Below are 72,089 nucleotides of genomic sequence, written 5' to 3' on the forward strand. Positions count from 1 at the left end.
TTTATTGATTGATTGATTGATGTGCTGGGAATTGAAGGTAGGGCCTAGCGCATACTAGGCAAGTGTTCTGCCAGTGATTTACATTCCCAGCCCTTTAAAAATGTTTATCATTAGCATGTGTTAGTTATACTTAATAATGAATTTCATTCGTGGCATTTGTATACATGTACGTAATGTATTTCAATCATCCCTCGTTATTTCTTGTCGTCTCCCACTCTCACCGATCACCTTCTTCCCGACTAGCCTTTCTTCTGCTTTCATGTCTTCTTTTTCTGGTGACCCAACAAGTCAGGGAAGGGTGAGACTCCATGAGCCTCTCACGGCTCCAAGACAGTATTGACTAGCCCGATCTTGTACAGATGTTGTGCAGATAGTCACAGCAGCAAAGAATTTAGCGTACAGTGGCAAAGAATTAGCGTGCAGCGGCATGCCGTTCTCATAAGCCAGTGTTCCATGCCGCCCCCTCCTTTCCTCTAATGCTTGCATTCTTTCTGCCCCTTCTTCTCGATGTCCCCTGAGCTGTGGAGGGAACATTACAGATGTTCCAGTCATGACTCAGCATTCAGCTGTCACTTATTCTCATCACGTTGACCAGTAATGAGTCTTGGTTGTTGTCATGGCCACTGCTAAAGGAAGCTTCTCTGACCAGCACTAATTGATATCACAGTCTTTCTTTGATGTCTTTGAGACAGCGCCTTGTTTTGTAGCTAAGACCTGTGTTAAACTAGCTGTGCTGTGTAAGCTGACTTCACAATGTTGGCAATATAGTGCTGTGTCAGCTTCTGGGATACTGGGATTGTAGGTGTGCATCACCACGATCTTCAGGAGCTGTCTTAGGGTTCCTACTACTGCAACAAAACTCAATGACCAAAGGAAGTTGGAGAGGGAAGGGTTTGTTTGGCTTACACTTCCACATTGCTGTTCATCACTGAAGGAAGTCAGAACAGGAACTCAAACAGGGCAGGAACCTGGAGGCAGGAGCTGATACAGATGCCATGGAGGGGTGCTGCTTACTGGCTTGCTCCTCATGGCTTGCTCAGCCTGCTTTATTATAGAACCCAGGATCAACAGCTCAGAGATAGCATGACCCACTGTGGGCTAAGTCATCCTCCATTGATCACTAATTAAAAAAATGCTGTAAGCCAGATCTTATGGAGGTATTTTCTCCATAAGATCTTGTGTATCGAGTTGAGGTAGGACTAGCCAGCACAGGAGCCATGGTTTTAATAAGCTCTGGATGGACTGGATTTGTGATAGTTCAGCACGAATGAACACTTGGCATTTCTTCCAAGAGTTAATGCCCTTTCGAGCCATGTCCATGAAAAAAACTGATGATAAATAAGCCTCTCTACAAAGTAGAAGAGTCTCTCATGAATGAGGAAATGAATTTTTTATATCTCACAGAACTTTATATGCAGCAGTTTTCTGCTGGAGGGAAGTTAAACTGGATGGTATAAGAACAAGTATCATTTTGTTTTGTTCCTACATTTTAAAGACTGTCTATCCAGCTCCTGACTGCTTATAAAGCATCTCGAGACATTTGTGCTGAGGATATTAAACTTGGCATGATCAATGGTCAAAAACTTGAATGTCACTGCTGGCTCCTGGCCAGAAGATGGGAGGTCCCTTCCAGCTACCAGATGGGAGCCCAGGAATCATCAGTGCAGTGGGAAGGCAATGGGAACCTGGGGTAATCAGACATTGGCAAGAACTACCAGGGAGAGAACTCACTCCTGGGGACAAGCTCAAACAAGGACATGGAGTTCTCATCACTACTGCATTGTGTCTAAGGGGAAATATAGTCGTGTTAAGTAGGAAGGACAGACAGGAGACAGCAGGTGTTGATCAAAATGAACTCCCTTTGGGGTAAGGTCAGGCATGAGAGCAGAGAGAAGATGGACAAAAATATTTCCTTAGTGGAAGATTCTAGATGGAATGTACTGGCAACAGAAAGAGCTGAATGGCTAATGGTTGAACTTGTAGGTTTTCAGAGTTGCCTGTGGAGCCATTAGGGGAGAGTCCAGGATGGAGCTTTTGACACCAGGTGGTCAGTGTGAGCAACTTCAACACAGAGGGCAATGCTAGAGCCATAGATGAAGGACTGGGGATCTTATGGGAGCGGGGAAATGTAGGCACAAGTAGACTCGGAGTGCTATCCTTACTTCCAAACTACAGCCAATGTATGTAGATAGTCTACTTCAAGGGGATGTAGCAGAGTTCTCTTCTCCTTTACCTCCTCCTTCTCTTCCTGCTTTTTCTGTCCCCTTCCTTCTGCTCTTCCTTTTCCTCTTTGTTTTCTTTCTTCTTCTTTCTGAGACCATGTCTCATGTAATCCCGGCTGGCCTTGGGTTTGCTATTAACTGAGGTTGGCACTTTCCAAGTGCAGGGATTACAGGTTCATGACAGCATGCCCCAGTACCCCCCACTCCTGTCTCTTTGTCTCTCTTAGGTAGGGGAGGATTGATTTTGGATAATAGCTTTGACATTGCTCTATGACCCAGAGAATATCTATGAGAATTAACGCATTTATGAAGTATACAGCAAGTCAAAGGAAAAGGAAAAACAAGTGTCCAGTAGACACAGAGAAAGTATAACATCATCAAACCGGTTTTTCAAAACATTGAGCACAAATTGACTGGGGAAGCCCTGCTGAGGCAGGCAGCTGGAGTCCCTGATAGAGAGTCGTGGACACAACAGAGAGTTGTTCCCATAAATGAGGCTTCCAAGCACAGGAACACAGAACAACACATACAGACAATGTCATCAAGTTGGGTACCCAGGAAACCCCACAGGAACCAAATTGGAACATGGAGGCAGTCAGCTGGAGTTGTCAGTTGAGAGGGTCTGCTCCACTCTCTCCACGGATGAATACCCTGTGGAAGCATTCCCAGTTCCTCTTTCCTATTGCAGGCATCTTACATTACACGACAAACAGCAGTAATCATAATTAGAAAGACTTTATCTTTTAGCTGATCTCAAGGACACGTCTTTCCTCTTGGATTGTTTTGATGTTCTTTTTCTTCTCTGTCATACAGTTAGTGATCCAGCCCATGTCCAGACTAGGGGCCCCGGGGACACGTTGAGACAAACATACCTGAGTCTGAAATGGTGGTGGTGGTGGTAACAATGCTGTAGAGCCAGCTTCTCAGTAAGATCAAACATCACATGCCAGTTTGCCAGCATGATATATGATATATGTTAGCAGAGGTATGGTGTCATGGCAGCGAAGGCATAGTTGTGATATAAGATAACACACACACATATATATAATATATGTTATAAGATAACATATGTAAGATACATATTTGATAAGTTGTCATGGCATGAGAGGCATATAATATATGTTACCAGAGATATTGTGTCATGGCAGGAAAGACATAGTTGTGGGAGTGACTGGCAGTTGTGGAGGTGGAAGTGTGAGGCTGCTGTTCACAGATGGGTAGACCAGGAAGCCTCCCCACTGTGTGTCTCTGTTTGACAGCTTAGGAAGGGATCGGACAGGAAGAGGGAAAAGCTGAGGAACTTTACTGTGGAGAAGCCTGACGAATACCCTTTAGCCGGGTGGCCAAGATCCACAGCATCTCAGGAGTGCTAAGCCATATCCATATCCTTTATGCTGAGGTAAAATCAGAACATTTCCCCAAACACACAGCCAGAGCCTAATCATGAGAAAAGCAGCAGATAAAGCCCAGTTACGGAACAGTTCACGCATGTCATCTAAAGCAATGGAAGTCGGAGACAGTTATGGCCAAGAGGAACACGATGATGATGATGGTGGTGATGGTGATGATGATGGTGATGACAGAATGTGTAATTTATACAGCCTTCTGGGAGCAACAAAGGGCGTTACGGAAAAACAGGTATTCTGAATCAAGTATGGACTTCAGTTAATAATAATGTGTCAGTATTGGTTAATTAATTAAATAAACAATCCTTTTCATACTATGTAAAATTAAATTAGCAATAGTGTTTATTAGGTGCAGAGTGCATTGAGGCTCTGTGCCGTCTATGTAATTTTTTAGTTATTAAAATCAATTTTGTTAAAAATACATATCCAAATCTCTGAAATGAGGCAGCGGTGTGTTACATCTTAACAGGGCACAGGCATTTACTCGGAAGGCTCACACCTAGGCTGGAGGCTGAGCATAGGAATTTCAAATGAGGAAGGTTGTGAAGCTGTGTTTTCAATTGGTTCAGCACATTAGCTTTCCTGTTCCTTTGTTTATGACGATCCTCGGAAAAGTGTCTCTCATCACTTTATGAGGAGCCCTGGTTGCCTGAGCTGCCTGTGCTGTGGTTTATGGGTACGTTTATTGACTATGTGAATCTAGGAACAGATGGTGTCCATCTCTTTGTCCCACTACCAGACAGAACTGTAATCTTCTCCCATCACTAAGCAGGTCCTTCTCAAACGCATGACACACACTGGTGACAAAGCCCTTCGATGCCATTGTCCTCCCTTCTTCCAGCATCCTCTTGAAATCCACGGAAGCCACATTTCGTGTGTACGTAAACAAAGACCGGGTTACGCTCTACAGCCCAATCTGGCCTCACACTTAAAATCTCTCTGCCTCAGCTTCAGGAGTGCTGGGATTTTAAGAATGTACCACCACACCCAACAAGAAAGAAGATAGTTGGTGGAGTAGAAGACTGAGTTCAAGGCCAGCCTGAGTAAAACAAAACAAAACAAAAAGCCAAAAGGACATTTGATCCCTTTGTCTCAACTGCCAACACTTGGAGGCACTCTCTCCCTGGCAGTCTGCTGGCCAGCCAGCCTGGGAACCAGGTTGGTGATCCTCAGTCTCCTTCCTGAACTCCAGTTCTCATTTCCCACTCTCATCCCCAGCCCTGTAGCAGACAACTTCAGGGGACAGTCGTCCCTCTCAGCCCCCATCCCTTGGGGACTTGCAGATCTTTGTGGCAGACCCAGCTTTCCTTCTGCCCGTGGACCTCCTCCCACCTATAGTTCACCCCCATTCCTTATAAAAAATTTAAAATGTCTTTCTTAATTTCTCTCTTGACTCATTTTTTCATTCAGTAGAGAGTTGTTAAATTTCCGTGAGTCTGTAAGCTTCCTGTCGTGGAGATCCAGCTTTAATCCATTGTGGTCAGAGAGGATGCAGGGTGTTATTTCAGTGTTCCAGTATTTGTTGAGGCTTGCTTTGTGTCCCAGTATGTGGTCAGTTTGGGAGAAAGTCCCGTGAAATGCTCAGGAGAAGGTATATGCTTCTGTGTTTGGGTGAGATGTTCTGTAAATGTCTGTTAGGACTGTTTGGATTATGAGATCATTTAGCTTCAATATTTCTCTGTTTAGTTTTTGTCTGGATGACCATCTATTGTCCACAGTGGGGTACTGAAGTTTCCCACTATCAGGGTGTGAGGGTCAATTTGTGATTTAAGCTGTAGCAGTGTTTCAGTCATGAACTTGGATGCCCTTGTGTTTGGTGAATACATGTTAAGAATTGTAATGTCTCCTTGGTAGATTTTTCCTTTGATGAATATGTAATGTCCTTCCCTATCTCTTCTGGTTGGAAGTCTATTTTTATCAGATATTAAAATGGCTATACCAGCTTGCTTCTTGGGTCCATTTGCTTGGAATATCTCGTTTCTATCTTTTTACCTTAAGGTGAAATCTGTCCTTGATGTTAAGGAGAGTTTCTTGGATGGAGTGGAACGAATCCTGCTTTTGTATCTGTACTGCTAGTCTATGTCTTTTTACTGGAATATTGAGACCATTGGTGTTGAGAGTTATCAATGAGCAGTGTTTGTTGATCACCATTATTTTGTTGATGTGGTGTGTGTTTTATCTGAGATAATTTATTCCTGTGCTTTTTTGTGTGTAATTAATCTCTTCAGGTTGAAGTTTTCCTTCTAGCACCTTCTATGGAGCTGCATTTATATATAGATAGTGCTTAAGTTTGGTTTTATCATGGAATGTCTTTCTTTCTCCGAGTATTGTGATTTCAGGTTTGGCTAGATATAATATTCTAGGCTGGCATTTGTGGTCTTTTAGAATTTGTAGAACATCTGTGTAGACCTTTCTGGCTTTTAGAGTCTCTATTAAAAAGTCATGTGTTATTTTAACTTGGTCTTTTCCCATTGTAGCTTTAATATTCTTTCTTTGTTCTGTACATTTAGTGTTTTGATTATTATGTGTTGTGAGAACTTTCTTCTCTAGTCCAGTCTATTTGATGTGTTCTGTGCTTCTTTGTACCTTCATGGGCATCTCCTTCTTTAGGTTAGGGAAATTTTCTTCTATGATTTTGTGGGAAATATTTTCTGTGCTCTTGATTTCTTCTCCTTCTTTTATTCCTACTATTCATAGATTTGTTTTCTTTTTCATACTATCCCTGATTTCCTGGATGTTTTCTGCCAGGATATATATTATATTAGATATAACATTTTCTTTGACCAAAGTATCTGAGTTATCCATTTCTTCTTTCTTGTTTCCAGTGTCTGAGATTATCTCTTCCATTTCTTGTATTCTGTTGGTGAGGATTGCCTCTGAGGTTCCTGTTCCTGTTCCCAATTTTCCAGTTTTCCCTCAGATTTGGTTTTCTTTAGTGATTCTATTTCCACTTTCATGTTTTAAATTGCTTTCTTCATTTCATCCCACTGTTTATGTTTTCCTAGATTTCATTAATGGATTTTTTTTTATATTCCTTTAAAGAACCTTGAGTGTGTTCATAATAGGCTCTTTTGAAGTCCTTGTCTTGTGCTTTAGCTGTATTGTATTTTTTGGGCCTAGTCTAGCAGAGTTGTTTAGCTTTAGTGGAGACATAGAACCCTCCCTGTTCTTGATTGTATTTTTACACTGGCATCTAGGCATCTGGGATGATTATAATTCTAGGTGCTGATATATGGTTTCGTGTTTGTTGCTCAGCCTTGGCCTTTGTTCCTTGGCCTCTGCTCCATTTCTGGTTCTTAGGAGAGTGTGGTGGATGTGGTAGGGAATGCTTCTGAGATCCTGTAGGTGTTGCCCCTGGGCATCCTGGGTGGAATGCATGTCTAGGTACTGGGAGCTGACACTATGAACTGGGGTTGACTGAGGGGAGTGAAAGGGTCCACAGGAGGGAGGAAAACTGGGTCCTTCACCAGGATCTGTTTAGTCCCCTAGGAATGGGGAAAGAGAGGAAGGAGAGGCCACAGAAGGTGGTCTGCTGCAAAGGTGGTGCTAAGACTGGGGGATTGGAACTGGGGGACACGAGAGAGCGACTGCCTGATTCCCTGGTCAGTGTGGCTGGCAGGTTTCCAGGGAGTGCCTGCAGGCCTTGGCAGCTGACGCAAAGGGATGGGGTGATGGAGGAAGGCTGTAGGAACAGTTCTGCTTGGTCTGGCAATAGGGGCAGCAGGAGAAGCAGGCTACAGCAGGTGGGCCACTGCAGAGCTGGGGTAAGACTGAGGGGTTGGAATTGGAGGGCTGGGGAGAGAGTGAGCATTGTGCACTTGATTCTCTGGCTGGCATGGACAGAGGATTTCCAAGCAGTGTGTGTGTGTGTGTGTGTGTGTGTGTGTGTGTGTGTGTGTGTGCGGTGCGTGCGTGTGTGTGTGTGTGTGTGTGTGTGTGTGTATGTGTGTGTGATATATGTTTGTGGTATGTATGTGTGTGATATGTGTGTGTGATATATGTGTGTGTGTGTGTGTGTGTGATATGTATGTTTGTGGTATGTGTGTGTGGTATGTGTGTGGTGTGTGGTGTGTGTGATGTGGTGTGTGTGTGTGGTATGTGTGTGTGTGGTGTATGTGTATGTGGTGTGTATGGTGTGTGTGTGTGTGTGGTATGTGTGTGTGTGGTGTGTGTGTCTGTGTGTGGTGTGTGGTATGTGTGTGTGATATGTGTGTGTGTATGTGGTGTGTGTGTGTGTGTGTGGTGTGTGTGTGTGTGTTTGTTTGTGTCCACATGTGTAGAGGCTAGAGAATGCCATCGAGTATCTTCCTCTCTTGCTCCCTATGTTGTGTGTATTTGTGTGTTCGTTTATTTGAGATGGTTTCTCACTGAACCTGGAGCTTGCTGTTTTGGTGATATTGGCCGAGTAGCAAGCCCCAGATCTGCCCATTTCCATCTTGTCCCAGCATTGGGATTACAGACAAAATTGGCTTTTTAAAAAAAAACAAATTAAAATATTTTTTGAGATTGTAATTACATTATTTCCCCCTTCCATTTCCTCCCTCCAAACCTTTCCAAGCACAACGCAACTCCTTTTCTTTAAAATTCATGGTCTCTTTTTTCTTCAATTGTTTCTCTCTCTCTCTCTCTCTCTCTCTCTCTCTCTCTCTCTCTCCTCCTATATACAGCGATACAACCTGCTCAGCCTGTGTGATGTTACTTGTATGCTCTATTTTTCAGGGCTGACCATTTGGTGTTGGATCACCAACTGGTTGCTCTTCCCTGGGGAAGACTACTATTTCTCTTACTGTGAGAATTCCTTAGTTGCCTGTAGTTGTTTGTGATGGTGAGCTTTCCCTGTCCATGCTCGAATGCCTATGGGTGTTGTCCTTGCTCAGGTCTTGTTTAAAAGCCCCGTTGGTGAGACTTCACATTCTGCGGATCAGAACTCAGGTCTGTAAGCTTGGGCAGCAGCCTTACCCAGGGTTCCACTACCTCTCTAACAGCACAGTTTTTTTAATGGCTTTCCAACACACTTGGTAGGTAGAATCAAACTATTAATGTTTATTTTTATTTTTTCTTTTATTTTTTTTTTATATTTTATTATTTATGAGGTTGACCAGTTGGACAGTTGTGTAGTGACTGTGATTTTAGTTTTATTTATTAATTTTTTTAAAGATTTATTTATTATGTATGACTGCAGGCCATAAGAGGGTGCCAGATCTCCTTACAGATGGCTGTGAGCCACCATGTGTGCTGGGAATTGAACTCAGGACCTTTGGAAGAACAGTCAGTCTATTAATGCTAAATAACAGATAATAGTGGAAGTATTAAGTTGTTTGGCTTGCATAAGAAAGGGAGATATGATTTAGACAAGAGAACAGAAGTCAGTTTTAAGTGCTCAAGATAGCTCTCAGAACTGGTAGGGCTTGTATGTACTGTACTGATGGATTCAGCATGACTAGGCAGATGGAAGTAAAAGCATGTGGCGTGTGAACCACTGGTAGTAATCTACCTTGTATCGGTATAGAAGCTCAGATACATTTTTATTTTTTAAAACATATTACAGAATTTCATACTTAAGTATTGTGTTTACAATGTTTCCTTTCTCTGCCCTCCAACTTCTCCTGTGTCTGGACTGCCTCTCAACTTCATGACCTCTTTTTTTTTTACTATTGTTAAATATGTAATACATTGTTACCCATATTATCATCATAACACACACACACACACACACACACACACACACACACACACGACCCATTGAGTCCTTGTAGAACCTAAATGCTACAGAAATGGGTATTTGAAGCAGGAATTGATTGGGGTTAAACTAGAGATTGGTAACTAGCACAGACAGGGAGCCTGCTAGTGACAAGATAAACACTGGAGAAGTTCAAGTTTAGGGAGAAGGAAGTCAGCTTTTGTAGACTGACTGGCAGGCCAGAGAAGTTAGACTTGATGGTTTATATGGTGGGAAACCACTGGTTGCTTCCACCCTGCATTTTCTAGTACCTCACACTGCTCACCTCCCAGGCTTGAATTGATGTACACATTATGGCTTTTAACATGGAACCAACCTGTGTATATATATATTTTTTACTTAAAGTTGAATTTTGATTTTTTTCTCATTGTCATGCTGCAAAGGAGGCTAATACAAGTTCACAGCTGCACTGCTGTTGAAAGCTCCTGATGAGTTTTCAGATCTGTGGGATCTACTTGTCCTAGGTTAATTAGAGTTGGCAAGACTTTGTTCAACAATGTATAAAGGCTCTGCCTTGCCTCTAAGGGGCGTTTTGATCTTTTCAAGTCTGTGATGTCATTCCCTATTACCAGCATCTCATCACAACTCCCTGGAGAACACCCCCATTCAATAGTTGTACATACCAATTGTCTCCAGCTCCTCCTAAAGTATTCTAGCATAGGCCAACGTATTCAGATAATTTCCCAGTCCACAGGGCCATCCTTTCCTTCCAGTGGGTTACATTTACCTTATCATTTATTAATTTCTCCAACAGCTGTTCCTTCAGTCAAAAGAAAACAAATGACTTTCGAATACCTTCATCCCTTTCCCCCAAGTCCCGATCTGATTAATAAGCAAACACAAGACGTGGAAGGCCTAGAGTCCGTTTCTGTGCCTTTGCACCGATCATATACATAAATGAGTACTGAGTGGGTGAACAGGATCGGGTTCATTGCAGGTAGTTAATATGCGGTGATTTATGGCTGGGCAGAGGCAGGAAACGAATGAGTCAGCCCCAAGGAGCAGAGGAGAGTGAGACCTGCAACCACCACCACAACATTGCAATCCATGGCACAGATTGGAAAGTCCGATTCCAATACTGATTACATTCTGCAGCAGTGGTGATAACTGCTTTCCCCTCATTAAACAGGCATTTCATCTCCTCTGTTCCCTCCCACTGACGCCTAGATGTCTTACCATCAGCATCACTGATGTGAACAGTTCCTTTTTTTTTCTTTCTTTTTTTCATTATTTTAAACTTTGAGGCTGATATCATTCATGCATTTTTCATTTTTCAGGTCTACTGAGACGTATTAACAAATAGCTGCACATCTGATATGTACATCTTGATCAGTCTTGGCACCTGCATATACCCACCCCTTCACCATAAGGTACTCACTACTGCCCAAGCTTCCCTTGTGTCTCCTTTCCCCCTTCCTCCCTCCCTGCCTCCCTCCCTCCCTCCTCCCTCCCTCCCTCCCTCCCTCCCTCCCTCCCTCCTTCCATTCCTTCCTGGGGATTCAACTTAGGTCATGCATGCATGAAACACTCTCCTACTGTCCTCTAGCCCCATCCCCAAATTTTCTATCTTATTTTTTCTTTACTTGATATGAAAGATCTGTTTAGCCTGGTAAGTAAATATTGCAAAGGGAATAAAAAAAAAGTAATGCAATTTTTTCTCCCTTGTTGGTATTTTAATTAGTTTTCATAGCTTGGGAAAGCACACACAGTAATAGCACAAAGTGCTTCCCTGTGATCTGCGGCCTTGGTGACTAACTCCAGGGCCTTAATGAACCATGTTGAATAACCTCAAGATCAGCTCTTATCCCTCCCACGATGCCCTTGTCTTTCAGTCCTCGTAGCTTTCCAAGTCAAGGTTTGCTTAACAAGCACACTGTGGAACCAGACCATCTTAGGCACAGCCCAACCTCACAGCTTTTCTCCAAATATTAAACCAAGCAAGCTGGAACTCAAGCCTCTGAGTGTCTGAGCAGCTACTTGAGGCTTAAGCTCTTAATTACAAATGTGGTTTCAGGGGCCACCTGCTCACGCTTGGATCTGAGCAGTGGTGAATCCCCGCCTCCCTCCCCCAGTGAATACTTATAGAAGTACAGGACTGCTGGGCTGCTGATCTCTGGTAAATCCACGGAGGGTCATAAAGATGGTGAGCAGCTGAGACTCTGCCTTGTGCTGTACTGCCTCTAAGAGCCAGATCTGTTCCTCTTTACTCTGCTTCTCAATCTGCTTTAAGCAATGGAGTGCCTGGAAGTCTGACTAGAAGCCAGACATACAGAGAGGAAAATGTATAAAAGAATGCCTACATCTGGAGTAGGCATATTTGTCCTGATCTTTAAAAATTTTATGCAAATTTTCTTCTTGGCCTACTCCAGAAGATTTTGTTGATCAAAAAAATCAACTTAATAATACCCCCAAACAACCCAAATCTTAGTAATAGTTGCTTTAGCTAAAAGTATAATCTAGTCACATAGTGAAATATTTTGTGACCATTATTTGAGAGTATTGGCTGAAGTTTGAAAATGTTTTGGTTCAAAAAACTATCATTTCAATTATGTCAACATTATATAGACATAATTGAAATCATGCCATTTGTTTAAGGAAATAGAGGAAGTTATAGAAAAAGACTGTTAGTAACCCTGAACTAGTATGGTGTGGTTGATTATAGGGGGTTCTAACTTTTAAAACACTTATTGGTTTTTTACACAATATATACACATATATTAATAATTATAAGAATAGTGATAAATAGTGGTAAAACATAATTTTTCTTAAAACTTCAGATTTTCTGAAATTCCTTATGTTGAGTGGATATTCTCTCAAAGGGAAACAGAGCTTGTTAGCTACAGACATTGTGCCAGAAGCCCTGGGGATGAGTCTGCAGGGCGGCTCAGCAAGTAGGGGGGACTTGCAGCCCAAGTACCCCGAGTTTCCTCAGAGATCTCACAGATGGCCAGAGAGAGCTAACCCTTGTATGTTGTCCTCTGAACTGCACATTTGTGCAGTAGTTCTCACACATGTGTGTGCAGGTGCACCATGTGGGCATGAGTGCACGTAAGTCAATAAATCAATAGATAAAGTAAAACCCACCCAGAGGCAGCAACAGAATCACCTTTTGAGTTCTCGAAGCCCTGAATGTGTTCCTAAGAATCATTGTCCAATGTTTCATGTGTTGTGATTTCATTACATTTCTAGCTGAAGGGTCTACCTTAATCATCTGAATGTTTTCATGGTTCTGGATCGAAGCATGGCAGACTTGGTATACGTTCAGACCCTGTATCTTGGTCCATAGATGGCATCATCTATGGCTAGATGGTGAAGCCAGACGAGCTTCTGTGAGCCTCTTTCATGATGTCATTAATCCTTGTCCTTATGAGAATGCAGCCATGAAGGCCTCAGCTTCTAACACCATCATATTGTTTGTAGTGAAGATTTCAGTACGCAAACCTTGCAGGAGACACACAAATTCACACTATGGTAGGACTAACTGCTGAGTTTGAGGAGATACTAAAGGGACATTGAGGACACAGAGACCACACTTGCTCACCATCTTCAGTTAAGGTTGCTGGCTGGGCTCATTGAATTTTTGAATACAACAATTTAACTATGTCACCAGGAGCTGCTCTGAGACAGGGGAATATTCTCCAATTCCAACGGCAGAATCTTGTTAGACAGAACTAGTAGCTTCAATTCAGAGCACCTGAGTTCATGGGAAGCCTTCAAGCCTTGTCTGTGCTCAGAACTGGAGACTTGCCTCAGTCTCAGCACTGGTACTCTGTTAGATTTTTCCTTAAACTGTTCAGTATGACTTTCTTTAAAAATAGTCTTTTAAAATTTTTATTTTGATTGTTTTATGTGTATGAGTGTTTTTGCCTGCATGCATGTATGTGCATGAATGGTGTCCACCAATACCAGAAGACTGCATCCAGATACCCTGGAGATACAGACAGTTGTGAGCTGCCATGAGGGTGACAGGACTTGAACCAGGGACCTATACAAGAGCAATAAGAGCTCTTAACCGCTGAGCCAATGCTTCTGCTTTTAAAAATAATCTTAATACTTCTCAGTTTTATTTATTTTATTGCCAACTTCTCCAGATTGGCTATTTGGAAACAGAACTTGTAAAAAATAGATGTAAGTAAGTGCTTATTGCTTTATTTCTTATGAGGAGAATACAATCTTAAAAAATGATTTCAAGGAAGGAAAGATAGCTCAGTGGTTAAGAACTCTGACTGCTCTTTTGGAGGACCCTGTTTGGACCCCCAGCCCCCACATGGCAGCTCATAACCCTGTAACTGTGGTCCCAGGGGACTATGACATCCCAGGGGACTATGATATATAATGACCTCTTCTGGCCTCTGTGGGAACCAGGGACGTATGTGGTGCACAGACGTACACACAGATGAAACACTCATACACATAAAAAATAATTAGCAAAAATGATTCCATAAGTTAAAGCAGGTAAGTAGAAAACACTAAACATCTTTTAGTATTTTTCCAACTTGGCTTTGACTATCCCATTTTTGCATAAAAAAGCAATCAGGACTTTTATTTCTTTTGATTTTTTTTAAGTTCACTGTTGCTTTATGATCTCAGGAAAACATAAATTAGTCTCTCGGTTGCCAAAGTCATTTAAAACATTAGTTTACATTTTTATTGATTGAATCAAAAATATAATGAGAAGGAAGCTCTGCTCATGAGTGTTCAAGGAATTAGACGGGCTGTAAAAAAATAGAGTTTCTTAATGTCAAGCTCCAAGAAGGGGAGGGCTGGAAGGAAAATTTACAGCATCATGCTCTTCATGTTTATATGCAATGCTGCTGTTTGGTTTGTATGGAATCTACTTACAGATGGTTGGGACCTCTCTAAACTATAATCAAAGACGTTTCAATTTAGACATGTAAGTAACAATACACACCATCAGGCAATTCTAGCTTTTGTTTTCTTTTGACAATTATATTTCTATATCACCTACCTCAGTAAAATAAGCACTGGGCACAGGGAGCCAAATAGATGATGGTGAGGAGATATCTAAGTGTGTGCAGTTACCGTAATCAAAGGCCATAAACTGGGTGCTTTATAAACAGCAAACACGTATTCCCCACAGTTCCAGAGGCTGAAAAGCCCAAGATCAAGACGTGGTCAGATGGTGGGAGGGATGATAGCTCTCCCCTCCCCGTTTTATATGGCCACTATTTCCACTCATGCCGTGACTTAATGACCTCTCAAGGCCTATCATCATACTCTGTATCATCACTAAGAAACCTTGGAGTTAGGATTCAACCTGTGAATTTTACAGTGGTTATACAAATATTTAGACCACAACAGAAGGAATGTTGTTGAGTCACTGAGTGTGAACACAGCGTTCTGCCTTTTAGAAATGTCCTTTCAGAGAGAAGTCAGTTGTTTCTAAGGTGTAGTTGATCATAGTGAGTTTTAAGATGAAAGAATTTCCTTGAGACCAGCTGATTCAGCTGTGAAGCAACATTTGAGCTACGACTTGATCCTTCTGGATGAGATCAGAAATGGACTGACCTGCACATAATCAAATCAATCAATACTCCAGCATGGGAAGGGAAGGGGCTTCCCAGACCTCACACCCAGCTGATGACTGTTGGGGACCAGAGAGTGAGTTTTCTTCAGCGATGTGGCCCATGGAAGGCTTTCCATGCTCCAGCTGACAGAGCCACACCACCTGTACATGCAGCATCACTAATTGGACTCAGTTGATTATAAAAAAAAATGACATGAAGTTGGGAGGGGGTGGGTGTGGATTCCAAGAAGTATTGGCGTAGGGAGCAGTGAGTAGGAGTTGGCGTGATTTAAATACATGGATTCAAGTAAGAAATTACCAAAGAAAAGAAAATAAACAATTTTAACCCTCCCCTAAAAAAACTTAAGCAAACGATAAACAGAAGGAAATGGTCTAAATATTTACTCTTCAGTTATTTAAAGCCCAGGGCATCTTAAATTTATATCATACAAATATAGAAACTCTCTTTGTATATTTTAATTGATGAAAAAAATTGTAAGCAAAAATCCTAGTACATGTAGGATTTCAAGTGTGTCTACTTCACAGTGCACTGTGGGTAAATTTGTACATACATGAATGTATTTCTAGTACATTGCTCAACTGGCTATGATGTTCTGTTGATATGTACTCACTCAATCTCCTGCTTTATAGATATTTAAGGTATTCCACATTTTCATTAATATTAACAATATATAAAAACTGTACTCAAGAAGGAGTCATGGAGAGGTGAATATGTACAATATTAATGCTTGAACATTTCTGCAACAGAACCCATTATTTTGAATGCCAAGTCAAAAATTTAAACTCACTAAACCGAACAAATAAAGGTACCTATATTCAAGTGAATCACTGCATGAATATGTAATTGTTTACTTGATGTCACTCTTCCTCAAAGAAGCTCTTTTTGTAGCAAACAGGAGCTATAAAGATCTGCAACTCATCCAAGGAATGCCCAGCCCCTACTGATACTTCTGTAATGCAAACCTGACATAAAGGTCTGGGAGCATCATCATAAAAGAGAGCACAGGGAGATTAAAAGTCAGAGGACCAGGATGCATACTGTGAGGCAGTATTTTCTAGACATGATAGGGAAGCTGTACCCATGAAGTCTCACCAATATGGTTGTCAAACAAAACCTGCATAATGACCACTTCAGTGAACATGCCATTGTGGATGGGGAAAAATCTCACTAGGCACCCTTTAGATGAAGAGCTACAGGCCATTAATGACTGCTGAAGGCAGGAGGATCAGTTTTCTTCAGGGATAGGTGTTATCTAATCTCAAGCAGTCAACCCTAAACCCATCTAGGTACTAGCAATACAAAACAGACTCAGTAGGTTGTACATATGCATGCATGCAACAATAATATGGAAGAGGTCATGAATCCTAGAGAGAGTTGGGGGAAGGGAGGAGCTGGGTGGGGAGAGGAAGGAATGGAAATGATACAAATATAAATTTCATATTCATGTATGATATTCTCAAAAACATTGAGAAAGAAGTAGAAATTTGGGGGAGTATGATTATTAAATTTAGGGTATTGATTTTTTGAAAGGGCTTCTCACACAATTTCCTTTTTACATTCCTTTTATTTTCTGGGTCACCGAGTTCTAATTTCTGTGTCCATTTGTTCCAGTAAAAATTTTTCTTACCAAGAAATATAATGATGGTTTTCTGTCATTACGTTACTTGACCTCCCTGGCATTTGGAACTGATGACTGCCTCTTGAAGTTATTTCTTTTGCCCCATTTCCATGTTTGCTCCCTTCTCTCAGCTCGGTCCTTCTATTGCTTTCCACTGGCCCTATGACACCATCCATCATCCTCAACATCGAGAGCCAGATCCTCATGTTTAGCCTTCTGCACTTTGGACTGTCTTGATTCTGTTACTTGGGTGAACAGGTCAGGATTTATATGGCAGCTCAGCCTTCAAGACTTCTTGCTTGGGAGAAATCCCGGCTTATATAAGTGATGGGGAAATACCGGGATAGAGAGGACAGTCCCTCTGAAGGGGTGATGAGGGGTTGTTACTGAACAAGAATGGTAAATGTAGGATTTGCCGAGGCGTTAACACCACACTTGAAGAAGGGAGAGGGAGGAACAGAACATTCCAGGCAATGAGGATGAGCAGTACAGAACTGAAGGTGGGCTGAGTATATTTGCTCTCCATTGCTATGACAGAATTCCCAAGGCAGGTGTTTATGAAGAAAGAGGTTTATTTAGCTCATTCCTTTCGAGATTCAGAGATATGACTCAAGCATCAGCTCTGATGAGCATCCCATCACGGATGGGAGCGTGTGGGAGAAGAGTCAGATTTGGGAGTGTGTACAGGACTTAGTTTAGGTAGTGCCAGGCAGGAAGCCAGAGGGATACTGAGGGGCCAGCCTCAGCCTCAGTTTTGTTTTTTTTTAAATACTTTGTCCATTGATAAAAATTTTTCCCCTGAAATGACCAGAATTCTCAGTAAACGGCATTTTACCCCAGGCCTAGGATTTTACAACAGTTCATTCTCATGAGTGCAACCAGGGGTCCCTTCTGGTGGCAGTGCCTCTAATGACTCACCGTTACTCAAAGGTCCTTGCCTTTTTACCTGCATACTGAATGCCAAGCCTTCCCAGGATGCCTTGGGGGAAATTAACGGTCTGAACCCCAGAACTTGGCATGCTTGAGGACTAGTCATGGTGTCCCTGTGGCTGGTCAGAGTAAAATGGAGAGGTTAGGTGTGGGCATCAGGAAATTGAGTGAGCAAGGGAACAACTGGAAAGTTCTGAGCAGATGTGACAGGATTAAGTCAGAATTTTTTTTTAAAAAAATGTAATTATTCATTTTATACCCTGACTGCATTTTCCTCCCTATCCTCTCCTCCCATCCCCTCACCCAGCACCTGCCCCTTTCTCAACCCACTCCTCCTCTGTTTCTGTTCAGAAAGGGACAGACCTCCCATGGATATCAACAAAGCATGGCATATCAAGTTGCAGTAAGACTAAGCACCTCCCCTTGCATGAAGGCTGGGCAAGGCAATCCAGTATGAGGAATAGGTTCCCAAGAGCCAACCAGAGCGTTAGGGACTGCACAGCCCCTGCTCCCATTGTTAGGAGTCCCACAAGTAGACCAAGCTACACAACTGTCACATATATGTAGAGGACTAAGGTTGGGCCCATGCAGGCTCTTTGGTTGTTGGTTCAGACTCTGTGAGTTCCAGGTTAGTTGTTTCTGTGGGTTTTCTTGTGATGACCTTGACCCCTCTGGCTCCTATAATCCTTCCTCTCTTCAGTTGATTCCTTGAGTTTGGGCTAATATTTAGCTGTGGGTCTCTGCATCTGTTTCCATCAGTTACTGGATGAAGGCTCTCTGAAGACAATTGGAGTAGTCACCAATATGATCACAGGAGAAAGTTAGTTCAGGCTATATATCCACTATTGTTAGGAATCTTAGCTGGGATCATCCTTGTAGATTCCTGGGAGTTTCCCTTGTATCAGGTTTCTACCAACCCTGAAATGCCCCCCATTTCCAGCCATTCTTTCCCTCCGTCTACTCCCTCACTGGATTCCCTAAATTCCCATCCCTACTCACCCCCAGTTCACCAGATTTCTTCTATTTCCCCTTCCCTGGGAGATCCATATGTCCTCCTTCCAGCCTACTTGTTACCTAGCCTCTCTGGGTCTGTGGATTGTAGCATGGTTATCCTTTGCTTTACAGATATTTACTTATGAATGAGTACATACATGTTTGTCTTTCTGGGCCTGGGTTACCTCATTCAGGATTTTTTTTTTTCTAGTTCTATCCATTTGTTCTCAAGTTTCATGATGTCATTGTTTTTAACAGCTGAGTAATACTCTATTGTATATATGTGCCACATTTTCTTTATCCATTTTTCAGTTGAGGGACATCCAGCTTGTTTCTATGTTCTGGCTACTACAAATAATGCTGCTATGAACATAGTTGAGCATGTGCCTTTGTGGTATAATTGAGCATCCTTTGGGTATATGCCCAAGAGTGTTATAGCTGGGTCTTGAGGTAAATTGATTCCCAGTTTTTTGAGAAACTGCCATGTTGATTTCCAAAGTAGCTGTACAAATTTGCACTCCCACCAGCCGTGGAGGAGAGTTCCTCTTGCTCCACATTCTCTCCAGCATAAGCTGTCATTTATATTTTTGATCTTAGTCATTCTGACAGGTCTAAAATAGAATCTGAGTCACTTTGATTTTCATTTCCCTGATGGCTAAGTGCTGTGGATATCATTCTATATAAATAAAACACTGATGGCCAGTGACCAGGCAGGAAGTATAGGCGGGACAAAGAGAGGAGAATTGGGGAAACAGGAAGAAGGAGGGAAAGACACTGGAGCCAGAGCCAGGAGGAGCAGCATGTAAAGATGCCGGCAAGCCACCAGCCTCGTGGCAAGGTATAGATTTATAAAAATGGGTTAATTTAAGATATAAGAACAGTTAGCAAGTAGCCTGCCACGGCCATACAGTTTGTATGCAATATAAGTCTCTGTGTTTACTTGGTTGGGTCTGAGCAGCTGTGGGACTGGTGGGTGACAAAGATTTGTCCTGACTGTGGGCAAGGCAGGAAAACTCCAGCAACAAATGGTGCCCAACAGCTCGAGTTTCCACCTTAAACCTGAGAATATTTAATAACCAATTCTAAACAGAGCCAAAACCAGGTTCCTGCTTCATGTCTCATATGGGCAGCTAGATGCCGCAAAACGTGGATTTGAACTACTGGCGGGTTCCTGGCGTTTGCGTTTGACCGGCAGTATGGCGGAAATGAGATGTCTGCCAGCAGCACATTATGCTGTGTGGTAGACTTAGTCTTTACTAGTATTTAAAAAAAAAAAAAAAAGGTTTCTGGGCTACAAGCTGCTTTGATAAAAGCTTAGACCCACTATTTCTGAGACTTGATGACTCACAGAACTGGCAAAAAACGGCATGTTGAAAAGCTGAAGGGGGCAGAGCCAGCAGCCACAGCGCCATTTCAGGTTTAAAAGGCTACAGTCAATAAGACTGATTCAGATAAAATAGTTTATAATACATGTAAAAATGTACGTAGGCTTAAAGGACAAAATAAATATATACCATTATATAAACAAATAGTATCTAAAAATAAATTGTTTAAAAAAAAACACTGAGGGCTGGAGAGATGGCTCAGCCGTTAAAGGCTAGGCTCACAACCAAAAAAAAAAAAAAAACACTGAAGGTAATAAGCCACGTAAAGATGGCTATCACACACAAAATCTGGATTATGTTGTCTTTGATATTCGTAACTAAACAAAAACATTTGATTGTAAAAGCTGTTCAGTTATGACAAAATGTAAATTTTAAAGGTATCTTGACTTCAAAATTTGGATATAAGGATATGTTACTTTGGAAAAGAGGTTCTGCTTTTGTTTCCACAGAAAGCCAGAGGCTATGGATTTGTTCCAGATTAAGATACATCAGGTTTGACCAGCCAAGACCCCCTGAAAGATCTCCGATGACACCATGGCCCAGATGATCCAACATCCAAAATGGTTTCAAGGCAACTGGCTCCCACAATACAGCCTCAAGGACTACCCCATAGGCCTAAAATTTTCTTTGCATCCCCATAAGATACAGCGCCCCCTCCAGCAGGAAGTAGCAAGAGATGCTACGCCAAATTCCAAAATATACCAAGCTGGCTTTAGAGGTGGAATTGGCTCACTCCCCTCTAAACCAGACATATTGCTTTAAAAAAAATGGTTAAGAGATTCTTGTGTCCCAAATCAGAAGAGCCCTCTGGTGTGGGACAGAGAAAAAACAATATTTTTATTTAAAACAGGTTGATTATAAATGTGATCTCTTTATAAAAAAGAAAAGGGGATATGATATATAGGAGGATATGGAGATGATAAGATAAAAGGGTAGATTAATGAACCTACTTTTAAAGAACAACTTGTTTAAAAATGTTTTACATTGGTATAGATTTTAGTTTATGTTTAAAATGTTTTACATTGGTATAAATTTTAGTTCATTGACACAAACTTGAAGTTAATTTTGTTATACTGTATATATATATATATTTCTATTCTTGTTTGAGGTATTATGTTTATATAACTCATTTAAAATTGTAATGGATAATTAAAAAATAGATTAATAATTAGTCATCTATGATAATCATATTTATAGCCATGTTAGTTAAGTCTTCTAGGTATACATAGATATATTTCAGATAAATAGGTAGTCTTCAAACACTTCATAGACCTAGAGAATATGGCATTTAAATAACTTAGAAATCTGTTGATGTGAGACACAATTGCTCCTGGCTGCACCAATTTGATCCGAGAGAATGCTGGGCTTCTAAGACATTTCCATTTGGAAGTTTGTCTTCTTGGCACAAAATGGCCTACTGGGCAAAGAACTGCCCTTGCCTTGACGGCTGACAGTACAAATGCAATGCTGTCCTTTCTGGACAAGCGGGACACAAGGAAAGCGACCACTGTACTCTGCCAAGACAGGGTAAGATGGTCTTTCAGAATTCCTGCTTCTGAAAATGGTCTGTCAGATACTCTAGGCCTGTAGCCAATTTAAATGCACCAACAATGCTGAGAAACATTAGGTGACTGTCCAGGCTGCCAGCTGTCTTGGTCTACTCTTGTAAGATTCCCGAAAGTTGCTTGTATCCATCTACCATTTCTCAGGTACCATTATGTTCCTTCTCAGGTCTTTGATGTGGTTAAAGACTAGATAGTTATAATTTCCTCAGTTATGATAAAAGATAAGTTAGATATAAAACCTTAAACTCACAAATAAGATAGATAGGACATCTTCTTTAATATTGTAACTGTAATTCTTGCTCAATAATTGTTTTGTTATATGTAATTTTACCATGTTAAAGTTAAAACCTTCCTTTTTAAAAAAAAGAAAAAAGGGGAAGTGCTGTGGATATCATTCTATATAAATAAAACACTGATGGCCAGTGACCAGGCAGGAAGTATAGGCGGGACAAAGAGAGAGGAGAATTGGGGAAACAGGAAGAAGGAGAGAGAGACACTGGAGCCAGGGCCAGGAGGAGCAGCATGTAAAGATGCCGGTAAGCCACCAGCCACGTGGCAAGGTATAGATTTATAAAAATGGGTTAATTTAAGATATAAGAACAGTTAGCAAGTAGCCTGCCACGGCCATACAGTTTGTATGCAATATAAGTCTCTGTGTTTACTTGGTTGGGTCTGAGCGGCTGTGGGACTGGTGGGTGACAAAGATTTGTCCTGACTGTGGGCAAGGCAGGAAAACTCCAGCAACAGCTAAGGATGTTGAACATTTCTTTAGATGTTACTCTGCCATTTGAGATTCTTCTGTTGAGAATTCCCTGTTTAGGTCTGCACCCCATTCTTTAATTAGATTATTTGATTTTTTGATATCTAATTTCTTGAGTTCTTATATTTTGGAGATCAGCCCTCTGTCAGAAGTGGGGTTGGTGAAGATTTTTTTCCCAGTCTGTCAGCTGATATTTTGTCCTATTGATGGTGTCCTTTGCCTTACAGAAGCTTTTCAGTTTCATGAGATCCCATTTATTAATTGTTGATCTTAGTGTCTGTGCTACTGGTGTTCTATTCAGGAAGTTGTCTCCTGTGACAATGTGTTCAAGGCTGTTTCCCACTTTCTCCTCTATCAGATTCAGTGTAACTGGATTTATGTTGAGGTCTTTGATCCACCTGGACTTGAGTTTTGTTCAGGGCGATAGATATGGATCTATTTGCATTCTTTTACATGTTGACATCCAGTTATGCCAGCACTATTTGTTGAAGATGCTTTCTTTTTTTCCTTTGTATAATTTTGGCTTCTTTGTCAAAAATCAGGTGTCCATACAAGTATGGATTTATGTCTGGGTATTTGATTCAATTCCATTGATCCACCTGTCTGTTTTTATGCCAATATCGGGCTCTTTTTTATTACTATAGCTCTACAGTAGAGTTTGAGCTCAGGGACGGTGCTACCTCCAGCACTTCTATCACACAGGATTGTTTTTAGCTACATTTCCCCCCCTTAACTCAGAAATTTAACTTTATTTTTATTTATTCTTTGTGTCTTTCACATCATGTCTCTATATCATGTGTCCTGATCTCCCCGATCTCCCTCCACTCCAAAAGTTAAACAAAATAATATTTAAGAGAAGAAAGTAGGAAAAAAAAAGAAGAAAGGGAGAATCTTGTTATGGAAGATAATCACATGCAATGTGATACAGTGAGTTATACAGTAAACCCCTTTATCCATGATTTTTTTCCTTTGTTTTTTCGAGACAGGGTTTCTCTGTGTAGCTTTGTGCCTTTCCTGGAACTCACTCTGTAGACCAGGCTGGCCTCGAACTCACAGAGATCCATCTGCCTCTGCCTCCCGAGTGCTGGGATTAAAGGCATGCACCACTACCGCCCCGGCCTATCCATAATTTTTACATGCAGGTGCCGTAACTCAGAATTCCAAGCACATCTTTTCAGTTGTAAATCAAATTGAGAGTTGACAATGGTTTTGATTCCTCCTTTTCCCTTTATTCCTACTTTCAACCAACCATTAAGCTGCCCCGTGCCGTTGTCCTAATGTATTTGTGTTCTCCATCCTCCACACCTCCATCCACATTGCTGTGATTTACAATCTACCCCTCTCTAGCATATCACAAGTGTCAGATATCACAGTGATGCCTTCTTGATGTTCCTACAACCAGGCTTTTGCTTGAATGTTCCTTATGACATTTTAATTTTACTATAAATTGCTAACTTCTACTTTCTGGATATCTAGAACTTTCCAAAAAATTTGAAATGAAGATATGATACGACTAGCTGCCACTTCACTGTTTGAAGGGCCATCCAGAGATGAGACAATGTCTGGATGCATCTTCTTAGACTCCTTGTTTACTCTTCATACATTTTTTTTTAAAAGGAAGAAGATAAAATGATTTTCCTACCCTTTCTGTTATATTTATTTATTTTGAAGAAAAGCTTTGTCTTGCTATTGTAGTCATAATACAATTTTGTGTTTGTAATATTGTATTTGTAATGCAGTATTATTGTATTTTTGTAAAAAAAAAATTCTGCCACTAACTTACTTATTTAATCAGAAGTCATGGTTTATATTTCTCTCCTGCTTACTGGAACTTGTTTCATTTTTTGGAACTGAACTAGCCTATCTTCATGGTTTAAAATTTTTTTTCAATATTTCCCGAGTAAACCTTAAGGACAAACTCTTGTTTTTATATCTTTTAATCTTATTTTCTGAAGTATTGATGACCTATCAATCAAGAGACAATCTTCCAAGGATTCTATCACTTAGACCTTTGGAGGCCTGTATTCACGTGATCCTTCTCCTCCCATTAAAAAAAGTCCTTAATTCTGTATGCATGTGTGTGTGCATGTGTGTGTGCATGTGTGTGTGCATGTGTGCCTACATGCAGGTGGGCATGTATGTGTTGTATCTGAGTGCAATGCCCACAGGAGCCAGAAGAGGGCATCAGGTTCCCTGTAGCAGGCATTATAAGTGATTGCAAGCTACCCTACAAGGGTAATGTGTGCTCTTGACCACTAAGCCATCTCTCCAGCACTCCCTGTCCCCAACCCACCTCCCGCTTAGCTGGTTTTCCTCTTCTTTTCTCTCCTCTGCTCCTCTTAGTGTCCTTTCTCTAGTCTATTTCCTAATGAATCCATTTCCTGCCTTACTCCTAGATGGCATTCTTATTTGGGCCGTTTTCTCAGAATACTCTGTTTCTTAAGACTCAAGTCTTTTTTCCCTTAAGGACAAGTCTGAAACATGAAGGCTTATTTATTTCCATGAAGGCTTCCTAGAGTCTGAGGAAGCCTACACCCCACCCCCCTGCCCTCGCCATATGGCTGAAGTACTAATACTATATGGGAACTTGCTCAGTCAGAAAATATGAGTCTTTCACTTCTGAAATCTCACTAGGCTTATTAGATTGTTTAAATAAAAAATAGGCGAGAAATGGTATCCATGGTTGATTATCTAGATTCGAATATAGCAAGGATCTACAAAAATTGGGATTTCCAAGACTGCTTTAAAAATGTCATCTAACTTATTTCAGGTATCATGTTTTATCAACTAGCCACTTCTGTATTATCATAGGAAGCTAAGTAACTTTCAACAGTTGCTTAGTAGAAGCCCATTAAGGGCCAAATTACAGGAGAAAGATAGTAAATTGCAGAGCCATCTGTCTTCTGTACTTCCTTTCACATCTGTAGTCGGGTCTTATTTTCAACAAACGGCAGAGCTGGGACTCCCAATTTAATATCCCAGATGAGGAACATGATGATTTGGGGCATAGATATCTCATCAGGACAGCTGTGATTTGCTGTTTTACTTAATTGAAGGAAGTCTGGCTTAAGGTTAACCAGGAGCTTTTGATCTTTAGACACCTACCATTGAGTCAATTTCATCTCCAATCCCCTTGTATTCCTTTGTCTTGAACTCCTTAAGACCAGTTTCAGATTAATTTTAGAATATATTTTTTTAATTTCCTACACAGAAGCCAGTACTGCCTATCTTCATCCTGATTTGTGCTCCAGTTACTTCAAAGAATTTCTCACTGCAGCAAGCCCTTGACAGCCCAAGTGCAAAGGTACAGGGCTTTGCAGGTAAGTAAGGCTTATAGACCAGGTCATGCTCTACATCCCTGTGGTTTTAGATGTTGTTGCTGTAACTCAAAGTCATTTCTTAGAAGAACTAATTTGTGACTTTCTACCAAATGAAGATTTGTTTCTCTAGGACACAGATTTTGAGTTTGGGGAAAGATTCTAAGCAGCATTTGGAGAACAACTTCACCCATTCTTCAGCAGTGAGTTCAAAGCATAGATAAAATAGCCTTTCAGGAATACAAATCAAACCATTTGATTGTACAGCAATGCAGAGCGTTTCTTAGATGTTTGATAGCTATCATGACTTATATGCATCTTCCTAATCAATAATACTGAAAGACAAGGCCAACCTCCAGGCTCAGTTTTCCTTACCACAAATAACGACTGTATTTTAAACTTATTGCCTTGAAAATCCTGTGCATGTGACTCAGTATCCGGCTGGGCTAAGCCGAGTGCCTCTTTTCTACTCTCTGTTAATCCAAACTGGGGTTGTCTCAAGGCTCTTCTGGTTTGGACTCTCAGTTGGACTGCTCGAAGACTGTCAGTTGGTGCCACTGTTGGCTGGAGACCCTTGCTTCTCCTCCAAATGGCTTTTCTCAGTCTCATCACAACACAATTGTGACTTGATGGGGAAGGTTCTTCGTGTGAAGGTGAGAAACCCAGACGGCCATTTCTACTGCCTTCTCTTGGTCAAGATAGCGCAAATACAGGGAAGCTCTACCTGTAAATGAGGACTGAGTGTACACAAAGAAAGCTTCTGGAATGGTCTGCCACAGACTCCTGCCCCCTAGCTCTGCCACAGTTTTAACAAGGGTCTCAGTTTATTCTGTTTTGGCAGTTCTGTGTATTGAACGTGTGGCTTGGTATGCGCTGGGCAGCACTATACCACTGAGTTACATCCCTCATTTTAACTCTTTAAAACAGAAGAGCTACTCTTTATCAAAATGTCATGTTAGAAGTTATAAAGGACTTGGAACACATTGGAAAGCAGGGCAGTTTTGTTTTTAATAACTTGCATGACAGCTAAAATTGTGAAGCTCACATCGGAGTCCAGGCATTAGTCTTAAGTCCCATACTTGATTCCATGATCTTCACAGGGAGGCTCTTTGTAATTGCATGTGCTCCTAAACATCAGAGTGCATGCTGTTGCTGATTTCCTTACCACTAGCGGAGTGCTCCCCTCTGGAATAATGCCACACAGCAAGCCCCTGTAACAGGTCAGACTGGCTTCCACTGGATGATACTTATTCTTGATTTCAGTTTGACTGGATCTGGTACCAACTAAAGTACAAGCTGCTCAACACTCCTCTTAGGGAGTTTCTTGATTAGATTTTTTGAAATGGGAAGACCCTAAACATGGGTGGAACCTTCTGGTGGCAACCCAGATTTTTTAAAAAAAGGAGATTTTGTTTTTTGCCTGGATTGCTTTAACTTCTTCCAGCAAGTTCATCTACCCTGTTGCTGCTTTCGTTCACTGATACTAGAATCTGCTTCTTCAGGCCTCCAATGTAGACTCAGGACCAAAAACTCTTTAGGAATCATCCAGGCTTTTAGTACCAGATTGAGACTGCTCAGACATCCAGCCTCACAGACTGGGCAGCTCTTGGATTCTCAGCCTTTCTGGTGTAAGAGAGCCATTGCTAGACTATCTGGACAGTATGGTGTAAGCCAATCTAATAAATCCAGTTCTAGCATGCATCCATTCTATTGGTCTTGTTTCCCTAGAGAACTCTTCTGTAGACCCCTATGCCTTGCCCATGGCATCTTTCTTTTTTAATTCTTCTCTCACAGCAAGATTCTCTTGCTGACCCAGTGTCTCCTTACTCCAGTTTCAGAATCTTCATAACCGCATCATAGGCCTTCACCTCCACCCAGGTGATTATGTGAATCATAATGGTCTGGATATCCATAACCACTTCCACTTGCCTGTCCTTGACCTCTTCTTGCTGGCGGGTGAAGATGAGGTGGTTCATCACCTATTTGATTTTTTCCCCTTCCCTAACTGATCTGGTGGCTTTGTAAAAACAATGGTCATTCTTCTGAGGATATTCTAGTTTGTACTAATGATGACACACACTGGACATTCTCCTGGATATACTTCGGGTTCTCTGTTCTTAGTCTTTCATATCGGGCTTCTTTAAATTTTCTTTTTTAAGTGTATTGCTCAAGTCCCAGCATACCATGGAAGACAAGCATGCCTTACAAATGACTTATTGAAGATTTAGTGTGTGCTATGCTCATTATATGTGGATAAGGTGGCCGAACTAATATAGAATAGTCTATTCCGTCTGCAGCAGGAGTAGATGGAATCAGTAATTTTCAATGGAATTCGTAACCCCTAGGAAATATTTCAAAGAAAAAAGTAAAATGATGCAGAGAGCAAGTGACTATGGAGTGTCCAGCCCCAACCAGTACATTTATAATGCACATTCCTGCACCCAAGGCTCAAAGCTAACAGCAAGAGAGGGGCAGGAAGACTGTATGAGCCAGAGGAACAAGAAGTTTCTGTGAGATTTCATCTCTAAGAAATATTAGAGAAGCTACATCCATGAAGTCTCCCCAACATGGCTAGCTAAACAAGGTCTAAATAAGGATGGTAATAATAGACACGCTAACATAGAAGGAGGTAAATCAATCCTACATGTTTATATTTAGAAACACATACATATGTAATAATAATTAAAGAAATAGAGGCTATGAATTTGAAAGAGAGCAAGGGAGTGTCTGTGGGAAAGGTTGGAGGGAGGAAAGGAAAGGGGAGAAAATGGTCCCGTTTTATTTTAATTTCAAAAAATGTTTGTTTATTTATTTATTTTAAAGTAAAACGAGCTTGTAGTTGCTTTCTGAGTACTGGCCAGTCGTGACATGTATAGCTTTAAGAATTCTTCTGTTGGGGCTGGAGAGATGGTTCAGTGGTTAAGAGCACTGGCTACTCTTCCAGAGGACCTGGGTTCAATTCCCAGCACCCGCATGGCAGCTCACAACTGTGTGTAACTCCAGTTCTAGGGTATCGAACAGCCTCACACAGACATACATGCAGGGAAAACAACAATGTATATAAAATAAAAAACAAGTAAATTATTAAAAAAACAATTCTTTTGTTTTATTAATTTTTTTCAAACAATATAATTTGACTGTTTTTTCCCTTCCCCCAATCACTCCAAGGTCTTTCCCACCTCCCTACCCATCCAACTTCATGTCCTTTTTCTCACTTTCATTATCTCTCTCTCAAAAAAACAAAACAAAGCAAGAAACAAAAACAAAAAGATCAAGAACGCCCCTCCCCCCCAAATACACCAAAAAATGAAAATCAAAGCAAATTAGGACTTCATAACTTTGGAATTTGCTGTTGGCTCATCTCTGACTATACTTTCAAAGTGAATCAGTTTATTCTCCCTTAAATAATAGATGAGCCATAAAAAATAATTTCTTGACCAGGCATGGTGGTACGAACCTATAATCCCAGGACCCAGAAGGTAGAGACAGAAGAATCATGGCAAGTTTGAGGTCAACCTAGTCTATACACTGAGTTCCAAGGCTAGCCAGGGCCACACATCAACACCCTATTTCTCACAACAAAACAAAAACCAAACAACAGCAAATTAATTACTCAGAGAATAGATCCCTGCTTATTTTCTAAGTTGATTATCAAAATACCCATCATTTTGGACCGTGTTTTATAACATTGTTTAGATGATCCATTTTAATTTGCAGACTCATCCTGTGTCTAGCAGGAATCTTTAAGTTTATTGCATAAGAACAATTGTAATTGACAAGATATGTCTGTGACATAATTGCAGGCAAGTTTAATTAGGAATCTATTTTACATGCAATTTGTACTTTTGAATCCCAAAACTAGCAACAGAAAGGACCAAGGATTTGGGTGTGATAATACATAGCTTTTGCTTCCGTTCCACAGCAGCCTCCAATTAGCTGCCCAGGGACTTGGATGATGAAAAGTGGTTTCTATCTGAGTAAATTGAGCCTTTTATGATTTCTCCCTTAATTTTTTACTTAATTATAGCTAATAAGTACTTTATTCAAGTACCATCTATGGAAAAGTTTCCCTTGTAATTATTTAAAAATATGATTTTCCTATTTATGCTCATTCAATGGAAAGGTGAAAATACTGTTTTTAAAGAAGACTCAGAATGTACAAAAATATATCCTTTTGAAACCCAGTAATCCGAAAGGAAGTATTTTCTTCATTTAGAGCAGAAAATTAGAATTCAAGGAGGAAATCTTATACAATGATTTCAGGAAGTAAAAGACTCTCATTGATTCTCCAAACCTTTAGCTTCTTGTTAGCACTCTTATAATTGCTGTTAAAAAAGCAATTTAGCTGCTAAAAGTGCTGTGAGCTAACGCCATGTTAGCGGCAAGGCGTAGGCATGGAATCAGGTGGTGACTATAAATTAGTCAGAACTCTTCTACCGCTGGGCTGTCTTCACGTCTGGCTTCACAGATTTGTGCAGTCAGGTGGTCTGTTCATTCACAGAGGTGGCCTGGCTTCAAGAGTAGCATGTTTATACACTTGGAAAACACCTGCCCCTTACAGGGCTTCTCTTAGTTGCTGAGTGAGAGCAGCGTCCCAGGCTGTGCTTGGACCACCAGGTTGCTGCACTTGCACTAATCTCTTGCATTTCCTGGGTCTACATTCTATGAAAATCCTCAAAGTGTGTAATTAAAGTCTTTTTTTTTTTTGGTAGGGGCCAGACAGACGTCCCTCAGCTGTTAAGAGCACATATTGTTCTTGCAGAGAACCTGAGTCCAGTCCCCAGCACTCACTTAGAGTGGCTCACAATGTTTGTAACTCCAGCCCCAGGGCATCCCAGGCTTCTGTAGATACCTGCATGCATGCACACCCACACACACATAATTAAAAAGATAAAAATAGATCTTAAAAAAATCATGTTTATAGAAGGCAAATGTCAAACAAAGGTTGTATTACACAAAGATTAAATTCAAAGTGCGAGTAAGACTATTTGGGTGTCCACATGCAGGGATTTGGACACACAAATTAAACTCCAGGTCACTTGATCTGCCACTTATATAGTGGCAATGTGGGGAACATATTTGTCACCCCCTCTCAGGACAAAACAAGAATTATTTCCTTTAATAAATATTGTATATTCAATAATACCTCCCTAAATGGACAGCAGCAGGCTTGTTACTGTCATGGGTTAGCAGAGAATTCTTAACTCACCATCTTGCAGGATCTTTAAAGAGATCCGAGAACCAAAAAATGAGTAAAGGATGTCGGTGAGATTTAGATGCCTGGAGCACACTGTTGGAGCTTAAAGAAAGATCGGTATGGGATGAATTTTAAGAGAGGAGGTTGTAACATTAGACTCCAGCTTTGCATACCCTGACTGTAGTCAGTTCAGATGACTCCTGTTTCCTCACAGTCTTGCCCCTGAGCTGTCCAGTTTCTAAGCCACCTGCAAGTGAACGTTTCTGAACCTCTACCCGCACAGGGTTCCTCTGCTACCACTCAGGTCCACACTCTGTGTCCTGGTGGCCACCATTATGCTCTCTATTTCAGGGTTTGTATTTCAGTCTGTTCACATGACTGTGGGGTTAATAGTGTTGTTGTGATCTTCAAATAGTTGCTAGCCCAGAGTACCTGTGAGTGAGATGCTATTTGGCAACAGGGTCTTTGCAAATGTAACCAAGTCAAAAGGGGGCCATAGTGGGTGAGCTGTCTTAATTCACTTTCCACTGCCGTGATAAAGATGGTGACCCAAAGCGACCGTGAGGCATACACATGGTGCACAGACATAGATGTGGGCAAAACATTTACGTAAAATAAATTAAAAATATAAGTTGGGGAGGGAATGGTTTGTTTCACCTTGTAGGTTGTAGCCTCTCATCAAGGGAAGTCAGGTAGCTCCAAGCAGGAACCTGGAGGCAGAAGCTGAAGCAGACACCATGGAGGAATGCCACTTACTGGGTTTGTCTCCATGGTCTGCTCAACCTGCTTTCTGACCTGGACCAGCAGGTTGTTCTTCAGTGACGTGGTCCTTAGTGGGAGGGTCGGGAGATGAGAAGACAGAAAGCTAGGACCAGGAGGTCTTGCACAAGCTGATGGCTTGTACCAAGCAAGTTTGTTAAGAAGTACAGCATCTTCTAGACAGTTTTTAGGGGGGGAATGGGAGAAACTCAGCAGAAAGCTCAGCAAGCAATGTTGCACAAGAGAAACTGAAAATCTCAAGGGTGTCAGAGACCAAGCACACCGCAGCCTTGGGATTGATAGCTTTGGTCTCTTCACGGGGAAAAGCCAAGGTCCCAGGAATCGAAATGTTCACTCCTTTAAGGCCCAGCCCCCAGCCCCAAGACTTGCCAAGTCTGCCCCTGGCCAGGAACACAGATAAGGTTCCCTTTGCCCTTTCAACTGGGCCTGCAAAAAACAAAAAACAAAAAAACAAAGAACCCCCCCCCCAAACAAACAAACAACAAAAAAAAAACCTTGGGTTTTTCTGGCTCTCAGCAGCTTTTTATACACCGTAGGACCACTTGTTCAGGGGTGGTACTGCCCACAGTGGGCATCAATCGCCAATCAGGAAAAGACCTCTACAGAGTTGTCTATAGTCTAGTCTGGTGGAGACATCTTTCTAATTAAGATTCTCTCTTCCCAAATATGTCTAGCTTTGTGTCAAGTCGACCCTTTCTATTTCTTAGGGTGTCTTTAAAGTCTTTCCTCACAACAGGATTGTCCCCTACTTGCTGACAAAGCAAAGTTCACAGTGGCATTTTCTACAAAGAAACTGTCATTTAATGTTTGAAGCATTATGCATATTTTAGGATGAACCTCTAAGTTTTAATAAATTTATAGCTTAGATATTCATGTAGTAGGGTGGTACTACAGAAGTTTAATTTTTATTTTGCTACATCCTAACCTTAGGAAGTGAATCTTGCTGTGACCTAAAGGGTCTTGGAAACGTGAGTGGGTGATGTGGGAGTGAAGAAATGAATTGACAGACACTGGAGAAACAGGACACACATACAGAAAAGCTGCAGCTCCATGGGCTGTGCTTCCTTGAATGAAGGGCGCCTACTACTCAGCTCAACTGTTTATTACATCCAGCACAAGGAGGAGGGGTTAGTTTGTCTCTCAGTGACCAGGCTTTGGAGGGGAGCTGTCATCCAGGAAGAGGAAGTTGTGCATGTTAGTGTTTGGACGCACTGGCTAATCCTTAGTACTAACGCTCATACTTGGACCGGAGGAAGGCTTTGCCATTCCTTTGAATCTCACCTGCGGAAATCTTTGCCTTTCCCATCGGCCATGCTCATGTCAGCAACACACGTCCACACAGGACTTCATCTGCTCCTGCCTTTCCCAATTTCCTATAATGACACACACACAGTTTTCAGTGTGATTGTAAAGATCACAAGACTTTTGAGAGAGACCAGGCCAGCATCTCTCAAATAGAACATTTCAAACAATAGCCATTATAATTCCTTGCAAAATACTCTCAGTTCAATTTTTGTTCTGCAGGTGCTAACATGTAAGAAGGAAGCAGCATTTATTTTTGTATTCCTAAGATCATATATGAGGATAATGTTTATTTCCAAAAGCTAAATATATTTTCCTAGGCACTCTTTTGTCATTTTTAGTTACCAAACCCTCAATTTCTTGATAGTTATGTTTTTTTTTTTCCGCTGACAGGAAATTGTTGTCTTTCTGTTACTTGGAAAGAAATGAAAGTCACACCCACTTTTATAAAGAGAAATGGTGCATTCTGAGAAAATAAGAAATGAAGGTAAAAACTAAGGTATAAAAGTATGCTTACTTTATTAGCTTAGCACCAAGTATTTATCGCACACTTTTAATTTTAGTTTCACAAATCAGCCAAAAGAGATTTTCCATTAATGGAGTACTATACACAAAAGTTAAAAATACCAATAATGCTCAAGAGGCCACAGGCCTGGTCTACTGCCAGGCCCCACTATTATGAGCAAGTGTGTCATGGAGAGATGGGAGAGAAAGAGAAGCCGAGCAGTTCAGGTGCTGTGGAGAGAGGTGGAACTGGAGACAAGCAGGTGATGAGGAACAGCCTAATGTGAGTGGCCTGTGCTGCCACCGTGGGCCATGTCTGGGTCCATGGCCCTATAGCAGCAGGGTCTGTGTTGATGTCCAAGGCCTGTGTTACTACCAAAGGCCAAGTGGATGATCATAGTCTGTGCTGCCACCTGAGGCCATGTTGATGTCTGAGGGCTGTGCTGAGCTGGCCCTGCCCCTCATAGAGGGTGTGAGGGCAGTGTCCCAATGGAGGACTGGACTTATCAACTCAGCTGTCACCCAAGCCCACATCCAGGGCTTTGAGTTGGCCCACCCCAACATCTACCCCATCTATGTATCGCTGGAGCATGTGAAGGGAACCTGCGGAACCATTGCCAGGATCTCCATGACTCTGGGTGACAGCCGGATATCTGAGGGGAGTTTTGGTGAGGGTCCAGTGTTGAAGCCAGAGGCCTTGAACCAAACCAATGACCCAACGCAATGAACATTTACAAGTAAATCTGGTTGGTGTACATGACACACTACAGCTCTCAATACCATTACAAAGAATAAATAAGTGATGGAGGGGCAGGAATGATGGAGGAGAGAAGTGGTTTTTTTGAAATTTTTATTTGTATTTTTTTAAATTTTATAATTAATTTAATTTTACATATCAGCCACGGATTCCCCTGTCCTCCCTCCTCCTGCCCCCCACCCCTCAATCCACTCCTCATTCCTGCCTCCTCCAAGGCAAGGACTTCCCTGGGGATTCAGCTCAGCCTGGTAGGCAAGAGAGAGGAGGGATTATATGAGCAAGAGATATTGAGACCATGATTGGAAAAAGCACAAGGACAAATAGCCAAACTAGTGGAAACACATGAACTGTGAACCAATAGCTGAGGAGCCCCCATGGAACTGGATCAGGCCCTCTGTATTTTTTAAAAATTTCTTTGTGGGGGAGCCTACAAGAGTGGAGGGTGGACATGAAGGACTGGGAAATGAGTGGGATTGGGGTACACTATGTAAAATTCCCAAAGAATAAATAAAAGATGAAAATAAATCAATAAAGCTCAATGGAGACCTTGAATATTATACTTTGTCACTGATGGTTTTCATAACTGAATATGATTTTTTTTAAAATTCAGAAACCATTTGGTTCCATCACACAAACTCGACTTTGAAACAACCCACACAGAAATAGTCGATTTTCTTCCCTTCAGGTTTGCCTTTCACGTCTATTGGGAATTTCTTTGATAAGGATAATGGCAGCTGGTTGGCAACATTTGATCCTTAGGGTGTTGACTCTGACAGCCAACTCAATCACAAGATTTCACATAAGGAGCAGTGAATTCACTCATTATTCTTCTAGTGTTCTTTGTTGTCACAGTCAAAGCCAACCTTTGACATTCTCAATAATTTTAATGTTGAAATTGGAAAAGGAGTTGTATGTACATCAGCAAAGAATCAAATGCTTATTCCTTACTGCATCATAAGAGCTAGCAGATGTTTTAATAAACAGAAGCTACTTTCGATTTCCCAGTGATAGCTCGTGGGGTCAAATTATAGTGATGATGCCACTTCTCTCTTAATGCCTGTAATGGTTGATTGTGTCTGTCAACTTGACTGCACCATTAGATACCAAGATATTTGGTTGAACACTGTTCTGGGTGTCTGTGAGGGCATTTCTGAATGAGGGTGACATTTGAATGTGGGATCCTGGGTGAGGAAGATTGATGAGATGTGTTTGGGCCTCACCTCATCTGGTGACTCCAAGACCTGAGTACACTAAACAGGTTTAGTCAGAGGGAACTCTGTGCCTGACAGCCTTGAGCTAGGGTGTTGGTCTCTGTACTTCGACTCAAACTTCAGCACTGGGCATTTAACTTGTTGTCCTTTAGATATGCCCCGCCCCCTCCGCCCAGGATCTTAGACTTGAAACAGCACCCCAGCTCTCCCTTGTTTCCAGAGGATGCACCTGCAGGACAACTCCTGCCTCTATGGCTTGGAGAACATTGTGGAATAAGGTGTAGAAAAGCTGTGAGAGCCAGAAAATCCTAGCAAGTCTGCTGTGAACCTGCCTCTTCTAGAAAGAGTTGCATAAACAAGACCCGAACAACAACACTATCAATAGACAAGCTGAAGGGGAAGAGGGGAAATCTCATGGGGTTCACCCCTACAGGAAGAACTCCAGGCAACTAATGACTTCTGAAAGAGGGAAAATTAGTCTCTCCCAAGGACAAGCCTCCTAATACAGAATAGTCTGCCCTGGAATTATATACACACAGACAGCAAAAATGTACTCAGCAGGTTGTAGTTACTTATTTGTGCATACGTGTGTGTGTGTGTGTGTGTGTGTGTGTGTGTGTACTCCTGTGTGTGCTCTTGTGTGTGTATGCTCCTGTATGTGTGCTCTTGTGTGTGCACAAATGGGTGTGGGTGCACACACATGTGCAAGCCAGAGGTTGGTCTTGAATAACTTTTGTAATAACTCTGCATTTTGTGTTTTGAGACAGGGTCTCAAATCTGGAGTTTATTGACTACTGAGACTAGTTGACCCCGACTAAGAAGCCCCTACCCTCCTGTCCCTATCTCCTCTGCCTCCCAGTGCTGGGATTAAAGGTGTGTGCCACCTCTGCCCAGCTCCTTTTTTTTTGGGGGGGGGTTATAAAGATAATAGATTAAGGTTTTTTTCTCTAAAGGCTATGTGTTGAGATTTTTGTGTAGGGATTTTAGATTTTTAGCAAATTCTTCTGCAGAGGTGGCACTATTTTATTTTCCAATTATATTGTTACATGTATAAATACAAGGAAGTATTTAAGTCCATTTAGTGTTGCTTGTATGTATGCATTTTTAGGACTGACCACTTGGAATTAGATAACCGAAGAGGGAGCTCATCCAAGGGTAAAGATTGAGTCTCCCTCTCAGCACTCATTAATTAATTGCCTAGTTCTTCATCTCGGGGTGAAGGCTTGTGGGATACCTTCATCCACATTGATATGTCAGCCTGTGTTGTCATTGTTCAGGTATTTTTGTTGTTGTTTTTGGTTTTTTGAGACAGGGTTTCCCTGTGTAGTTTTGGTTCCTGTCCTGGATCTCACTCTGTAGCCCAGGCTGGCCTCGAACTCATAGAGATCCACCTGGCTCTGCCTCCTGAGTGCTGGGATTAAAGGCATGTGCACTACCACTGCCAGGCTTGTTCAGGTCTTTTTAAAGCAACCATATTGTTGATATTTCCTGACTGCAGCTTTTCTGTCATATGCAGAAGACACAATCTCTCAGTAGATGTCTTGGTGATGTGGCATTTTGGGTCATGTCTCTGAGACACGCTGCTAAATGCTTCTTGTTCATCTCTTTGTGCATGCTACACTGGGTTTTCTTGGGCAACAATCACGCCTTCTATATGACCCCACTCTTCAGCCCCTTCTTGATTGGGGCTTAGAGAATCAGAGTTGAAAGACAGCATCTGATATACCATCTCTAAGATGTTCCTAAAAGTTACTGAAATCTAGCTGGGAATGGTGGTTCACACCTTTAATACCAGCATTCGGGAGGCAGAGGCAGGCAGATCTCTGAGTTCAAGGCCAGCCTGATTTACAGACTTAGTTCCAGAACAGCCAGGGCTACACAGAAAAACTCTGTCTCAAAAAATAAACAAACTAAAAGGCTATTGAAGGTGAGTCATGGTGGCACATGCCTTTAATCCCAGCACTCTGGAGGCAGAGGAAATTCTCTGTGAGTTCGAGGCCAGCCTGGTCTATGGAGTGAATTCCCAGACAGCCAAGGCTACACAGAGAAACCCTGTCTCAAAAAAAGCATTGAAATTATTATTATTATTATTTTTGAGACAGGGTTTCTCTGTGTAGCTTTGCGCCTTTCCTGGAACTCGCTTTGGAGACCAGGTTGGCCTCGAACTCACAGAGATCCGCCTGGCTCTGCCTCCAGAGTGCTGGGATTAAAGGCGTGTGCCACCACCGCCTGGCTGCATTGAAATTATTTATTTTTTAAGCATAGGAGAACTCATTCCTGCACGTTTGAAGTTTCTAAATTATTTATTTCAAGCAGTCTTTGACAATTAGATGGTTTCCCCAGTATTACAACCATTCAATTTATGAGTTTTATTTCATATTATATATATTTTTAGTTTCTTATTAATTGGAGGTTTTTATATTTAAAGAAAATTTTCTGTTGCAGCTCTTACCAATCTGTTTCAACACTCTTTCTTGCATTTAACAGAACTAAGTTTGGTTAAAAAAGAACCAATTATCTCAGTATATTGACATATGTATACTGTTACATATATGTATCATGCATATATACATATAAGTGTGAGTGGTGAGACATAGTCTAAATAATTTTTTTTTGAAAGTAGATTCTGATTACAGTTTTCCCTAGATCTGCCCCACTTTCCTACTCACCCAAATCCACATCCTTCCTTTCTCCCTCTTATTAAAAATATCAAACAGTCAAAAACAAAACAAAACAAAAACAAACCCAAACAAACACCAAAAAGACATCTAAAAAATAAGGTAAAACAAAAGCAAACACATCAGAATGGGATGAAACAAACAGGAAATAAAGAACCAAAGAAAATGCACACGAAACACATACAGATGCAGGGTCACACCCATGCCCACACACAGAATTCCAATAAAAACACACAATTGGAAACCATACTAGATGAGCAAAAGACCTGTAAGGTAAAAAAAAAAAAAAAAAATTCCCACACAAAGTATTATGAGACAAAAAAACCCCCCAAAAATGTGTTCCCCTCTGCTGTAGGAGGCAGTTTCTCCGATGATGCCTGAGCAGGACACTGATCTGAGTAGAGCGGAACGTCATTAGGATTCGACTTATTTTCCAGCTTGGTGGAATACAGATTTTTAAAGTATGTCCTTACGAGTCTTTGCATTTCCGTGGTGTCTGTTATGTCCTCACTTTCATCTCTAATTTTAACCTCATCTTTCCATCTTTCAGTTAATTTGAATAAGGGTTTATCAATCTTAATGATTTTTTCAAAGAACCAATACTTCATTTCACTGACTGTGGGCTTTTGGTTATTTGTTTCTATTTTATTGATTTCAGCCTCATGTTTGATTATTTACTTCCATCTACTCCTTGTGGTGTTGTTTCTTTCTTTCTTTTTTATTCTAGAACTTTCAGGTGTGCCATTAAGTTACCAGTGTGAGATCTCTCCATTTTTTTTAAAATTTTATTTATTTTATGTTACAATACCATTCAATTCTACATATCAGCCACGGGTTCCCCTATTCTCCCCCCTCCCACCCCCTCCCCTTACCCCCACCCACCCCCCATTCCTACCTCCTCCAGGGCAAATCCTCCCCCGAGGACTGTGATCAACCTGGTAGACTCAGTCCAGGCAAGTCCAGTCCCTTTCTCCATTTTTTTTTTTTAAGGTGTGCACTTTGTGCTATGAACTTATCTTTTAGAACCACCTTGGTTGTGGCCGTAGGTTTGGGTATGTTGTGTTTTCATTTTCATTTAGTTGTAGACAGTCTTTCATTTCTATTTGGTCTCATTTTTCATTCAATAGCGAGTTGTTCCATTTCCATGAGATTGTTGTTTCTGCTGCTGAGATCCGGCTGTAATCCACGGTGGTCAGAGAGAATGCAGGGCCTTATTTCAGTTTTTCTTGTATCTATTGAGACTTGCTTTGCGTCCAAGTATGTGGTCAATTTTGGAGAAAGTTCCATGAGGTGCTGAGAAGAAGATACATTCTTTTGTGTTTAGATGAGCTGTTCAATAAATATCTGTTAGGTCTATTTGGTTTATGACACCATTTAGCTCCAGCATTCCTCCATTTAGTTTTGTCTGGATGACCTGTCTATTGGTGAGAACGTATTAAAGTCACCCCCATCCCTGTGTGAGGGTCAATACGTGATTTTAGGTCTTGTAGTGTTTCTTTTACGAACATGGGTGCCCTTATGTTTAGTGTATAAATATTTAGAATTATAATATCTTCTTGGTGGATTTTTCCTTTGGTGAGTATGTAGTGTCCTTACCTATCTCTTCTGATTAGTCTTGGTTTGAAGTGTGTTTTATCAGGTAGTAAAATGGCTACATTGGCTTGCTTCTTGGGTCCATTAGTTTGGAATATTTTTTCCATCTTTTTAACCCTGAGGTGATATCTATCTTTGAAGGGAAGGTGTTTTTTGTTTTTTTTCTGTTTGTTTGTTTTTGTATGTGGCAGAAAGATAGGTCCTGTTTTCTAAAACAAAAAACAACAACAACAAAAAAAACCTGTTAGTATGTGTCTTTTTATTGGGAAACTGAAGCCATTGATGTTGAGAGATATCAATGAGTAGTGTTCGTTGATTCCTGGTGTTTTGTTGGTATGGTGTGAGGTTTTTCCCTTTTTTTTCTTTGTCTGTATGGTATTATTTATTCCTTGGATTTTCTTGGTTGTGGTTAGCATCTTCAGATTGAAGCTTTCCTTTTATTGCCTTCTGTAGAACTGGATTTGTAGATAGAGTTTACTTAAATTTGGTTTTATCATGGAATGTCTTATTTTTTCCATCTATTATAATTGAAGGTTTTGCTGGATATGATAGTCTGGGCTAGCATCTGTGATCTCTTAGATTTTGTAGAATATCTATGCAGATCTTTTTTGGAATTTAGAGTATCCATTGAGATAAAAGTTTTATTCTAATAGGTCTACTTTCATATGTTACTTTGTCTTTTTTCCTTGCATGCTTTTAGTATTTTTCTCTGTTATGTATGTTTATTGTTTCAATTATTATGTATCAGGGTGAGTTTCTTTTCTGGTCCATTCTGTTTGTTGTTCATTTTGTATGCTTCTTGTACCTCAATAGGCATCTCCTTCTTTAGGTTAGGAAAGTATTCTGCTATAATTTTGTTGAAAATATTTTCTGTGCCATTGACCTGGGTCTCCTCTTTCTCTATGCCTATTATTTTTAGATTTGATCTTTTCATAATATCTTATGATTTCCTGGATGTTTTAAGCCTGGAGTTTTCTTTTGCTTTAGATTTCACATTTGCTTTGACTGAGGTATCTATTTCTTCTATCGTGTCTTCAACACTTGTGATTTTCTCTTTCATGTCTTATACTCTGTTGGTGAAGTACTTGTTTGACTTCATTTTTTTTTCATTTCTAGTATTACCTGACTAGATCGTATTTTCACTTTAGTTGGCTATTCCCACAAGCTTTGTGACATCATTGCACTAGCATATTTTGAAGGCAGGACATCATTGTGAATCCAAGGCTTTGTGGTTGGGTTGTTGTTTACGTTTCTCTTTTGGTAATGTGAAGAGTACCTTCCTGCACCAAAGATGCTAGAATATGGAGGCTATGTAAACAACAGTTGAACATGTGATGGTTTTTAGTAAGCATCATCTGTGTTTGATATACTAGCTATAGCTAATACACTGACAGAGAAAGAGTTACTAGGTGAACCTACAAGAAACCATTTTTTTTCTCATTATTTTAGTCCAAATAAACTCTATAAGGTTCCTCTTCTCTTACTCCTGGATAATATTCTTTGAAGGCCCTGGCTGCTTACAGATAATCTAGTTTTTCCTAAATAGTCTGACTCTAAAATGCTTATGTCCACTTATAACTTATGACCACCCCACCTGGAGCTCCAGCCTTCTGAAGGTAGGGGGTCTCTAGTGGAAAATGTGTGTGTGGTTGCTTCTTTGGTCTCTGAAAGCATCATAGTCCCATGCAGAACACCAAGACTCCATTTCTCAGTCATTAGTGGGGAAAGATGTACTCAAAGAACTGAGAACTTCTTTCTGATGGGAGTTTGCTTTTTTTGTGTGTGGTGAAAATGAACTCCTTTGAAGTATTTTGGGGGGTGGTGTTAGTTACTTTTTTGTCCAACGTGACACAAACCCAGCTTATCCGGGAAGAGAGAACCTCAACTGAGAAGATGCCCCACCAAATAGGCCTGTTGGCAGGTTTGTGGGGGACATTTTCTTGATCGGTGATTGATGTGGGATGACACATTCTATTGGGGAGCAGTGCCACCCCTGGGCAGGTGGTTTTGGATTATGTGAGAAAGAAGTTGAGCCAGCCAAGGTAGCAAGTCAGTAAGCAATGTTGCTCTGTGGTTTCTGCTTTTGTTCCTGCCTCCAGGGTCCTGCTCTGGCTTCCCTGAGTTGGTCTGATAGAGGACTAACTAAATGGAGAAGGACCTATCCTGAACATGGATGACATCATCAGGGAAGAAGGAAGCCTGCTGGTACAGGCATGTTCTCTCTGCTCTGTCTCTCATCTGCTGTGAGGTAAGCTGCTCTGGTCTGCCACATGCTCACTGCCATGAAGTTCTGCCCACCATAGACCTGGAAGCAATGGAGCCAATGGTTATGGACAGACACCTCTGAAACTGTGAGCCAGAACCCTTCATCGTGCTGTTTTTCACAGGTATTTCCTCATAGCAATGAAAACACAAGCAATTCTACCCCTGTCGAAGGGCTAGGCAGAGTTGAGTTGTATGGTCCACAGCAGACACCTGCTGGGCTCATGGTATGAGGACCAATGGCGTAAGAGCATTGAATCTTGATCCTCAACTATGACCTAGTAAAGAGGCTGGCCTGAGATAATAGGATGCTACATTATTCACAGTGGGCAGGGGATGGTCTCTGGATCTCAGAGTTGCCAACTCACAACTCATGAACACTCATAATGGAGTTCTTCCACAAGCAAGAGTTCCTTTGTTATTCACTATGTTTACATAGACCATGATATACATTGTCTTAGTTAGGGTTACTATTGCTGTGATAAAACATTATGACCAAAAGTAACTTGGGGAGTAAAGGGTTTATTTGGCACACAGTTCAATATAACAGTTCATCATTAAAAGCAGTGAGGGCAGGGACCTGGAGGTAGGAGCTGAATCAGAGACCATGGGCAGGTGCTGCTTATTGGTTTGTTCATCATGCCTTTCTCAGTCTGATTTGTTATAGCACCCAGGACCACCAGCCCAGGGATAGCACCATACACAGTGAGTTGGGCCCTCCCCCATCAATCACTAATTTAATAAAAGGCCTTACAGATGGATCTTACAGATGTGTTTTTTTCTCAACTCAAGTGCCCTCCTCTCTGATGACCCTAGCTTGTGTCAAGTTGACAGAAAACCAGCCAGGACATGCACTGAAGATTTCCGGTAACCAATGATGAAATGTGCATCGAGGAATTCAGGATCAAGGCTTACAGAACCATGATTGATACAGTGACATTACGGTTCTCACAATAAGATGGTGCTAGTTTAGTGTCATATGGATTATAAACTGTGTATTATAAGCTTAGGGAAACTGAGGAAGGTCAGGGAGACACTGGCTAAGGGAAACGCTTTCACCTGCACTTTGCTGAAACTTCTGTCAAAGCCCGTACTTACCCTTTCATTGCAAAATGTGTCAGAAGCTCTTTATAGTTCCCTCACTGGAGCTCTTGACAACAGCTGACACAGATGACTCTTCTCTCAGCTTCTTTTGGTCTTTCTCGTCTCTTCTAGCTCCTTCGTTTCTTAGAAGCTTCTCATCCCTTTGTACGCTCTACACTTCTCTCATTATTTGACATGTGTCAAGGTTCTGGCACCACCTGCTCTCTCCCTCCCTCCCAGTCTGCCTGCTACCCTCTTGTCCCTTCCTAGGCATTCAGAGTTGGGATTTACATCGCCTCCTCCGTCATTCTGACACTCTAAGTTCCTCCCTCTGACCAGAACTACTTGATCTTTTTTCTACTAGACATTTCTAGCTTCGTGGAATTTCGAAAACACTTCATTGTATTCTAAGTGGGACTTGGTCTCAGCCTGTTCCCCACCCCGATTCTAAGTCCCCAGTAGTTCTTACTGTACTGCTCCTATTTAGGTAAGGTATGAGGTGAGTGCTTACTTTCTGGTGTTATTTGAACAGACAATAAAGCCTATTTGCTTCCAACTATTTATTTTACTTCTGGGACTTATCCAACTGCTGAATTTCCCTAGTAGCATTATTTGCTTAGTTCAAATTGTCATAGCTGGGGGGTCTTCTAAAATGTGGGCAGTCTTAGACCTTAACACTGGAAAGTTAGAAACACTTGTACCCACTTATACAGAATAGAGTAATCAGATTAGCTGGCAAATAATCATGACTGACCAGTTTATGACATTCCATACACTTGGCTCAATTCCTTCAATCTCATTTACTCCTCATAATAAGTGCATAGTTATCACTGTGTCATTCAAGTGAGTAAATGGAGGCACATCAGGTTGAAGCAACTTCAACAACATCTACATTCTGCATTACGTGGTAGAAAAATAGCTAGAATCCAGGTCTTCTGGTTCCAAAATATGTAGACAGTAACACTTGCATAGACCACACTACCCCAGCAAAGAGGAAAGAAGGTAGGATACTAAAGTCTATAGAATGACACAGGTCACAGCTGCTGGATGAAACAGAACAATAAGAGCTCTGGGAAAGCAGTTGAAATTCATTCAGAGGGAAGTGAATCACTGGAACGCTTGAGAACAAAGATCTTCATATATATATATAGTCTCACTGAGTAATGACCAATTATTTTCAAAATTAAGTAAGTGTTAAGGACACTAATACACCATCTTATCAAGCATGATAACATATTTAGTTGTGTTCTATCCCCAAGAAGGAAGCCTGTACTTGACAACATTCTAATTTTATTTGTATGGCTGACATGATTAATAGCACTAATACGTGCTAAGTAATTACTGCAGCATTGAGCCTCATGTAAGAGTAGTGAATATTAATGATCAGAGAATAAGGAGGCCTGAAAGATGGCCATATATGCAGTTAATTATAGTCAGAAACTGCATTAGTAGTCAGAGCACGGTTAACCACTAGAAACTCATCCAAGAGTGTCTGAAGGGTGAACAGGGAGGAAGTACTATGTGCTATTAAGCGACTTCACTGACTCAGCTCAGTACCACAATAAAACCCCACTGAGTGGGAGGCTAAAACACCAGAAATTCATTTTCTCATAATTATGTTGGGTAGAAGTCCAAGATCATAACGCCTCTAGGGTTGGTTTCTGGTGAAGCATCTCTCCCTTGACTGTAGAAAGATGCTTTCTCAGGGTGTCCTTATGTGCTGGGGAGGCAGGGTACCGACCTCCCTTCTCTTTTTGAGAACACTCATCCCATTAGATCCAGCTCCACCTTTATGAAATGACTTAATTTTATCACCTCTTTACAGGTCCTGCTTACAAACAATCACATTCAGGATTAGAGGATTTAAACTGTGGATTTTGGAGCAAGGCAAACAGTCTAAGCCACACGGATATTGATATGGAAAGCGAGAATGTTTTGCAGTGGACCTACCAGGAGCTGGGTCCCTGGGGATGACTGGGCTTGAATTCTAGTTCGGTAGAAGAAAGACCTCTGACCTCATTTCTTTAAACACTCTCCCAGGCTTTTAAATGCAGATGTTGACAACTGTACCAGCCTCACAGTGCTATGATTAAGGTTAAATGGATGGAAAAAAAAATGTGCAGCACCTAGCATAATGCCTATCATTTTGACCACATCTGGAAATGCTAGTTGTCAGTTTTCATTGTTGTTGTAGGATAGGTTTTAGCTCTGGCCCAAATTAGGTGAAGTGCTAGCCACTAGAATTTGGAAAACAATAAACAGAGTGTTGGAAGAAGTCGGAACTGACATCAGAGAAATATTGCATGGGACAAATAATTTATTTCCAACATTAAAGGTCAACTTGTTTACTTCTTTGTTTCTAAGAAGTAAGAATGGATGTTGAAAAGCATGAGAAAAATTGATTTTGCTCATAGCTGCTTGTTTGGAAAATGTCAACCTGATGAAAAATTTACAAAGGTGCAATGACAATACATGAATTATGCCTTGAAATATGCAAGGACTGGCTAATTTTTAAAAGTGTGAAATTGTGGGTGAAGCAAAAGTTTCTCACAGGAGTCTAATTAGTCATATTTTAAATGAAAACTACGAACATATAATAGCTGTAAAAACAAAATTTTAGGAAAATGAAAGATGTGGTATTACAATATAATTGCTGGTATTATTCAGATTATGGGAGCTTTCTGCCGTAAACCAATAACCCCTAAAATAGTAGCTCAGTAGGATATTTTTGGGGATGGGCAAAATGGTTTTCAGGTACGATTTATGTTGATAGACGATTATGTGAACAATTGAAGAGGATGAGGTGGAAGCCACAATGCCATTTTACCTAGAAAGCCGCACCTAATCATTTCCATCACCCGCTTTTCATTGAATGCAGATCACTAATTTAGTTCATTTTCAAAAAGGACATGTTAGGCTCTGTCCTTTGAATAGATTGCCAATAAATTCACAGAAATATCTTTAAAGCATCTCACCGTGCAATAATTGTTATCATTGTGCCTGATTGCTATCTCTCCAATTAATATGTCACATTCCTGATAGAACAGTGCCCTAATGTGACATTTACTTAATTTACTTATTGGAGGCAAGAGAAGAGACACTGAGAATCAGGGTTCCTTGGGCTTAATAGTGTGTGTGTGTGTGTGTGTGTGTGTGTGTGTGTGTGTGTGTGTGTGTGTAAAACCTAATCTAGAGAATCCCTCACAGATAGGTGGAAGAGGCTTGTTGCCTAGGTGATGCTCCAAGCTTGAAGATGAATAGCATCGATACTGCATGTAAGGGAGTCAGGTGGGGCTGGGTTTATGAAATTACAAAGCAAGCCAATTGCTTTGTAGCAACAGGGAAATGACAGGGAAGTGACACAGACTTTAATTGGTGTCAGGATCATGAAGCTGCCGCTCACACTATACACACAGTCAGGAAGCAGAGCGGCAAACGTGTGGGCTCAGCTCGCTTTCTCTCTTGCTCACTCCAGGACCCCAGCCTAGGAGATGGTGCTGCCCACAGTTAAGATGGTTCTTTCTTAGTTGACCTGATCTACACAATCCCTTAGAGCAGTGCTTCTCAACCTTGCGAACACTTCGGCCCTTTAATAAAGTTCCTCATGCTGTGGTGACCCCCCCCCCAGCCATAAAATTATTTCGTTGTTACCTCACAACTGTAATTTTGCGACTGTTACGAATTGTAATGTAAATATGTGGTATGCAACCCCCAAATGGGTTGCAACCCACAGGTTGAGAACCACTGCCTTAAAGGCATACCCAGAGTCTGGTTTAATCTAGGTAATACCTCACAGGGACCTGCAGAGACTTTTTTTTTTTGATGATTCTAGATCCCATCAAATTGCCAGTCAACTGTTTAACCCTCACAGCCTGACGTTCTTTGTATTTACTTTTAATATTTTTTAAGAATAGGTGTTTTGAATACAATATATTTTGATTTTAGTTTTCCCTCCCCAACCTCTTTCCCCTCCCATGCAAATCCACACCAGTTCTTTCTTTTTTTTATTAGAAAACAAAAAGATGTATAATAATAATAATAATAATAATAATAATAATAATAATAAAATTGGCTAGAGAGATCAGTGGTTGAGGACATGAGTTCTATTCCCACTACCCACACCAGGCAGCTCACAGCTGTCTTTAACTTTAGCTCAAGGGAATGCCTTTGCCCTTCTCAAGCACACACATTCACAGTGGGAATGAAAATGCCTGAAGAGAAGCTGTGTCTGGCTGTGAACAAAAAACTCCCGGAAGGAGTCTGTGTCTGCAGAGACTGATGAACCAACTGGAATTTCAGTACTACAGAGAGATTGGAATTTGGTAGGTTCAGAGGCTAATCACCTTATCTTGGGTTAGTTTTAGCCTAATGGAACAGTCATTCCTTGCCCCACGCTGTATTGGAACCAACATCTTGTGAAAATAGATAAAAATCTCTTAGAAGCGATGGACTTGGCAGACTACTAACTTCTGCCAATCCAAGAGCTAAGAATGTCATCAAGTAGCATCCTAAGCTTACAGGATTTCTGCTACCATCTCAATGTATCTACCTTTCTGGTATACCCACCGATATGTTTTAAAGTTGCCTTGACTTACTACTTTCTTTGTTCCATAAAGCCATAAAAATGTCATGGAACTGCTTCCATGTTGGGACATGGAATTTGGGGTAACCTAAATCTGTGTTCCTGAGCCATCGTCACTCAAAATGGCTCCAGAATAAACTACCTCTTATTCCCTCTAAGGTGAGAGCTGCGATTTTTGTGTCGAACACACACAGATGCATATGCATATAAACAGGTAATTATAAAATATTTTAAAAATAAAATAAGGTAAAGCAAAAGCAAACTAGAATAGGATAGGACAAAACAAACAAGCCAGCAGAAGAAAAAGAGCCCCAGAAAAAGCACAAGAAACACACAGAGATACGGATACACACGTTGGCACACACAGAAATCCCATAAAAACACAAAACCAGAAATCATAATATATAATGAAAGGACCTGTAAGGTTAAAAAAAAAAGTCCTGATGAAGCACTATGAGACAACTTACAAAGATGCTATTGAGATCATTTTTGTGGTGGCCATCTACTGCTGGGGATGGGGCCTGTTCTTGAGAGTGGTTTGTGTCCCCAGTGAGGCTCTGGTGGAGAAAACGAATTTTTCATTGGAGAGCAGTTATCAATTGGAGACAGATTCTGGGTTACAGATAGGGCTTGTGACCACTTGCCCTCCCAGTGCTGGAATGCCATCTGTTGCATGCAGGCCTGTGTAGGCCCTGTGCATGCTCCTACAGTCTCTGTGAGTTCATCTCTGGCTCTTAACACTCCTTCCGTCTCCTGAGACCTGAGAGCAGGGATTTGATGGAGATATCCCATTTAGGGTGTTCAAGGTCTCTCATTCTCTGCACATTGTCTAGTTGTGGTCTCTGAATTTGTTCCCATCTAGCAGGAGGAAGCTTCTCTGATGATGGCTGAGCAAGACACTGATCTATGAGTGTAGCAGAATATCGTTAGGAGTCATTTTATTGCTATGTTCTGTTGGCAGATCAGTAGTATTTGATGACATCATCAACACACAATGACTATTCCATAAAACTATTACAGGGTTTTACATAGCGTAAGAATTCAAAGAAACCCAAAAGGCTTTCATATCAGATAAACCTTTGCAAAACATACTGAACTTACACTAATGTCTGTTCCTATGGATGTTTCCCTTTCTTTCCTTTTCTTGGCAGAAGGGCACATGCCCTTGGTAAAATGGATGAGCATTTTGATTGCATCTCTGCTGTTTGCCAGCCTACACTGCTATAATGCTTTCAGAAGTTCAGTGACCTCATGAATCACTCTAGCTTTCCAAAGCCTCTCATTTCATTTCACTACCTCAGTCCACATACACTGTAAGCACCATCTGCTCCCAAGTATTTCTTGTAAGGTATTGAGTCGGGGTCACCGCTCCCTTTAACATCAACGTATAGGCTAGTGTTAGGAAGAAAATCAACTCCCAAGGAGTACTTAATGATCAATAGCCTGCCGTATCTCCTAAGTGCGTTTCACATTTTAAATAAATGCAGTACCAAAACAAACGGACACATAATAATTTCTGGATGATAGATCATAGAATTTCTGGAGCAGTAATGAAGAATAATGCAATTTGGCCACATAGAGGAAATTGTTGAGGTGAGAATGGCAAATTAGATATTCCCCTTTTGAATCAGGGTCTCACATAGCCTAGACCAGTCTTGAACTCATTTTGTAGAAGAGGATGCCCTTGAACTGCTGATTCTTCTGTCTCTGCCTCCTAAGTGCTGGGATTATAGGTGTGTGCTACCATGCTTAGCTAGAAGGAATTTCTTTATGACTGAATTTCACATTTCAGATGAGCTCCAAGGCTGTTGGATGGGTTAACCATTTCACTGCTGAGATGCAGACTCAAGGGTAGAATAGGAGATGTGAACTAAACCGTTCATCACTCACCCAGTTATTTGGGCCCCGTCTTTGATTCCTCTTCTTGCTCCTGTCTAATCCATCACTAGCCCCACAGACTTTTCTTACTTCCTTTGTCAGGATTGGTCCCCTTCTCTCCACTGTTGATCGGACACTTCTACACTAACTTTCAGCTCTCCCTACCAACCTCCTGCTCAACACGGCGGACACAACTCCTGTGTAAGTGAAAGCAGGCACGCCACACACACCATTTCCTACCCTTGGTGGGGAGGGCGGTGTCTTCCTGGCTCACTCAGAGGCCCTGCTTGGGTTCTAGTCTCCAGTTGCCTCAGTTTTCACCCCACACATCCTCTTTCTGACTTACCACATTCTAACCATGCCCACCTTCCTGCTGGGCTCTTCTGTCTAGGCCTCGCCTCCCTTCCCTTCCCTTCATTCTGAGGGAGGGTAACTTCTTGATATCTCTTTGGCTTTTACTTCCCTTAAGTCAGACCTTTCTTTAAAAGTCGTCTTCTCTAGGACCCAGAACACCTCATCGAACAAGTCACTTCCTTTACTTCTTAATCTGCTCTAAGTTTTAGAAATAAACACACATTTGTCTACAGTCTACCTTGCTAAACTATGCACTCCATACGGCCAAGGAATTGATCTTTTATTCATGGTTAATCTTTAGAACATGGACTAGCACTTGGTATATAATGGTGCTTAATAAATTTATGTTGGATAAGTAAGTTACTTTGAAAAAGTAAGTGTATTTTATGTTTAAATATTTTGATGCAGATTAATAGTAGAAGTACAATCAAATCACATAGTTATTTTTATTCTTTGAAGTGAAAATCAGGACCTAGTGGCCTAGGGATTAAAAAAAAAGTAAGAAATGACAAAAATCCATAGAAGAAAATAAAAAAGAGTATTAGCAATTTCCATAATGCCAAGCACATACTCATATTGAGACATTAAAATCTATGTCTATTTTACCAAAGCACTTCTTAGACATGCATATAAAGCAAAAGAAGCTATAGAAGATAAGTAGTGATTGGACACTGCCATTTGGACAGAATATGAAATCTTTTCATGCTTGGTTAAAAATATACTGCTGACTTCATTGAAATACTATGCTACTAAAGTTTCTTTCATATCTCTGGAACAGTACTTATCTTTTCTCATTACATAATATTATTCCTCTTTGGGTTATTTCTCCCCACAGTCTCTTGCTTTTTGGGGCCTGGCTGTTATAAATATTAGTGGAGCCTGAAAATGTTGAATATTTTTGGTGGTAAGCTCATTAAAACTGTCCTTGGAAGGTTGGCTCTTTAAAGGAACAGAAGGTAATGGCTAATTTTCTAGAAACCTGAGGAGAGGTCGCAGCCAGGAGGCAGCGCTCACGCCATCAGCCACTCCAGGCAGTCCCATTTGTCCCAAGCCAGGCTGTAATTTGAGGAGACTAAGCAGTCTGAAACACAGGAAGCATCATCCTATTCATGTGTGGCAAAGGCCCACAGTGTGGAAATCCTTTTCTACAGTCCTGGCTGCCTGCTGTTTGGAAATAATTCAAGTTTAGACAAAGCTTTGAGATGATCCTGGAGCTTTCAAAAAGGGCTTTCTTTCCCCAGCAAACTTCTCCATTTTAATTGTAAGATCATATAATTAAAGCATATTTTACTTACTTTCTCCAAGTGACAAGTTTTATCATTGTGCCAGCAGTGACATTTATTTCCTGATTTAATATTCCAAAAATCATTATGAAAGGAAACACTAGTCACTTTGTACTATTTATTCATCTTTTTGTCACATTTATTATTATTATTGTTGTTGTTGTTGTTGTTACTTCAACACAGAGTGGATGGAACATCAAGACCAGGCATAAAGAAGGACATTATCTTTGCTCCTTTATTCATTTTAATGTGTTTGATTGATATTTAGATTTTTGCTTCATTAAAGTTCAAATGTAGACTTTTTTAATTTTACAGTTCCAGGAGAATTAAATGTTTATTCTTTAGATTTCTATAGTTACAGAGGGAGAATGCAGATAACCATTCTTTGATCAATTATGATTTTGAATGCACACTAGAAAGGATCAGAGGATGATGAAAGAGAGAGTAGGTAGCTGTAAGACAACTTGGTCACTAAGGTGAATAGATTTCTCCACATAAAATGAAGTATGTGAGACAAATATGAGCCTATATGGGTCAGTGAAAGCTATATTGTTCTTCTTTTTCTTTTTTTTTTTTTTGAGACAAGGTTTCTTTGTATTGCTCTGGTGACCAGGCTGGCCTCGAACTCACAGAGATCCACCTGCGTCTGCTTCCTGAGTGCTGGGATTAAAGGCATGTGCCACCACGACCTGGCATTATATTGTTCTTGGCTGCTTTCTATACATTATTTTATTTGAGCCTTACTGATTCTTTCTGACAACTGAAGATGGTATAATTTTAAATATCATTTTGCATAGAAGCTAGGCAATGTGACAGGCAGGAAGTGATGGGAATGGACCTGACACTCTGGCCACTGAGAAGACCCTGTGTCCACGTAAGGTCATGGTGGTGGTTAGCCTTGATGTGATTAGAATCACCGTGAAAACAAACCTTTGGGCATTACCATGAAAGATTATCTAGATCGGGTTAAATGAAGTGGGAAGACCCACCCCAGATGCGGGTGGTACCAATCCATGGCCTGAGGTCTGAGATTATGTAAGGAGGAGAAAGTAAACTGTGCACTCACATGTTTCTGCTTAGTGATCGTAGATGCAAATGTGACTTGCTGCCATGGCTCTGCCACCTATTGTGGACTCCACCCTCAGACTATGAACTGGAATGAACACTTCCCTCTCTTAAGTTGTGTTTGCCAGATACTTGGTCACAGCAATGAGAAAAAAAATAATGACAACAACCACATTCTCAGGGATTTATCACAACCCAACCCACACCACCTCTCTAAGAAGGGGACGGCTGTGAGTTTTGATACATAGTGTTGCTAGACAAGGTGAAGAACAATGAAGACATTGTCCTAAAGTAGGAGTCGATAATTCAGAAAATCTAACTGATAAACACGCCACACTCATATTTTAATTCAGTATGACATTCTGTCATCTGTGAGGGCCTCCAGTGATAAAGCCTTTGAGGAAGGCACCTTTGAGTAGGTACTGTGTAGAGTCCTCACCTGGGGCTGACCCCAATGTTTACAAGATGATTACCTGAAGCACTACCCAGTGAGGATCTGTGGTTCCCCACAACCTCCATGCTGAAGGCTACTGTGAAGTGATGCCTTACCAGTCTAAACAGCTAATAGGAAGTAAGAGACAGTCTCATGCCTTCAAACCTTGGGTCTAAAATAGGACATAATTGCCTGCCCCCACAGTTTGAACTATTGATCCTTGGCCTCTGATAAACATCTGGCAGGAAAAATAAACATTTTTACCCAAGGGATTCTGAATATCATTTTTTTAGCATGAAGGCTCTGACCTTGGTCTTCTCATTTTCCTTCTCTTAGCTAGACACCCAAACTCCTGGTTTGATTCTTGAACGGAGTTACTCTTCCACCAATCGTATCTGTACTACCTCTTGCAACATGACGCTGGTCTTGATTTTCTTACCAATTTCTTCTTGAATTGGAATGTAATTTCTGAGCTCTGTCTGTATCTTCTTCAGGAGCTGTAGACTTTCAAGGGTGGGGCTGGGTCTTCTTTGTGTTCTTTGTTGTTGCCTTTCCAAGCTTTCTTCTCTCATTTTCTTTCTGACACTCTGTTTGCCATTTGCTCTGTCTAGGATGTTAGGATTCCTTATTCTGTCTGCCCTTGAGATCTTGGCTTTTTGATGTGGCTTTTTTTTTTTTTTTGTATAAAACCAGTAGGTCTACTCTTCTGCCCCAATGATTTTTTTATTTGCCCCAGCATGACAAAAATAAATGCCCAATGACATATAATATTATTACAGAGAAATTAGGAAGTTTTGAGGGAAAAAATCATTTGGCAGTGTTGGAAAATTCACTGTTATCACTAAAGAGCTGAGAACTTGATACATATAATTTAGGAACAGATGCTCTAACTCAAGTGATTGATGATGTTATACTTTAAGCTAGGCTTTTGAAACTGCTCCAAGGACTCATGGCCAGCATTATAATTGTGTCACTTTAGGCTCAACTTCCTTCTTCAAAGACTCATTAGAGCAGCAGTTTGAAGAGTCTTTGGGGTCACTTAAGTCTTCCTAATGTTGAGCATCTATCTGATGCTATTGCAACCTAGCCATTGACCTTTACTGTCCATCAGTAAGTAGATTATTGTGGTTCTTCTCCCAGTCTTCATACACGATGAACTGCTTGGATAGTGGTTAAGCCGCTGGCTCTGAGCAATTCCAGATCATTGAGAAATCTTCCGCTGCTACTGAAACATACCAGCTAGTTTTTCATGCCCTTTCCCAGCTTTCTGCAAGTCTGTATACCACTGCTGAAACAAAGCTGGAGACTGCTGAACATAAAGACTCTGCCTCTGCTCCTGCGTTTTTCTGAATGTGCTCAGTTTTCTGGCTATTGCCTTTGAAAGGAGCAATGAGACAAGGAGAGTTTCATTAATATCAGTTCCAAATATTTCCAGAGGATTTTGTCTACCTTTGAACGTTCCTGCAGAGGCCTCTTCCTATGCTTCTCACGTCCTATATAGTCTCTCCCCAAGAAATGCCATCCTTTGAAACATTCAGATCTTCCCCAGAGTCACAGGCTTCTGTGGGAGGACCCTCCTTTGACAGGGCTCTAGATTTCCCAGGTGAGTTCCTCCAGAGAGTGCCACGTTGGCTGTTTTCTCACTGAGGGTCAACTGTGCTGCTCCCAGGCTTCTGGTCTTTGTTGTCTTTGATGCTGTTTGTATTTCCCAGTGTTCATCAAGGAATATGTTGTCTGGTTTGAGTGAGAAATGTCCCCCATAGGCTCATATGTTTGAACTGGGTCCCCAGTTTTCAGTACTGTCTGGGAGAGGCTATAGAAGCTTCAGGAGGTGCAGTTTTGCTGGAAGAAGCACATCATTGGGCTGGTTTTGAGGGTTCATCCCCTTGCTCCATTTTCTGCTTGCTTTCTCTGCTTGCCATGTGTTCTTGAGACATGGTCTTTCAGTTCCTTGCTCCTACTGCTAAGCCATGCCTTCCCTGACTTTTTTTTTTTTTTTTTTTTTTTTTTTTTTTTTTTTTTGCCTTCCTTCCTTGATGGATTCCTTCCCTCTGCAACCATAAGTCAAATAAACTCTTTCTTCTTTAAGTTGCTTTTGGTCATGGTATTTTTTTTTTAAAGATTTATTTATTATTATGTATACAGTGTTCTGTCTGCACATATCCCTACAGGCCAGGAGAGGGTACCAGATCTCAATATAGATGGTTGTGAGCCACCATGTGGTTGCTGGGAATTGAACTCAGGACCTTTGGAAGAACAAGCAGTGCTCTTAACCCCTGAGCCATCTCTCCAGCCCTGGTCATGGTATTTTATCAACAACAAAATAAGCAAAGTAGCAACAATTAAAACATGACAGTGAGGGCCTAGAGAGATGGCCCAGCAGCTCTGTTCTTACAGAGGACCTGAGTTCAGTTCCCAGAACATACATGGTGGCTCACAGCCATCCACAACAGAGGATCTGATGTCCTCTTCTGACCTCCACAGGCACCCAGTATACCTGTGGTGTACACACAGACAGACAGACAGACAAAACCCTCATACACATAAAATACAATAACTGAATCTAAATATTACCAAAAATCTACAATGAAATTATTATTACCTACTCTTATTTTTAATTGTTATCTGATATTTACACATGTTTATAGGGTAGAGTGTGGATTCTTGGGTTTTCAAAACATTTGTTTTTTGAGAATTTCATAGTGTACTTTTTTTCCCCTCATATTCTTTCCCATCCTTCAACTCCTCCCAGATCCTCCCTCACTCCCCACACCCCAACTTCTCTCTCTTAAAAACAAAACAAACAAACAAACAAAAACAAGCCCCCAACTCCCCCCCCCAAAGAAAAAAGAAAAGAAAAAAGCCTCCAAAAACATGGAGTCAGATTTGTGGTGGCTAACTCTTGAGATGTGGGGCCTGCCCTGCAGTGTGGTTGATAGAACCAGTGTCCCTCCTTTGGAGAAAACTGACTTTTCCTCTCCCAACTGCGATCAGCTTTGAATAGCTTCTTTGTTAGTGGTGGAACTTTGGGCCCACTCCCCCTCTTTTGTGCTGGGATTGTGTCTGGCTTGTAGTTGTGCAGGTCTTGTGTGTGCTGTCACAGTCTCTGAGTTCCTGTGCATCTGCCCTGTTGTGTCTGTAAGTTGCTGTTTCCTTGGCGTCTCCCACCAAACCTGGCTCTTTTGACCTTCCAACCCCTCCTTCACATAGAGCTCTGAATGGAGGGAGAAGATAAAAGCCAACTTAATGGTATAGAATATTATTTTAACTAGGCAAAGATACGTTACATTTGTTTATGCTGCAGAATATTACTTTAACTGTATAAAGGCATGTTGCTTTTATTTATGGTGCATTTGTTTAATGATGTAAGGATGTGTGTTTAATTATATGGAGATATGTTTGTTACATCTGTTTCACCTTGCCTGTCTAAGGCACCTGATTGGTCTAATAAAAAGCTGAACAGCCAATAGCTGGGCAGGAGAGGGATAGGCGGGGCTAACAGGCAGAGAGACTAAATAGGGAGGGGAGATTTAGGTTTGGAAGGAAAAGGAGAGAAGGAGGAGAAGAGAACAAGGGAGATGTGCAGGGCTAGAAGCCAGGCAGCCATCAGCTAGCCAGACATAGAGAAGCAGTAAAAGTAAGACATACAGAACAGAAGTAAGGAAGGTAAAAAGCCCTGAGGCAAAGGTAGACAAACAGGTTAAGTTAAAAGAGCTAGCCAGAAATGTGCCTAAGCTAAGTTGAGCATTCAAAACTAATAATAAATCTCTGTGTCATGATTTAGGAGCTGGTTGGTGGCCCAAAAGAAAAAGCCTGGTACAACTTAAAAACTAACTAATTTATTGCTTATGTGTCTTACTTAGGGTTTTATTGCTGTGAAGAGACACCATGGCCACAGCAACTTTTTTACTTTTTATTTTTATGTGTATTGGTGTTTGACCTGCATGTCTGTGTAAGGGAGTTGGATCCACTGGAACCTGAGTTACAGAAAGTTGTGAGCTGCCATATGGGTGCTGGGAATTGAACCTGGGTTCTTTGGAAGAGAAGCCAATACTTTTAACCACTGAGCCATCTCTCCATCTCCCAACAGCAACTCTTACAAAGGAAAGCATTTAAATTGGGGACTGGCTTACAGAAGCATCGAACAAGATGACACACAAGTGACTTCAAACAGAAGAAGAGACTATTTGGGGCAAAGAAGAGTACCAGCAAGAAGGAGGAGGGAACATAGGATAAGATATTGAGAGATGGATGCAGCAAATAAGAACAAAGAATAATGACATGTGTGTATACAAATATCATTATGGAACCCATACTCTGTGTCCTAACTTAAAAAAACTTAAAGACTGCCGTGTGGTGGTGGCACACACCTTTAATCCCAGTACTCAGGAGGCAGAGCCAGTCAGATCTCTGTGAGTTCAAGGCTAGCCTGGGCTACAGAGTGAGTTCCACAAAAGGCTCCAAAGCTACACAGAGAAACCCTGTTTCATAAAACAAAAAACAAAACAAAGCAAAACAAAACCCTTAAGGACCTGTGGTGGTTTGAATAGGTATGGCCCCATTGACTCATGTGTTTGAATGCTTGGCCCATAGGGAGTGGCACTATTAGGAGGTGTGGCCTTGTTGAAGTAGGTTAGCCTCGTTGGAGGACGTGTGTCATTGGGGCAGGCTTTGAGGTCTCATATGCTCAAGCTACAACCAGTGTGGGACTCAGTTCACTTCCTGTTGCCTTTGGGTCAAGATGCAGAACTTTCAACTTCTTCTCCAGCACCATGTCTGCCTATGAGCTGCCATGTCCTGCCATGATGATAATGGACTAAACCTCTGAAACTGTAAGCTAGCCCCAATTAAATGTCTTCCTTTGTAAGCATTACCATGGTCAAGTGTCTCTTCACAGCAATAGAAACCCTAACTAAGACAGGACCCAACCTGATAACAACTGGATGCTAATGAGGATACCAAATGCTTTGCCAACCAGGGGAGTCAAGCAAGTGCTTCTGATTTTGAGGTGTGAGCTTGTGATTGGGTGTCCTCACTGGGAGGTAGAGCAGATATCTGCTTTCGTTTCAGACTTGCATAGTTGGGAGGAGTAGTTTTACATGAAAAGGATTGTATTCTCTTCTACCTCATTTTATTCTGGATATTTTCCATTTGTTTTATGTATTCCACTGAAGTTAGTATCAAAAGTTACTTTAAAAATCAGAGATGAAGCCAGGCAGTGGGTACACACCTTTAGTCCCAGACTTCAGAAGGCAGAGGCAGGTGAATCTCTATGAGCTGGAGGCCAGCCTGGTCTACAGAGTGAGTTTTAGGACAGCCAGAGCTATGTAGAGAAAACCCTGTCTCCAAAAACCATAAATAAATAAATAAATAAATAAATAAATAAATAAATAAATAAATAAATAGAGTCAGAGATGAGAAATGTTAAACTTCATAAAATTGAAACATTTTCATGAATTATACTCCCTAAAAGAATGGAGTTATTTTAACCAGTCACTTATAAGATGTCCCATAGGGTAACATGGGAAGCAGGTACATTTTGTGGAGGTGGGGGAGGACAGTGAAAGTTGGAAGTAAAGGTGGTTACAGAAGTAGTTGGGATGTTTTGGTGGCTAGCTGATGTATCAATATAAATCTACCAAGAAAATTAGTTGAAATCTAACATAAAACAGACAGAACATTCCATACCTCCTCCTAGACTTGATTTTTATTTTTGCTTTTTATTCCAAATTAACATTTTTTTTTAACCTTGCAGCAAGGTGAGAAATAAGAAGTTCCTTTCTTTCCTTCTATTTTTTTTTTCTGTTTTAGTTTTTTCAGACAGGGTTTCTCTGTGTAGCCCTGGTTGTCCTGGAACTTGCTCTGTAGACCAGGTCTGGCCTCTAACTCATAGAAGTTCACCTGCCTCTGCCTCCTGAGTGCTAGGATTAAAGGCATGCACCACCACTGCCTGAGAAACAAGAAGTTTCTATCAATAAGGTCTAGGCATTTATTTTTTAACAACAGAGTATGTTTTATCTTACTGTAACTGTGATTGTAATGTAAATACTATGTGAAGTTGTATAAGTTGAAGTATAAGTTCTTCTGGTATTTAATCATTACACACTTTTGGAAATAATGGTTTTAATAAACTTTCAAAGGTATTTATAAAGACATGGTCATGTAATATCATATAATATGATACATTTCTTTAGAAGTTCACCAGCATATAAAACTGCTTTAAAAATAGTGCATAACTATTATATACTATTATGTAAAAATAATGTATAACTATAAAAATAGTGTATAATGGAAAAGACAATCAAACATTTTTTAACCAGAATTGTTGGTACAAAGTTGTAGTGCTCTGAGATGTTTGATGGATAATTTCAGAAAGAATACCTTACACATGGAAAACACATCTTATGATTGTATCAATGTGGTAGTTTGAATATAATTGGCCCCCATAAGCTCATAGGGAGTGGTACTATCAGGAAGTGTGGCCTTGTTGAAGGAAGTGTGTTACTGTGGAGGTGGGCTTTGAGATCTCCTATGCTCAAACTGTGCCTAATTCAGACCCTTTCCTGTTGCCTATTGGTAGTGATGTAGGACTCTCAGCTCCTTCTTCAGCACCATATCTGCCTGCATGCTACCATGTCACACCATGATGATAATGGACTCAAATTCTGAACTGTAAGACACCCAATTAAATGTTTTCCTTTACAAAAGTTGCTGTGGTCACAATGTCTTTTCACAGTAATTGAAACCCAAGCTAAGACAATCAATAAACACAAGTGAGTCTATAGTTTCCAGAATTATTTTGTCCTTTTTTTCATTCTTCTGAATATTGTTAAATGCTAAATAAAGAAGGTATTACCACATAATGCCTCACTTTTAGACTTATGTAAAATATCTATTTTTATTACATTGTGAATCTCAGATACTGTTTCATTTTGTTCAGAAATATATTACCAAAAGGAATCTATCAAAAGGAATAATCTGGTCCAGCCCCGTCATGGTATAGAACAGCTGTGCTGACATCTTAATGTGTCTTTTTGCTTGTCTAGTGAGTCCCATCAATGCAACTCAGAGATTTTCTTTAGTCATTCCTGGGTCAGTTAGTGGATCAGTACATTTGGGAAAATATTCAGAGACGTGTTTCTTTCATATGGTCAATGTAATATGTGAGAATATTCCATGATGTCATAAACAAAACAAGATCAGTGAATAGGATTGATGAGCCCCCTAGGCTATGTTGAGTACAAATACCAAAGTTAACAACCTGTGTGTGATGTTTCAGACTAGTAAAATAAGTGAAACATGTGGGTTGAGGGAAGATAGCATATATGGAATGCTATGTAGAAGAGATGTGAAAATACTGAGTGTTGCTAAAATTCTTTCCCAGGGGGAGAATTAGCAAGGTTTACTTATCCTTCCTCCAAAGGCCTGAACAACAAACTGAGGTGTGATTCCACCAATGTTCACTCTGGGGGACCAATGAGTTTGTTGTGCTTCCTTACAGAGGTGAGGGGTTACTGATAAGCGTGTGAATGCTTCTTCTTAAAGGAGGATACACTGCAAAGTCTTCGCTCAGTGGGAGTGGTGACTTTCCCACAGCCATGTGGATGGAGCCCCAATTGCCCTGCTCTTCCTCAATCTACTCCAGCCTGTCCCAGAGGCCACATGGCGTTAGGGTTGAGTGGCACACAGTCGGTGGTTGGGAGCGGCTGGATAATCCAGCAAGAGTCTGAGCTGTATTTCTTGTGAACTCCATCACACTGGCCACTTTGTGGCTTCTCCTGCTCCTGTGTCAGGATGGGCAAGGCTCCTGCTCAGCATGCCCAAAGCTGTCCTATGGGCCACAGGTTATCTTCCTCTGGGCCTGATGAGCGCTACACTGCCTGTGTGGCCTGAATCAATTATAGATACCGACAAATCTCTGTGCAAACTTATTTGGACAGAATTCCTGCTCCTCATCACCTCTTAGGGCGACTCTGCCTAATGGGGAGGATGACTCTCTGGAAATCCTTAGGCTGAGTGAAACAGTGCCCACAGTGCCTCAGGAACAGACAGTTTACTCCTTGACACTGTCCAGTGATTATGCAATCTTTTGACATCTCATTCAGGTCAGCTTGATGCTGAGACCACTTTCTTGGTGTTAGTTAAGTGCGTGGATTCTCTCAGCCTGCTTTAAAAGCCTTGGTTTTCCTACATGAAGATGCAATTTTGGTCACTCTATTTTCTTCAACTTAGAGAAGTGTTAAAATTTTATAGGAGTGAACTCCCTGGAAAAAATACTTAAAATGTAGTTCATTCATTATAATGAAGGAATTAAAATCATATCTGTGTGTGTGTGTGTGCACGCCCACATGTATATATATACCTATGGAGACTAGAGTATAACCTTAACTATTTCTCTAAACTTGTTCATCTTGTTTGTGGGAGACAGAGTTTCTCATTGACCTAAGACTCTCCAAATAAGCTAGACTGACTTGCCAACAATCCCCAGAGATCTACGTTCTCCCCCTTTCCAGGGCTGGGATTACAAACCTTGGCCACTTTGGCCAACTTAAAAAAAATACCCCCCTCATATCCTCATATCCTTATGCTTTTAAGACAAAGACTCTACCTCTACTGACTGAACTAACTCTCCTGCCCCAGTATCATCTCTCTTTCTTTTTTAAAATTAATTTTTAAATTTATTTTACATACCAACCACAGTTTCCCCTCCCTCCTCTCCTCTGGTTCCCTCTCCCCCACCTCTTTTCTATTCTCCCCCACCCCAATCCACTCCTCAGAAAGGGGCAGGCCTCCCATGGGAGTCAACAACACATAGCATATGAAGTTGAGGCAGGACCAAGTCCCCCGTCCCCCCCACATCAAGGCTGATCTAGACATCCCACCATAGGAATAGGTTCCAAAAAACCAGCTCATGGGCCAGTGGCAGATCCTGGTCTCACTGCTAGGGGCCCCACAAACAGACCAAGCTACACAACTGTCACCCACATGCAGAGGGCCTAGGTCAGTCCCCTGCAGGCTCCCTAGCTGTCGGTCTAGAGTCCATGAGCTCCCATGAGCTTGGGTCAGCTGTCTCTGTGGCTTTCCCTGTCATGATCTTGACACACACACACACACACACACACACACACACACACACACACACACACACACACTGGCTCCTACAATTCCTCCTCCTTCTCTTCAACAGGACTCTGGAAGTTTGGCCCAGTGCTTGGCTGTGGATCTCTGCATCTGTTTCCATCAGTTACTGGATGAAGGTTCTCTGATGATGATTAGGGTATTCACCAATCTGATTACAGAAGGCCAGTTCAGGCACCTTCTCCACTACTGCTAGGAGTCTTAGCTGGGGTCATCCTTGTGGATTCCTGGGAATTTCCCTGGCACCGGGTTCCTCCCTAACCCCATAATGGGCCCCTCTATCAAGATATCTCTTTAGTTGCTCTCTCTCTCTCTACGTCCCTCCCCCAACTCGAACATCCTGTTCTCTCATGTTCCCATTCCCACCCCACCTCCCGGCCCCCAGTTTACCCAGGAGGTCTCATCTATTTCCCCCTCCTAGGGAGATCTATGCAACCCTCTTAGTCCTTGTTACCTGGCTTCTCTAGGGCTGTGGACTGTAGCCTGGTTATCCTTTGCCTTACATCTACTCTCCACTTATGAGTGAGTACATACCATGCTTGTCTTTCTGGGTTCCCTCACTCAAGGTGATTTTTTTTTTTACTTAATTTTTATTAAGCCATAATCAGAATATTTGTTATCCCATTAAAATAACTCTAGAATAGGAGGTTCCAAAAATGAGTTTACATCAGAGACAGAGTGACACCATCACACATCGGGCCACTCTCTCATCTTCTGCTTGTCTGTTTCAACTCACTGGCTACCAACCCTTCTGGATACACAATGGCTGACAAAGCTTCACGTTTTTTACATGTCTTTAATGCTACCCCAAAGGTAGAAGAAGAGCAAGCAGCTTTCTTCTTGTGCTTGTCTGTCTCTGTGGGAACCAAGGGGAGAAATCCCTGCCAGAGATCTTTTAATGGTTTACTTATTCAAATAATGGTCCTCAGATCTCGGCACCATACACCCCTGTAAAATGATTAAAATGCAAAGCCCAGGCCCTGTTCTACTTAGGGGTCCATGCTTAACAAGTTCCCCACCGATGCTCAGACACAGTGGAGTTTGACAAGCATCACCCTCATGGTGATTTCCCCGTGTTTTAACCAGAACTTGATGACTGGGCTGACCTGTCCTGAGGATGAAAAGAAATCTTTTCCCAGGACAGCCAGGACTACACAGAGAAACTCTGTCTTGAAAAACCAAAACCAAACCAAACCAAACCAACAACAACAGCAGACACACACACACACACACACACACACACACACACACACACAGAGAGAGAGAGAGAGAGAGAGAGAGAGAGAGAGAGAGAGAGAGAGAGAGAGAGAGAGAGAGAGATGCATCTCTTTGTAAGTCTAGACAGTATGTTGGAATAAAGATGCAGTGAATTCTTATCCCCTTTCCTAAATGAAGACAAGTGATGATGGATAGATGAACCAGTTCAGAAGCCTGCCTCTCTGCAAGAAATGGGCACCGGGAAAATGACCCAAAAGGAAGGAAGCACTGGGGGTGGGGGCTGTGACCGTGGGAGGGGCATTGGGGTCCACAGTGTGAACAGTCCTTCTGCCTATGCTCTCTGACCAATTGCTTTAACAAAAATCTGCTCCCGCCTGTGTCTCGGGATGTGTTACTCTTGTTGCTCCGGCCTGTGTTCCGGGATGTGTTACTCTTGTTGCTCCCGCCTGTGTCTGGGGATGTGTTACTCTTGTTGCTCCCGCCTGTGTTCGGGGATGTGTTACTTTGTTGCTCCCTCCTGTGTTCGGGGATGTGTTACTTTGTTGCTCCGCCTGTGTTCGGGGATGTGTTACTTTGTTTCTATCTCCTGGTTGCTGTCTCTGCAGTTTCTGTTGCCTCCCTACTGCCGCTGTTCCCTAAAGTCGGATTATGGGTTAGCCTACAGAAAAATGATCTGCTGCCTGGCAGTGGTGGTGCATGTCTTTAATCACAGCACTCTTGAGGCAGAGGCAGGTGGAGCTCTGTGAGTTCAAGACCACTCTGGTCTACAAATTTAATTCCAGGAGAGTTAGAGCTGTTATGAGAAACCCTGTCTTGAAAATCCATTTTTAAAAAAAAGAAGAAAGAAAAAAGAAAAAGAAAAATGATCTGCCATAAATCAAACAGTGAAGGGGAAGATTAATCTCATTTACACAACTTAATTTAAGTAAAACAGCTCTTCGAACAATAAAGGTAAGGTTTCTTCTGGATCCCAGAATCTAAACAATTATATGTATAATTCAGCTATTATTTGGTTTAAATGAGTTTATTGGGAAATGTTATCATTTTTACTATTTCCTACAGAGAAAAATATTTTCCTGCTTATCAAATAACTCTGGATTTTTGAATTACAACCTGTTTTTATGTTCGAGCTATCTGTGTATTTTTTCTCTGCAGTTGAACATAAAATGTTTTTACATTAAAATGAGTTACTGTATAAAGTGCTGCATAATGCCATAATAAAGATATTAATGCTTTATACTTAAAAAACTAAAATAAAACCAACAAACATGCATCTCAGGGTCACAGAGAGGAAATGACCCACATTTTAAGCAAGGCTAATAGAGATGCACTCTTCCTCTTTGTCCTTTGTTACTACTTATTTTTCTATATAAATAAACTGAAAACAAAGTCATCCATTATCTTCTCAGTCTTGATTCCTCAAGTTCCCCCCTGCATCCCCTTACTTAGCAGCAAGTCCCCTTGTAGTTTCTCATGCCTCTCTATCAGAGATCTTTGCAGTGAGGAGTGCATACTCCCATGAGCATCCCTTCCCGACCTGAAGGCTGGCACCCTATCCACCCTTCCAGACCAGCGTAATAACTTCCTTTGCTCAAGACAAATCACCACAAAGCTGATGGCTTGTTCACATTGCTGGCTGTGACTCGGGTGGTCACGAATGGGACACCCACCTTCTAATTACTTCTAGTGCCTTTCCTGGAGCAGCATTTGGATTTACCACTAATCTGACCAAACTGACATGTGATGAGACTCAGAAACCCAAACACTGAAAGATACAAAGCAGTCCCAGAGGCTCACCTTCAATATTGAACTTGCTTTTTTTGTTTTGTTGAGAATATTATTTTCCATTCATTCAGTGAAGACAACCTATCAAAAAAAAAAAAAAAAAAATCCCAAACCCCTAAACCCAGAATTCTTCCCAACTTACAACAAACTGATAGTTTGGTGAAACCTTTAGATTATCCTAAGTTTAATTTCAATTCTGTCACCTATCTCCAATATATCTTTTGTCCCTGTCCAGTGACTTCTTGGCTTCCTGTGCTTCAAGCTTTGTTGCTACTGCTAGAAAAATAGTTTTAGTTGTTAATCATCTCTGGGGCCACATACAGGTTCCGGGAAGCCGGAGGAAGAACATAACAGTGATTAAGAGCTATTGGAGAAAGGGGTCATTTTTGTCCCGCAGCATCCATTACCCCGTTTTCAAACAGCATCCTCACATTTCCTGATGGACGCTGCTGTGGCCCGCATCGGGAAGCACTGTCAGGTGGCCACTGTGTGGGTTTATGGTCCTTGTGATTTGGCCCAGGAGTTTCAGAGCAGAAGTTGAGTGTGTCAGTGGTGGTAGTCCATATTTGACAGCTCTGACAAAATACCGGGGGAATGGGTAATATAGCAGGCCAAGGGTTTTATCTAGCTCTCAGTTTTATGAGGGCAGGGGACAAGGATCAGGTTGATGATGAGGCTGTCATCACAGGGGAGGGAGTGACTATAGTAGGCAGAAATCATTTGGCGAGGCAGGTACCGGAGAGGCCAGGCCTCCTCTGTGTTTTTCTCCTGTCTTTTTTATTAGTATATAGTAATTGTACAAAAGAATAGTTTTAATGATAGTTTCATGCATGTATATAATGTGCATTGATCATTGTCAACCTTATTATAGTCTCATAGACTCCTTTCCCTCCCCTGGTATCCTTCCTCTTTGTTTTAAAATACTATTTTATGCATCATTAGTGTGTATGTGTACGTGAGAAAGAGACAGAGAGACAGAAAGACACACACACACACACACACACACACACACACACACACACACACACGAGAGAGAGAGAGAGAGAGAGAGAGAGAGAGAGAGAGAGAGAGAGAGAGAGAGAGAGAGCGCAGTATCACTGCATGTGTACGAAGATCAGAAGATATCTTTTGGGAGTCAGGTCTCTCCTTCAGCTGCAGATTCCAGGGACTAAACACCGGTTGTGAGACTTGCATGGCAAATACTTTCTCCCCTGAGCCACCTTGCTGACTCACCTTTCTTTTCTCATAGCCTCCCTTCTGCCATTTTCCTCCCCTACCCTGGATTTTGTATGTGAGAGAAAACAGGCAGTATTTGCTTTCCGAGTCTGCCTTATTTTGCTTAATGAGATGACTCTGTCCCTGGGTCTCAGCTACATATTTGTTGGCTAGTTGGTGTAAACTCCAAGGCCCAGTCAAACATTGCTTCTCTATAGTTGGGGTAACACAACTGTTTACCTACAGTTCTCAGAAGTATTGAGTGAATTTGTGGAGCTTTTTGCTCACACTGGCCCTTGTGTGACCTACAGCCAATGGCATCCTTCTTCTGCTGGGTCAACTTGATAACGTCACCCTGGTTCTCAGCTATGATTTCTCAAGTTGCCATAGTTTCTGAGCTGAGACAATCATTTGTTAATCTAATGAGAAATAATTACCCAATTACATTTCGAAAAGACTTAGTTTCTTCCAGAGTTAATGTTTTCTTAGGATTGCATTTTCCTGGGCAAGTCCTGTTATGAAGCACTAAGTAAGGGAAAATTCAACAGAGGGGGCTGCTCACTGGAAAGTGTGGCTTATGGAGGATAGAGCCCATTTGACAGTGGTGACACTGTGGGCCAGTGTAAGAAAAATCGAAACTTCACATCAACCTCTTGAAGAAGAATGCTTTGGCTCTCTGGCTAATCTTCAAGTAGAAAACATGATTCTTTTAGGAAATAAAGCCTTTTTATAGTGTGTGTATGTGTGTGTGTGTGTGTGTGTGTGTGTGTGTGTGTGTGTGTGTGTGTGTGTGTGTGTATGAGTCTATATATGGATGTGTGAGATTTTATCTGCATGGAGGCCAAAAGGGGGCATCAGATCCTTTGGACTTGGGGTTGCCGGTGTTGGCGGGGGATGCTTGTTATCTGGATGTTGGAGTCTAAATTCTGGTCCTCATGATTGCACAGAGAGGACTCTTAACTACTGAGCCATCTCTCCACAAAGTACTTTTAAACCCAACAAAAATTCAAAGGAAATTGGTAAGATGTAGATGAAGAAATGCAGATCTGCAGTTGCTGTGACACTGAGCACATCAGTTTACTTTTAGATTGGGACCAATATCTACATAGAATATATTCAATATAGTGAGAGACAGATTGAATATACTTAGAATGTGCTTATTGATAGAATAAAGTCTCAGCTTTCCTTTATTTACCAGCACTATCTACTATTTCAACCTAGAAATAAATTATGTCATGATAATGTAGAGAGAAGAGCTCTTTTCTTTGGCTTTTGCAAGAACTATACCAGCTCCAAAGTGTCTGTAGATTTTAGGTAATAGAGAGAAACAAGTGATGCATTTCAGGGTGAGACACCTCTCTGACTGGATTCTCAGTGCATAGACAGGGAGTCAGACACTCAGGTTGACTTTTCAATGTTTCCTTGGCAACATGAAGCCACAGGTCAGATTTTAATGCTTCCCAGTCCCAGGAAACACCTAGCAGCTGTCCACGGCTGCCTGGTGCTCACCTGTCCGGCACTTGTGGTTCACGATGTTCTCTGTGTCTGGAAGAGTTATGAGCACATAGATCTACTCTTGGCTGGCTCTAAAGACTGAGATAGAAGACCTACTCTTCCATAAGGTATCCCCTGAGAGCCTCATTGAGAAGCAAGTGCTTCTTCTTTCATGAACAAGACTTTTACAGAACTACACTGTATTTTGTACTGAAGATATATACATACATACATATATATACACACATATATATATAATAGTTGGATATTTTTAATTCTTCTTTTTTCAATTTTTTATATGATATATTTTGATCATATATTTTCTCCTCTTACAACTTCTCCCAGATCCTCCCCACCTCCTTACTCACCCAATTCACGTTCTTTCTCTCTGTGTGTCTCTCAAACAAACCCCCAAATGAAAATCAATCAAACAAACAAAATCAATAAATCCAACCAAACAAAAGCCTACAGAAAATAAAACATGAGTTTGTTTTGTGTTGGCGAATTACTTCTGGGCATGGAGACTGCCATGCAGTGTGGTTGATATACACAGTGACACTCCATTGAAGAACACGGATTTTCCCTTTCCAGGAGGTCTCCATTGCAAATAGCTTCTTGATTAGGAGTGGGGCCCCATGTCCACTTCCCCTTCTCAGTGCTGGGACCCTTTTTGGCTTGAATCTGGGGAGGTCCTATGCATGCTGCCACAGTCTTTGAGTTAATACGAACATCAGTCCTGTGGTATCTGGAAAACACTGTCTCCTTAGAGTCATCCACCATATCTTGATCTTATAATCTCCCTGTCCTTTTTTCTGCATAGATTCCTGAGCCTTTAAGGGGAGGGCTTTGATGAAAACATTCCATTTGGACTGATTACTCCAGGTCTTTCTTTCTTTCATCATCCAGTGGTGGGCCTCTGTGTTAATTCACATTTACTGTGAGAAGAAGCGTCTCTGATGTGGGTTGAGTGAGGCCTTGACCTGTGAGTAGAGCAGTGTGTCATTAGGAGTCATTTTATAGCTATGTTCCTTTAATAGTGTAATAGCATCAGGTTTTCTCCCCTAGGCCTATGACCTATCTAGCCTTAGGTTACATTTAAGGTATTCTATTTTTAATGTTGTCTCTCTAGTTTGAGCACACTCCAAACTGGGAGCCATAACTAACTCATATTTACATATATTGAAAATTTTAAATAAAAGCAACAGTCATTCAACACATATTCATCAAGGGAGGTTCTGGTCTACGTGGCTAGTTTCACTTACAAGAGAGGAAGAACTTGTCTTTGTGGGTTTCTTAAGTTCACAGTGTTATTTAAGACATGGGGAACAGGCATCATCCCCACATGTTGATGAAACCTAAACCACTACTTCAATCTTGAAAGGCAATCTTGTAGCAGCAATCAAACTATGTAGCAAATATATATTTTTTTCAGTCAGATAACTTCTTACAAACAAGAAGCAGAACTTTTATCAAATGTACATATATGAGTATATTTTATGCTATAGAATTCATTATAATAAAACCCAACTAATTAAATGAACAAAATCAGAAGCACAAAAAAAATACATTGGGGAGGGGCATAAATAGGCCTTTTACTTCCATTATGTGTATTTATATTGTATATATTCATAATTGTTCTTGTTTGCTTTTCTATTGCTGTCATAAACACCATGAGCAAATGCAAAATGAGGAGGAAAAGGCTTATTTCATGTTACAGGTTACAGTCCATCATGTAGGGAAGCTAAGGCAGGAACTCAAAGCCAGACCTTGAAGCAGAAACCACAAAGAAGCATTGCCCACTGCCTTGCTCCTAGGCTCACGTTCAGCTACTTAGACAGCCAGGCCCACTTGTCTGAGGATACCACCACCCACAGTCAGATGGGCCCTCCCACTTCAATTAGCAATAATGCCCTATAGACGTGCCCACACGCCAATTTGGTAAAGTCAATTCTTCGACTGAGAGTCCCTCTTCCCAGCTATGTTAACTGACAAAAATCAAAATTAGCTGACAAAAAGTGAAAACAGAAAAACAAAACAAAACAAAACCACTACCCTATGTTGTTACCAACAGTATTGACACTCCTTGGAAAGATGCTCCCTAAACAGAGATGACTTAGTCTCAAATAGGGATGTATCTACTTTCCTCTTTCTTCCTTCTTCTTTTGCACAGATAATAGAAATGCTTTTCCACCTGCAACATTTTGTTGTTTAAAACATTATCCACCTACTATTTTCTAATGGTTGCTTGCAAGCCTAAAGCCACAGAAGCCTCTGTATCTCCTATAGGGTAATAACTGAACCCTTGGACTGGCTGCTCAAAGCCTCCCATGTTATATACTTTTTGCTCTGCTTCCATTTTCCCTTTGGGACTTCTTGGATGGAGGCTGAGCACCCTTAGTTGGGTCCTCCAAACTCACCTCTACTGCAGAATGTCACACTTGGACACGATATTCTTTTCTTCTGGAATACTTATTGCCTGGGAGCTCCCTTCCCTGTGAAAGCACCCTGTCTGCTGTCAAATTAATTCTCTGAATGTGCTCCTATGTCTGTGATGACCTCTCTGACCCCTCAGGTCTCTGGAGGTCCCTCTGGAGGTCCTCCATTTACCCTGCTCTCACCTCTCACTTCATGCTAACGCTATCATGTGCGTATAGTGTGTCTCCTCCACTTGACCATTTTCCTCTGAAAACAGAACTACACTTATCTTTGTATTGCTGTTGTATTTATATGACTGCTGTGCACAGAAAATGATAGGAATAGAAATTATGTTTATTTTTGACATTACTATAAATTAGTTCAGTGGAGAGGTAGCTCAGAGGTTAAAAGCACTTGCTGCTCTTGGAGAAGACCAGTGGTTCTGTTCTCAGTACCAATAGAGTAGTTCACAACCACCTGTAACTCCAGTTCTAGAGGATCTGATTCTCTCATCTGTCCCCTGAAGGCACTGGATCTCATGTGATGCATAAAATATATGCAGGGTTACACACATACATATAAAATAAAAGAAATTAATGATTATGGGCTGTTGTCTAAGTAAAGACCACCTTTTGCTCTGCTGTTGTTTTAACCACTGAGGTGTGAGGCAGAGGCTCTTGGTCCCTTTGTTACACAGCTGACTTGTGTTTTTATTTTAAAGCCTGTGCACTCCTCACCCATGATTTCCAGATTTCATATGAACCTTGTTTTAGCTTTTTTTTTTTTTTCCATTCTGACATTTTTGGCTCACTTCCTAGGCTATTGATCTCATCTTTGAGCTCCTGAGGACCTACTTCCACCTGATTATCTCTGGATTTTCAATCACCAATTCTCACTCCTTTTTTAAGCTCCAGGGTAAGCCCTGAGTCAAAACCTTCAGAAGGCTGAGAAGATTGCCATGCCCTCCTCATGAATCAATCCAAAATTGACCAGATGATGAAACTCATACTCAAATGTGTGCCAGAATGCAAACAACTCACCCAAAATTCAGGAGCAGCTGATTTTTTTCTATTTTTCCTTTTTTCACAGAGTATGTCATCGACACAATTTTCCCCTTCCACAATCTACTCAAGGAACAGTATACTGTTTATTGAGATCTTACGTATGTGTAAGAAGGCTGGTAGTCATATGCTAAGTGCAAACACATGGCTATGTGTTAAAATTAGCCTGTGACCTGTCTGTGTTAAACTGACAACAAAACATATCCGGTGTGCCAGTGAAGGGTCTGGTGTGGTAGACTATTATTTTAAGGTGCGTTACTTTTGTTTATGTTGCGTTTATTTAACTCTGTGAAGCTGTGTTACTGCGCCTGTCTAAAACACCTGATAGTCTAATAAAGAGGTGAACAGCCAGAAGTGAGGCAAGAGAGAGAAATAGGTGGGCTGGCAGGCAGAGAGAAGAAACAGAAGGAGAAATCTGGGAGAAGGGGAAGAAGGAGCAAGAGAGAGAGGAAGGAGGAGGACTTCAGAGGCCAGCCACCCAACCACTCAGCCACCCAGCCACCCAGCTACACAGACAGACACAGAGTAAGAAGAAATGAAAGGTATACAGGAATAGAGAAAGATAAAAGCCCTGAGGCCAGAGATAGATGGGATAATTTAAAGTTAAGAAAAACTGGCTAGCAACAAGCCAAGCTAAGGCCAGTTATTTATAATTACGACTAACTCTCTGTGTGATTTTTTTGGGGGGAGCTGAGTGGTGGACCCCTCAAAAGAGTAAAAACAACATTTTTCTATTCCAACATGGGACTAGAATAAAAAAAAATCCAAGTACAATCTGGAAAAAGCCACATGGCAGACTTCACAAGGATGCTTAATCACACCCTGCTCTGCACACTGGAGGGAATACTAAATACATTTGTTCTGTATCTCAATTCTCAGTCTCACTTACCACTGTGGAAGTCTCATAACATAATATTAGAACTTGTTTTAATATTGGATATTCAAATACTTATTTTTGCAATTCCAGAATAAGAGATGACCTACTCAAGAGATGATACTCAGTGTTTTGCATATATTTATATAACCTTATGTATAAAGATAATCATTTCAGTCCACAGACAGTAAGGTACACCGAGGCAGAGTGCATTTTACCAAATACACACCACACGTGGATCTGTAAACCCTGGAGTTTGAGTATTGAGATAGTTGGTGTTCCTATCATGCTGTGCTGCATGGTTTTGGTTTCTGGTTTTTGAAGGACAGTACTGTGTGACTTATCAAATGTGAATCTACTCGTAAAATGTGGTACTCACTCGTAAAAGATCATGAGCTGCTCAGCAGAAATTTAAATTTCAGTGGGTGTCTTATATTTTAAA

Source organism: Peromyscus leucopus, chromosome 19 (assembly GCF_004664715.2).
Source record: "Peromyscus leucopus breed LL Stock chromosome 19, UCI_PerLeu_2.1, whole genome shotgun sequence".
Lineage (NCBI taxonomy): Eukaryota > Metazoa > Chordata > Mammalia > Rodentia > Cricetidae > Peromyscus > Peromyscus leucopus.